The following is a 72,089-nucleotide window of genomic DNA, read 5'->3' as shown; positions in this document are numbered from 1 at the left end:
CTGACAAGACACATAGAGCTAGGCTGATGGAGCCAGAGACCTGAAACTGGAGGAGCCACATGGAGACCCATGCCAGCACTGAGAGGCTTCCACCACCACTGGATCCAGAAGACTTTTCACCCATTGGCTTGCGATCTTCCTGTATTCAACATCATTGCATGGCTTCGTGCGTCTAAAGAAGAATTTATGTACTAGTATTCACATGTGGGGTAATACCAGACTTATGGAATGATCTAGACTGGAATAGGATGTTTTCATAATGTAAAATTGCTCATTAGTATCAAGTTCTCTCATACACACATATGAGTATTTCAGGATTGTTTCTCTAGTCAACCCAGACTAACACACTACCCAAGAAGTGTGGCAATCACTCTACAGTACAGCCTGCAGTGATCACAAATAGTGATTAGAGTAACTCTCCACAGAAACTGGGGGAGGTGAGTTCCAGGTTAGAGATATGCAGGCAATTAGTTAGGGAATGGACCACATCAAAGCAGAAGGTGCCTCCCATAGGACTCTCATCTTCAGTAGGAAGTGTGCAGGCCAGATTCAGAACTGTCCAAAATCTCTTTGTGTCTTTATTTATCTATTTTCAGTCTCTCTTTTTCAGTTAGATGATATGATTCAGGAATGGTCATGCTTCCCAATGCAAATCTGTTCACATTCTCAATATGCCATATTCATGGATAAGGATACTGAATATAAAGGAAATGTCAATACTACCTAATGAGATATTTAAATAAAATTCAATTCCAATCCAAATACCAACTTAATCATTTAAAGAAATGAAAACGGCAACAACGACAACAAAAACCTATGACTGACTTCATACGGAGAGTCCCAGGATAAGCAAGAGACCCCAAAAGAATAAGAACAAGGTAGGGGCCTCACAGAAACCAACCTTACAATTATTACAGCCACAGCCATCAAAACAATCTGGCATTCATACAATGACAGGCATTTTGACCAAGGGAACAGAATAGAAAACAAATAAATAATCCATCCACAAGCAGGCAACTGATCTTCAATAAAGGTCCAAGGGGAATTTATAAGGGACAGCAACATTCTTTTCAACAATGGTGCCGGCACAATTGAATCACAACCCTCAGAAGATGAAAGAGACCTGAAACTACAGCTCATGTACAAAAACGAACACAAGATGATCAAGGACCTAACGTCAATCCCAGAGCTATAGGGTCCATCTATAAGGAAGCAGGGACACATGTAAGTGCCCCATTGCAGGGCACTCGTACACTGTCAAACAGAGCAAAAGAAGTACACACAAAGAAACAATATAGATGAGAGTGACCTTCTAAAAATCAGACATTTTTGCATCAAAAGAATAAAAGGGGAAACCAAGCAACAAATAAAACAACAACAACAACAAAATTCTTGTAATTTTAGGCTGCAGTGTTGTATGTCTATTTCGTGTACAACTATAGACAACTGGAGCAAATATGATTGAATTTTCCTTGGAGCCATATTTTTCATCATTTCCACCTTTCAGAATTTTGAGAGATTCAGTGCACCTTGATTAAGTGACCGACCAAGCCTAACTCCAGGAGATGGGGGACTGCAAAGGAAACCCATCTGCGTCTAGAGTTGGATGTGTTGCTCCTTCAGAGTAAAGGGAGCACTCAGGAGCTCATTGAGAACATGTGTACCAACCCTGTTAGGAAAATGATGTGCAGATGGGTAATGTCATGAGGGTGACATTTAAGGAGACCCCTATGAACCACTGCTATGAAATTATCTGAGATGATTGTGGCAGTCAAACTCAGACATGGAAGTGAGCTGAACTCATGTGCAGCTACATCACGGTCTCAAGCTTAAATCAGTCAGACAAGCACCAAGGGTAGACGGTGAGATGGGGGCTTGGTAAAATGAACAGGATCAGGTGATGCTCTGCGAGTGCACATATGACAAGGGAACTGACTCAATTATCTCCAAATGAAAAATGCTAGTGTCCTGTGCTTATACCCCTGGATTGTACTGATATCTATGTGTCTTCGTTTCAAAGCAATTGCTTATTCCCTTCAGCAAATTCTGGCCCAAGGAAGTCCAGGTAACCAAAACCTTGTGCTTGGATTTCCCCATTGTAATATGTATGTATATATATATATATATATATATATATATATATATATATATATATATATATATATATATATATATATTCAGTAAATGAATGGTGTCAAAGCTTAGTCTGGGGAAAATATTTTAAACTGTGTTATTGAGGCTAACAAAAGAAACTCCATTTTTGTGAGCTGCTAAGTGACTTACCTGTTCCTCCCTCCCATCTCAAAACGTAGACTGCTAGTTGACCTGTCCTTTCTCCCTCCTCTTATGGGAAAGTATCTGCTTGTGATTAATTTTAGCATGTACTCCCATGTTCCCAGGTTCTGGACACAATTAGTTTTGACTATTCTTCAATATATCATTTGTTCTGATTCAATATTGCTTCCTTTGATGTTGTAATCTGAACGGTGTAGTTAATCTTATGGTTATGGTAACCAGGTTGTTATAGTCAATTTTGGCATTGTTTCTTTTATGATAAGGAATGTACCTGGTAATGCATGCTTGGTTTTTTTAGTTGCAGAATGTTATAATCAATGCTGTGCCCTGTAATGCTCCCTAAGCCTAAAGAATAGTAGCATTAATTTTTCTTTCTTCTTCTGTCCATGCTTGAGTACATCTTAGACAAAGGATAAATAAGCTTTTTGCCTTTAAAAGATTGACTGAAATGTGGACTTGGGACTGCAAACAACAAAGCACTTTTAGATTCTAGCCATCCAGTTATAACCAAATAAAGACTCTTCTAAATTATCAAGACATTATACTGACTGTCATTTATTTGAAAATGATACATTATGAAGAAAGTATTTGAAGAAAGTAGCATGGCTAGAGATAGTGGCGCAGCTTCTAGAGTCAATAATATGAACAGTTTTACAAAAGTAGACTCTCCTTGAGTTTAGGGCATAAATGTAAGGTGAGACCCATGAGCAGTTGTAATGGGGCTGTGTCCAGAGCACAAATGGAGAGGTTGTCGCTGGTTGGAGATGCTCCCATTTCAATTGAACCAGAGCACCCTGGGTAAGGGACATTTAAGAGTGTCTGCGCACATTCTCTAAATGTTGAGGATCAACTGCATGGATGGACCTAATGTTAATGGAGAGTGCCTGTTGGGTCTCAAGAAAGTGTCTTTTGGTTCAAGATCTAAAACACTGTTCTTGGTTCTTCTTACTCTGATTATTTTCTCAAATGATGGTTTTCCACCTACTGCTCTTCTGAATTTTTATACTTGAAACCAGGATTCGACTGATTTGACATCATTTTCGATATTCCAGAAAACAAAGGTGCATGTGTGCGTGTCTATTGAGAATCTTGCATTTTTTAGCGGCTACAGAGTGAAAACATTATCTTGTCTTAAGCCCAACTTTTATAGGCCACGTGTTCTTCCCTGAGACCCTTTGGCACTCGAATCTCTTTACTTACACTGAGAGTGACCTCGATCATTAGGCTCTGGGATGTGGTGTGTCTATTGCTTGTAAGAGAAGTGGAGTTGGTGATGACCATGACCCAAGGTTGGGAAAATCCTGGCGGAATAAGCTTAGTAGCAGGACAATGCCAACTGGAAACATTCTGTCAGAGGCTTCAGGTCAGATGTGCATAAATAAAATGCAAAGCTAGGAGTGAGACATATCTTTCTACCCAGTGTCTGGTTTAACCTCTCCTGATCTTCAGAATTTGGACTGACCAGACCCCACCACCACGTGATTGATTCCTTCAAGCTTTCATGAATTTCTGGTGGATGTTGCAGTGATTCTCGGAAACCAGATACATGAGGGGATCTCCTCAAGGGAGGAGTGGGTGGGAATTGGAACTGAATGGCTTCATACAAGAGTTGGACCTTTGAGACATTATCAAGCCCAACTCCTTGGGACTGATTTGGTGTTGATGCTTCTAATAGATATTACTCTCACACATGTAAAACTTCTCAGTAATATGAGGATGTTAATTAGGAGGTGTCAGGGTGGACAGGAAAAAAATGGGTCTTGGAGAGTGTGATCTGAAGATGCCTTGGTGTCCAATGGATGTTTTCAACAAACCCTGTCCTGCCCACTCTCTGGGACACAGGACTTATAGAAGTCCAAGGTAGGGCAAGGGCAATGAGAGGCTGGAAGAAGAGAACACTGGACTCAGAAATTCTGGACATTCTTTGTCCTTTACCACACACCTCTTCAGAAAAACCTTCTTTCATTATAGACTAACATGCATATGAGCTAAAGCAAGCAGTTACCCTAGAATGGGCTCAGAAGGAAGAGGGGAGTCTGGTCTCTAACACTTTCTGCTTATAAGGACAGGGCTCCCTCACATACAAATTATTCTTCAGGCACCAAGGTAAAATTTACCATTGGGCTAAGAAGGCTATCAGTCCTCTTAAGACAGGGCTATAGGTCTCTTGGGAAAGCAAAGCTGTGGTCTAAAGATGCTATTGCTGTGTGTTCTCCTGTGCCTGGTGACAGTTCCCCAAGGTGGGGGTCTCAGATATCTGACTTGAGTCTATGGGGATGGTTGTGACTTCAAGTCACTGACTGGGACCATCTGTTTTTGTTTGCAGGGATCCTGTCCCCGGTGCAGCTTCGAGTCAGGCCCAGGATTGGTGAAGTCCTCCCAGGAGCTTTCCCTCACCTGCACCATCTCTGGTATCTCCATCACCAGTGTTTACACCTGGAGCTGGTTCCGCCAGCCCTTGGGGAAGGGACTGCAGTGGATGGGAGATATAAGGTATGATGGTAATACATATTATAATCCGTTCTTCCAAACTGGACTCTCCATCAGCAGAGACACACCGAAGAATCAGTTCTCCCTGCAGCTGAGCTGCGTGACTGCTGAGGACACGGCCGTGTTTACTGTGCAATGAACACAGCGAGGGGAAGTCAATGTGAGCCCAGACACAAACATCCCCTGCAGGGAAGACACTGGGCAGCAGGGGCCACGCAGGACCCACAGAGCACAGACACCCAGGCCTACACAGGCACAGATGGATGACAGGGAGAATTTCCTGTTGGAATCGGGGTTCCCTCACTTAGCTCTCAGCATCCCCAAGGATGGTGTTTTTTTCTCTCTACATTTTCTCCTCACTGAAAGCTTGAGAAGGAACTAGCCTTCTCAATTCACAGTACAAATAGTCAACAGATTAACATGGTCATTCTCATTATATCTCTTAATCAAAGTTTGTTGAAGGGTCAGGTCTCTGGAGATGTCTCTCTGCATTGCTCCCTGTGTGCTGTGGGTAGTGACTGACAAAAGATCTCTAGGTCTGAGAAAATAATTGTGGTGACTTCTGGGGCCAAACTTGTGTCATGTCTTCAGGGATGCTTGCTACCCATTGTCTCCCTTGATGCAGAAACAAAGCATATGGAGACCCTCAACACTGGGAACAGGTGCACTGGAGTGACCTATCTTCTTGGCGGAGTCCTATGTGAGATTCCTCTTTGGAGTCATAAAGAGTCCACATTCTTTGGAAGGACAGTTTTGATTTTAAAAATAGCAAATGTAGAATTGGGGTCATGATAATTGGGAGGGGAGGAAGCATTCAGGAAATACAGGAAGGTTTTGAGTTTCATGGTTGCTACACTGAACCCTGAGTGACCCATCTCCACCGCACAACCCCTCAGGAAGGGATGTCCAACTGTCTACAGATGGGCATTGGGTCCCCCATCACGCACTCCCCCTCATTCACGATGATGTGATTCCCACCACCACCACCCCCGGCCTTTGTTGTTTGAGACCTGGTCTCCTCTGTCCTTCAGGATCACCTATGTTGGTGTGTTGCTTCCGTGTGAGCTTTGTTGCTTGTGGGTTAGATGGCCGCTTGTTTGCTTTCAAGCCTTTAAGTCCCCAGACACTATATCTCTCAGTAGCCGGACACCATCAGCCTTCTTCACCACACTTGCTTATGCACACTTCGTCTTCAGCGATTATGTGAGGAAGGTGATCACACAATGATTGTTTTTGTTCCTTGGTGTCTACTACATGGTCCATTCAGCACCTTGTATTTACTTAGGCCATGTGTTTTGTTGCTTCTGAGCTAGATGGCTGCTTGTTTGCCTTCAAGCCTTTAAGACCCCAGACGCTATATCTTTCGATAGCCGGGCACCATCAGCTTGCTTTGCCACGTTTGCTTACACACAGGTCTGTCTTCAGTGATCATGTCGGGAAGGTGGGTGCGATAGTTTATTGTGCCAGCCTGGCCGATAAACACAAGTAGGATTAACAGAAGGGCAGAGGGATAAATGGCTCGGTGAGCTTCGCCTTGCTTGTTCTGTGCCTCAATTCAAAGTGGTACACTACCTGTGGGATGCCTAGCCTGTGGACTTTGTCGCTGTAAGTTAAGGTCCCTTTAAGCCCACATGATTGGAATGTTCATCTCTGGAGCTGGGGACCGACAGTTGATGACAGTTGAGGACCTGCCTTCCTGTTTGTTGCCTGGAGATATATATCCCAGCTCTCTCTACAGAAGGGGACTGGCAACTGGCAGCTCTCAAGCCTTAAAGGACTGCTAGTGTCTCACTGCTTTATAATTTAACTGTTAATTTCTTGTATTATCTATCTGTATATAATTTAACGGTTCATTCCTTGTATTATATATCTATCTTTATAAGTATATTTATATATAATTACTAGCAACCTGGTTTGTCTCTCTAGAGAACCCTGTCCAACACAGTGGGTATCATGCAATGACCGTTTAGCAGGGCGAGGTGCTATTGTATTGGGGGAGTATGCATGAGGAGGCCCAATGTCCATCTGCTACCCTACTATTGAACCTATAAATATATGCACATAGGCCTATTGGCCCCATAATCATAAATATATGTACATATGTACATGTCTGTATTTAGGCTTCTCTGTATGCACTTTGCCTCCTACTCCTTTCCTCTATTTCCTTTCTCCTTCCTCCCGTCCCACTACCATGTTCAGCCTTCATTCTGGTTTCAGTAATTCCTCTCAGTTACCTTGCCCTTGGCACTCCCTACCAGTCCTCCCCTCCCCTCCCTCCTCTGGTTTTGAACCACTCGCTGTTCCCTTGTCCCTGTGTTGTGCGACACCCCAATTCTACCTTGTGGACCTGGTTATACCAGAGGATGTACAGCGGTGCAGTAGGGATGTGGAAACACAGGGAATCTAGGACGGACGAACCCCTCAACACCCACGGAAGGAGTGGAGACACCAAGAGGGAAGGGGGTGTAGAAAGGGAGAAACGATCTTGCAGATCTATGTGTAACCTCTTCTCTGGGAGATGGGCAATGGGGAGGTGGGTGAGGGGAGATGCCGGGCAGTATAAGATAAGATATAATAATTATTTATAAACTGTTAAGGGACCAGGGGAAAGGGGGAGCGGGGAGGGAAGGGGAAGGGGAAAAAAAGGAAAACCGAGCTGATTCCAGGAACCCAAGTGGAAGGTGAATTTTGAGAATGACGAGTGCAACGAATGTATAAGGGTGCTTTGCTCAATTGATGTATGTATGCATTGTGATAAGAGTTGTATGAGCCCCAATAAAAAGATTTATTAATAAAAAATAGCAAATGTGTCACGAGAGGAGGAAATTTCAGACTAATATCTAAGAATGCTCTTTAAAATTGAGAATAGTGAGCCTTCTCACATATTTTGAACATGTTATTGGGGAACCAGTCCCGAGAGAAGAACATCCTGTTTAGTAAAGTGTCAGCAAAACAGGAAAATGCTCAGTTAGATGCGCAGACAGAGTGGCTGCAAACATGGTCTCAAAGTTAGGAGCATGTGAGGATAATTCAAGACTTGGCAGTTTATGTGTTTGTTCTCTTGTACACACAGTTATTGTGAGTAAAACTGACTCAAAAACACCGAACAACATCCCTGATGAAGTGCGGTACAGAACATTTAGATTAATTCTGGTTAGCCAAGTAATTACCTAAAATAACAATATATTACAGCTTTTTATATTCAGAAAGTGATAAATTATTTAATATTTAAAATTCAATACATATACCATTCCTTATTAAATTTAACTATATGGCTATCATAATCAGGAAAATAAAGTTTAATAAATAAGTAATAAACATGATATACAAATATACTCTCCCTGATACAACATTGGATTTCACATTGGAATGCCAAGTACAAGATCAGTAGTTCAAAATCACCAGCCAATCCAAGAGAGAGTGATAAGGCTCTGAAAAGATGTGCCAGGATTATAAATTGTATCATTAAAATCCAAAAGGGGGGATAGTATCAGGGCGTAAATTGTGAGATTATGGTGTGCAGAAAGCTGTGGGTGACACTGAAAACTCAATACACACTTACAGGAAAAACTCAAAACATACTTACAGGATTTACACCGGTTATAAGCCTCCGGAAATTTCCCTCGAACCTTAATTGAGGAATGGAAATAACCTGGTGCTCAGATTGAGAGCATTGGAGAAAGGACTAAAGTAAATTAAAATGGCAAATCTGACTTGAATGATTAAAACTTTATCATTTGATCTCCCTTTTGATACCCTTTGTGCTTGATTTGGTTTTTAATATTTTCTGTGGGTTTTTTTTTCCAGGTACAGGTTTATTGCTATGGTGTTTTGTCATTGTTGGTAATTTTTTTGACTCCTGGTTAGGTCTTTTTCTATATTTTGAAATTTTTAAACCCCAGGATGGGTGAATCTACAGAGACAAGAATTAGAATTAGGGTTCTGGGGGCTATGGCAGGGGATGTGGCAGGTAAAGGGAAGTTAACATAAAGGATTTCAAGAAGGAAGACAATGTTTTGAAACGGATTGTGGTAGTGACTGTACAACACTGCTTAATAGGACTGAATTATAGAATAGTATGATGTCTGAAATAGATCATCATAAAGTGTTTTTAAGTCTATATTAAAGAATCTTAGTTGATAAACAAATGTTTCAGAACACTTTTATTTTGAACATATTTAAAAATTACTTTTATATAGCACAGTTGCACATTCAAAAGGGAGTCTAAAATTGATTATCTAATACATATGTGTCAATTTCTCAATGAAGGAAAAAGATTTCTGGCGGCTGAAACAACACTAAGGAGCAATCTCTTCGGTCCTAGAGGGTCACTGTGAGTGTGGGTTCACTTGGTGCCAGTGGGTTATGGAAATTGTGTCTCCAATTTGTATCTTATTTTGATTGCATTTCTCCAGTAGTTTGTTTTCTGTGTGTTCTGTATTTTGTTTAACAGTATTTAATATTATTATCTGGAATTGTTCTATTTTTCCATTATCTTGGTCTCCACATAATTTTCTTCATGGTATTCTTATTTTAATTATGCCCTTTCATCTGTGACATCACTTATGATATCATTTATAATATTTTTATTAAGATGTTAATGGTTTATATTGTTTATTTTGTAGTTTATTTACTCAATCCTGTCATGGAGAATTTTACAATCGCCCCACATCAATTTTAGAGCATCGTCCCCTGCCCCGCCATAGGTAAATTGCCTCTAAGATGATTTATGCAATCACAATCTGTCCTAGTGCTCCCACCCCCTCCCATCTTCATTAGTTACTCCCCAAATCCTGTTTCCCTCCCGATCTCCCCCTACCTATTCCTATAGACCCTTATAGACATTATTATCAACATGCATCCGCTCTACCTGTACTTCACTGCTGGATGACCCAACAAAAACAAACAAAAATGCGCTAAGGTGGTAAGGGTAAAAACATAATAGTATAAAGACAAACATACAAACAATGTGCAAGAAGGAAAAGACCACCAAAAATATTCAAAAAGCCAGGGAAGAGGTTTCTGTCATAGAACCAGTAAGAAATGCTTGCGCCCAGAACAAATTGAAGTCTCGTCTGTTTGGTGGTCCCCTGGCCAAGTGTTGAATTCAACCTTGCATAATCAGGATGACCATGGTCTCTGACAGTAAGGTTGACGGAGACTCTTGCCTGTGACTAGAGCCATCTGCCAGTGGCTCAGTCTGACCAGATGCTCTGCAGATGGGTTTGGGGCTCTCACCATGCCCATAGGCCTCCACAAATTGGGTGTTCACAATGTGTGCTCTGATGCTTTTCTCCTCACTGTACTGCTGTTTTGTAATTGCCATCTTTGGGTCACACGAGCTGCTGTGCTTTCTCAGTGTGGAGTTAGCAGACTCCTTGCTTAGATGGCTGCTTGTTTGAATACAAGCTTTTAAGACCGCAGACACTGTTCTGATTGATAGTCAGGCACCTTCTGGTTTCTTCACCACTTTGCTGTAGTGCCCTTATATCAAGTGATCATTTCATTAAGCTGAGGATCAAGCAGGGCCATGATGTAAGAACTGATTGTTCTTAAATTGGGGATAGGATTTAGTGCAAGCTCCAAACCCATTCCTTGATCTATTCCTTTATTTCCTTTTATTGGATAAAATTAAAATGATTTAACTTGGGAACCACTGTATAGGTCTCATTGTTCCATAGTTCAATTCTGTCTAAACTAATTGTGGAATTGCTTGCATACTCATAACATGTTTTCCAAATGATAGGTTTCCTTCCCAGACTTCTGGAAATCATCTCCCTTTTGTCTCCTCCACCCTTCAAGCACCCTAAACCCTTGTTATACTTTCGTTCCCTGTGGGCTCAACATCCCTAGGTTTCATTTTCTGAAAAATAATAAAACAAATTAGACTGCTTCAAGACGGTGAGCCCCAATGGCGGCACACCTCTGAGAGACAGGCTAATATAGATGAGTATAAGCAGACTGCAATAGGACAGCCACACAGGGTTGCCAGGATAATACAGGTCTTAACACAGCACACTCGCTGTACCAAGACTTGTTTGTTTGACAACCAATAGTACACAGCTCTTGGTACAGGTCTTTTCTTCAACCCGACACCATGTGTTTTCCTGCTTAAATCCTCAGGTTACAGTGAGTCTGGGGTAGAATCCAATTCCCCCAGTGGAGTTCCCATTTGGGGATCTCACAGATGCAGCTCTGCAGCATGACTTGTACTCTGAGAGTCAGGATTCAGTTTCCCACTGTTCTGTGACATCTGGCCTAGCTTCCCAGGTAACCCCAGAGTCCTAGGTCAGCTCTGCTCTCCCAGTGCAAGACATGAAATACCCTCCCTACCTGTTGATCCCAAGAGCACCTGCAGTCCCTCCTTCCCCCAGTTGGCTGTCAGCTCTCCTTTCCCACACCCCAACAGACACGCACTTATGTTCACCCAAAATTGACTGTTCCATCCCCACTCTCCAGAGCTGCCCACCCCTACCATCACTAAGCCTCACCCCTTTGAGAGGGCCACCACCCTCTCCAGGGGACCTCACCCCAGATCCATATTGCTACCACTCAGCCTCCTGCCCCCTTTCCCGCCTCCAATGGATCCCAGCTATAAGGTCAGGAAGTGCCCTCTGGCCAAATGACCTCCACTGTACTTACCTTGAACAGGATTTGTGGTTCATGGCACCAGTCCAGCTCTTTCCCAGGTGATCTAGTTCCCAGCCAGAAGACCTGATGGCCAGTAAACTTGAGCTTGTGCCCATTCTGCTACCTTTTCCAAGTGCAGCGGACTTAGATAGCATTTGTCCTTTTGTGCTTGACTAACTTCACTCAGCATGTCTTCCAGATTCCACCACGACTTGAGGTGTTTCATTGCTGCTTTTTAGGGATTCTATTTATTTGTGTGTATGTATCAGAGTGTTTTAAAAAATGTATCTACTCTTCTGTTGATGGGAATTTATTTGTTTCCAGCTTCGTGCTATTGTGAACTGTGCTGCAATGATCATGGGGGAACACATGTCTGTTCGTCATCTCTTTCTTATTTCTTTGGGGTATATGCCCAGTGATGGTATTGGTGGGTCATATGGTAGTTCAATTTCCATCTGTTTTATGTATCGCCATATCTCCTTCCACAGTGGCTGTACATATTTACATGCCTACTAGCAGTGTACAAGAGTCCCTATCCCACCAGGCCCTCTCCACCCTTTATTGTTCTCAGTTATGTTTTGTTTTGAAATTGGGATACAGTACTGGGCTTTACTTGGTATCACATTGTTGTTTTGATTTCCAGTTCCTGATGACTAAAGACCTGGAACATTTCCACATGTGTTTATTAGCCATTTAACTGTCATCTTGTGTGAATTGTCTGTTCAGGTCTTTTGCCCATCTTATCAAAAGTTTGTTTTTTCCTTGCTATAAGTTTGTAACATTCTGTGGATCTTAGTAATTAGTCTTTTATCTGATGTGTCATTAGATGGAAAATATCATTTTCCAGTCTGTGGGCTCTCTTTTTACTCTTTTATTAAATAAACTTTTGATTTACACAAGTGTTTTCTTTTTCATAGGTCCCATTGATCTATTTTACCTTCTATGAAGTATGTTTCTTTTGTTAATTCTGCCAGCCCATGTATTCCCTGAACTAGGCCTCCTAGCAATGTCCTAATTTTCTCACTAATGATCCTGCTAGCTCAGGATTTTACATATAGGTCTTTAATCCACCTCGAGTTTATTTTCATGCATGGAATAAGATATCCAGGTGGATATCCAAATTCTTCTGCAGGTGGATATCCAGATTTTCCAGCACCATTTATTGAGGAGGCACCTGCTTCCTATTTAATGTCTTTTGGGTTATTGTAAAAATCAATTGTATGTGGATATTTTTATTGTTGATTTTCTGTCCTGATTCATTGGCCTGAGAATATTGGTCTTTAAAAAAAAGTTTATATGCTGTTGGATTCCATTGGCCAGGACTTTGTTGAGGATTTTAGCATCTATATTCATGAGAGATACCGGTCTGCATTTACAGAGGTTATTGTGGTTTGGGGCAAGGGAGGAGTATAATCAATCCACTAGAGTCCCTTATGGACTCTGTGAATTATTCTTAGAAGAGTGAACTTTTATTGTGCTTATAACAGTGGTTTCCTATACAGCTCAGAATTATCCGCTGTTTATGCGTGGTCCTGGGGTGTAAGTTTTCTAGTACAGTGGATGGCCCAAGGAAGAGGAGTGTACATTCAGAAGTGGATCAGGCTAGAGTCTGGGCACCAGTTCTGAAAGGTACCAGTCCTGTGCAGGAAAACTGCCGGGAAACCTGGAAATGCCAGGTCCCATTTCTACTAGCAGGGTGAGGAGCTTTGTGATTCCTTTCTCAAATCAAAATAGAAACACCTCCACCGACACCTAGCCCCGCTCCTGGAAGATTCCAAGCACTCCTGTTTCCCGAGTGCTGAGACTCTCCACGTGGCCTGGTCTAATCATCTGCAGGAGGGAGCTGGGCATAGCTAGGGATTATCACCAGTGGGAGCTCTCCTCCCTCTGCGGACCTTGTGGTTCAGCATCAAGCCTCCAGTTGTCTCTGCAGGCTTCTGTGGGATGCTCCTGAAGTATCAACTGTTCGGTCGGGAGTTGCCACAGAACCTGTAAGGGAAGCAAAGCACAGGAAGGTGCTGTGAACTGGGACGGCATGATTGAGAGCACAGCTGTGCTCTCTGTGGGTAAACCAATTTAAAGGACACCCGGTATTATATCCCGGTCTCCCAACCCAGCTACCACCCACAAATTTGGCGATCCCACAGCAGCAAGTTGTTCACAGGGGCGATCAAACACTTGGTTTTCCTTTTAAGCATATTTTTTCACTTGCTGTGCTTCAATTTAAAGGTAGATTTATAAAAATAGCCTTATTCTTCCTTCCAACAGTATTCCCCTCTATTGTAGTGTAAGGTCAACTTAACAGCATAATTCTGTTAAACCATTGTCTGTGGTCGCCAACAAAAGCAGTTTACCCACAGACATTGCATGCAACAGAACTTTGCACACACAGAGATGGAGCCGGCTCATCATCAGGAGTGGTTCCCACTCCCCACAGCCTGCGGTCTCACTCTGCGGCCAGTGCAGGGATGGTGGTTTGTAAGCATCCCTCGCTTGTGCTGCTAAAAGAACAGTGTTCCCTCCTCACCGGCAAAGATGACAAAATAGGGCTGTGCTATGAGGCAGAATCTACTGGAAGGCAGGGAGTTCGTTTTCTCGGTGTCTTGTGTTTTTCTTGTAATATGTTTAACAATCAGTTTGGGGATGTTAGCATGTGATAAGCCAAAGGTAGAAAGGGCAGGCTATAGGACCTAAAGAGTATTTTTGAACACAGAAGCCCTGAAAAGGCAGTTATCCAGCAAGGTCACCACACCCCAGTAGCCAGACTGACATAATTGATCCGAAACACATCTGGCTCAGTCCTGGACTCCAGGGAAGGACAGAAGACTAAATTCGGACTGCCTTCTTCCTCAACTCCCAATTCCTATTCGGGTTCATCTCAGATGTATTTTGCAACTGGGGGTAATACTCTTGAGTTTTGTTATGTGTTTTTCTGTTTAACAGTACAAACCCAGAATTGATAAATGTATAGAGGCAGCAAGACAAACAAGGGTTTCTTGGAGGTACAGTGGGGCAGTGGGTGGGGTAAAAGGGAGCCGATATTAAAGAGTTCAAGAAAGAAGAGGATGTTTTCATACTGATTGTGGTAGCAATAATAAAATACTGCTTGATGTGATTGAACTGTGTTATGATATGGTATCTGTGTTACTCTGGGTAGACTAGAGAAACAAATTCATAGACACTTGTGTCATTGAGAAATAGCTTTATATACAAGAGCAATCAAATATTGAGAAAACATCCCAGACAAGTCCAGATCAAGTCCTTAAGTCCAATCTTAGACCATATGCCCGATAGCTATTTTTAAAGTCTTCTTCAGACTCACAAAACACATGCAATGATGCCAAACGTAAGAAGAGCACAGGCCAGTGGGTGGGAAGTCTTCCGGATCCGGTTGCATTGTAAGCATCTCAGCGCTGGCATGGGTCCAGCATGGCGTGGTTTCTCCAGCTCAGGGCACTAGCATAGTTGCATGTGTCTTGTCAGCTGCAATGTCTCCCAGGGAGTGAGCAGAGAGAGACAGAGACAGAGAGACTCCTACATCCAAGGAGGAATAAAGGAGTTCCCAGAATCCTCAGGAGAAGGCCATGTCAACACAGAGGCCACACTGGCTATGATCTGAGTGACTGGCTAGACTCTACCCCTTCACTCTTAATCCTGTCAAATTGACAAATGATTATATGACTACCACAGCTAACTATAAACTGGTTTGGGCAAAAATGAACAATAAAATAAAATGATAAACATAGACTATTTCATTATGAATTTTTTTGGTAAATTCAGTTACTGGCTTATATCATAATCCCTTTTCCTGTTCAATATTTTAAACAGTATTTGATATGTTGTACTGGCAAGGATTTCCATCAGTTTACAGCTATGTGTGCAAAATTTTCTGTCATACATTGGAACATATTTTTCTCATGAAACATGCAACAAAATACTATTTGCAACATTCTTCTCAGGTGTAGTTCAGTGGCATTAGATTATTGTTTTCAACAATTACCAACATCTGCAAAATTTCCCATCAAACATAACAGAAAACCACCCCCAAAATAATTCTGGCTAGAAACTTTCCTCTTAATATCGAATAATTAACTAAAAGTTCCGGTTTCAATTATTTTGAATAGAAGCCTGATTTAAATACTTACCCATTCCTCTGTAAGGAATGCAGCCTAAACCCTGTCGAATAACTTTGTCTTTGAGCCAGATTTTTTATACCAGTACTTTATTGTGGCACATATCTCAATATCAAAATCTTTATAGCTATGTCTGTATATCATACTTCCTTTCACTATATCCAACTCAGTGTTTGCAACTTGTAGCACTCTCTACCTCTAAAGCTTTTCACACTGAGGGACCAGAGATAAAAAATAACCTCAGGGAGAAAGTTGACTTGCAGGGGTGCTAAGAGCCTGGATAAAGACTGCAGTTAGAACTGCTGTGCTGACCTCTATGGTAGCTCCACTGCCATGTTTGGAAATCTGCAGAGACAACTCCAGGTCACACTCCTGACCAACAGTCTGAATGCTTATGACCAGAGAAAATGTTACTGTGTGGCCCGCAGAAGTTGGAAGGCAGTGTAAGCCCAGGAAACACCTCTCCTGTATGTGATGGGTTGCTGTCAGCAGGGGGCTCAGAATACCCATCACCCACATAGGGTACTAAGCCATGGGAAGAAAAATGACCTTCTTATGATTTCTGTGGGTTCCTGTAACCCCACAAATAACCTTGTTGTTAGGAAACCTTTTTATTCCAATATTAAAAACATAATATGACAAAGTATCTTTTACCCCTTCCCAAATATTCTGAAATGTTATGGGGACAAAGAGTTTTAGGGATGACATATACTTGATTCCCTACATGGTCAGAGGTATGAAACGATTCAGGTAGGCCTAGTCTTGATTCCATTGCATGGTAAGGATAGAGATCGTATTTAATTTCACCAGATCATCTGTGTACTTCTGATGGTAATGGATGTAAAGCTACATTAAACTTAAAATCTGCACAGCTGTCCGCATGATTGGTAGAGTGAAGACCTCAGAGAGAGGGCTGTGTTCTCCCAAGGACTCCACCAGCATTGCTTTTCTAGTGTGAGTCCCAGAGGCAGGGGCCCCATTCAGCCCTTTCCACCTTTACATACCATGCACCTCCCACACGCAAATGCCTGACACGAACCCAAAGGAAACCACAGCACGCATGGACTTAAAATTTATATTCCTTCTCACCCAGAGAGCATTTTCTGGGTGTCACGAATCTTATCCACATGAACATGAAGCATGTGTGGGTTTTCCTCTTCCTGGCAACTCCGGGAGGTGAGTGGTTCAGGGAGTCAGACATGAAGTCTGGGAGTGCAGCATTCGAGCACATGACTCACTGTGTTTCTCTCTATCCCCAGCTGTACAGGCCCAGGTGCAGCTACAAGAGTCAGGCCCTGGACTAGCAAGGCCCTCACAGACCCTATCTCTCACTTGTGCTGTCTCTAGATTCTCTTTAACCAGCTATCATGTGACCTAGGTCCACCAGGTTCCAGGAAAGGGTCTGGAGTGGATTGGGATAATATGGGAGAATGGGGGCACAAAGTATAATCCAGATCTCCAGTACTGAGTCACCATCACCAGGGACACCACCCAGAACCATGTTTATTTAAAACTGAGCTCTGTGAATCCTGAGGGCACAGCCATGTATTACTGTGCAAGATACCCAGTGATGGGAAGTCAGTGTGAGCACAAACACAAACTCAGTTTCAGCAGAGACAAGGGAATGAAGGCAGTGAGGCTTTCCTCTCAGAAGCTGTGGTTTCCCCACCTTGTCAGCACTTCTTCAGGGACCACCGTGCATGGACTCTAGGGAACCTTCATGCATCTGACCATGCCTTCTTTTCATTGGAATGGGGTTTGTCTATCGTTCACCAGGCAGATTTCAGAGCACTATGTATTGCTCAGACCTCAGTTTACAATTTAGATACAACCTACTGCCATTTGTTGTCAAACTTAGAAATATTTAATACAGTTAAAAAATGATCATGTTGTCTCAAATTTTGTCTACATCCTCAGATATATCTTGAATTTTTTCATTCTAATGAATACTCACTAGTGCACATTGTGCGATAATTTCCTCTTAGAACACCCTAGAAAATATTGTCTATGCCAATACTGTTGTTAGGAAACAAATAATTATTAACAAATTCTCAAAAAAATGAATTCAAAAGAAAAAGAAGTACAAAGTGAGGTAAGGGTCTTGCTTCATTTTTCTGCAGGTAGATATCCATTTTTTCTGGTACCATTTATTAAAGATGGCATCTGCTTCCCATTTAATATTTTTTGGGACCTTATCAAAGATCAGTTGCTTGTATGCTGATGTTTTTACTTCTGGGTTTTTGGCTCTTTTCCATTGTTCTGAATATCTGTCATTATGCCAGTACCTCTCTGTTTTGACTACAGTGGCTGTAAAGTATGTGTAAAGTTAAGGTAGAGCAAGCCCTCCGAATAGCCTGATTTAAATACTTCCCCTTTCCTCTGTAAAGAATGCAGCCTAAACCCTGTGGAACATCTTTACTGTCTTTGAGCCAGATTTTTTTTACCAGTATTTTACTGTGGCATATATCTCAATATCAAAATCTATATAAATGCCTATATCTGTAGATTATACTTCCTTGAGCTTGTGCCCTTTCTGAAACTTTTTCCAAGTGCAGTGGACTTAGTGGTTAAAATACTAGTGTAGTTGACTGACACACTGAGGGAAACCAAGGAGGGTATTTGCAAAGTCACTATATAGCCAGAGCTTTCCTTCTGCGTGAGATCACTGGTATGTGATGTCACATAACTACCTGTGGAGAGTTTCCCATCTTGACTGAATTGAAGGCTTTTAAATTTTGTAGATTTATGTCAAGAAAACTTAGAAACACAGGTAAAAGTTTGTTACCCACACTCATTACAGCTACATGATAACTATCCTACAAGAAAGCATTAATGAGACACGGGCTCTTCATTTTTAAAAAAAACTTTTTTATGATTTCAAACTTTACAGAGTAAATTGTATTCCATTGAATTCATACATTGATTGCAATTCTCAAGACATACCAGCATTCTTCCCACTTCAGCCCTCCTTGTGTTTTTATATTAGTCCTCCTTCTTTCCTATTCCTTCTTGCTTTCAAAAGTTCTGATCCATAAGCAAAAGCTCTCTTGATTTAGTATGGTTGATTTTTCTAAGGAGTGCATACCTCTCAGATGTAATTTTTCCCCTCTGAGCCTGTATATTGTTGGGCTGAAACCTGAGTCAGAGGAGTGAGTACAGTTCCAAGAGTGAAGAGTCACTAGAGGCCATAATCTGGGGATTCCAAGTCTACATCAGACCAGTAAGCCTGATCTATTTTATGATTTTGGTTTGTTCCACTTTCTTCTCCCACTCGAATCAGGACCCTCTTTTGTGATCCCTTTAGAGTAATTAGCAGTAGAAGCTGGGCACCATCTAGTTCTTGTCTCAGGGTTGTGGTGGTTGATGGTCCATTCATCCTCAGGATGAATTGTCCCACACACCTTCTATTTTCTTTATTTTTAATTTATTGTACTTCTGTGCTGTCACCTGGGGGAGGGGGAGGTAACAAAGAGAATGCAAGTGTGGCAGGCACAACTGGCAAGTAGGTGGGCACTCTACTGGTTGGAACATCTGTGATCCAGAAACAGGTTCAGCTCTCTTTCAGGCACTGAAAGCTGGAAGAGCATACACTCTGCGGAAGTCTGGAAGGTCATTTGCCCCCAAAATGGTGGGCCATGTCAGTAGAGGGACAGCAACACAGAACATGGGTACCCATATGGTAAGTCCCAACTGTCCTTTCCCACACTTGGCCCAGGCCAAACTCCAGCACCTCTTCATTTGTTTTGAAAGCGTTGTTAAACTAACTCCAATGAAAGGTTTCTTGTTGAAAATTTCTCATGTTTAACAAGATCTGACATCCAATATAAGATGTTCCACATTTAATTCATGCAAAGGGCTTCTTTCCTGTGTGAAATCTCTGATGTGCTGTAAAGCATTGCGTCTGGCTGAAAGCTTTACCACACTCACCACAGACATAGGGTTTTTCTCCTGTGAATTTGTAGATGAATTTGAGATTTCCTTTAAGAATGAAGCTTTTGCCACATTCACTACATATATGGGGTTTCCCTCCAGTATGAGTTCGCTGATGAACAGTGAGAGAAGTCTTCTGGATAAAGCCTTTGCCACACTCACCACATACATAGGGGTTTTCTCCTGTGAATTTGTAGATGAGTTTTGAGATTTCCCTTACAGATGAAGCTTTTGCCACATTCACTACATTTATGTGGCTTCTCTCCAGTATGAGTTCGCTGATGAACAGTGAGAGAAGTCTTCTGGATAAAGGCTTTTCCACAGTCACCACATACATGGGGTTTCTCTCCAGTATGAGTTCGCTGATGAACAGTGAGAGCAGTCTTCGTGATAAAGGCTTTTCCACATTCATCACACACATGGGGTTTCTCTCCAGTATGAGTTCGCTGATGAACAGTGAGATCGTTCTTCATTAAAAAGGCTTTGCCACATTCACCACATACATGGGGTTTCTCTCCAGAATGAGTTCGCTGATGAACAGTGAGAGCATGCTTCCAGATAAAGGCTTTTCCACATTCACCACATACATGGGGTTTCTCTCCAGTATGAGTTCGCTGATGAACAGTGAGAGCACGCTTCCGAATAAAGGCTTTTCCACATTCACCACATACATGGGGTTTCTCTCCAGTATGAGTTCGCTGATGAACAGTGAGAGAAGCCTTCTGGATAAAGCCTTTGCCACATTCACCACATACATGGGGTTTCTCTCCAGTATGAGTTCGCTGATGAACAGTGAGACCATCCTTCCTGAGAAAGGTTTTTCCACATTGACCACATACAAAGGATTTCTCTCCAGTATGAGTTCGCTGATGAACAGTAAGTTTACTCTTCCTGATAAAAGCTTTTCCACATTCAACACATACATGGGGTTTCTCTCCAGTATGAGTTTGCTGATGAACAATGAGAGCAGTCTTCGTGATAAAGGCTTTCCCACATTCACCACATACATAGGGTTTCTCTCCAGTATGAGTTCGCTGATGAACAGTGAGAACATCCTTCCTGAGAAAGGCTTTTCCACATTCACCACATACATGGGATTTCTCACCAGTGTGAGTTCGCTGATGAACGGAAAGCTTATTCTTCCTGATAAAAGCTTTTCCACATTCACCACATATGTGGGGTTTTTCTCCAGTATGAGTTCGCTGGTGATCAGTGAGAGCAGTCTTCCTGATAGAGACTTTTCCACATTCACCACATATGTGGGGTTTCTCTCCAGTATGAGTTTGCTGATGAGCATTGAGATCACTCTTCCTGGTGAAGCCTTTCCCACATTCACTGCATATATAGGACATTCCTGCCACATGAGAATCCTGATGTCCCTTGAGGTATGACCCACTTTTGAAAGTTTTCCCACATTGCAAACATTTATATAGCTTTTGTCTTTCATGACTTTTTTGATAATGTTCATTGAGTTTGAACACTTTCTTGAATTTTTGCCCACACTGACTGCATTCATAGGTCTTCCCTAGTATATCAATAATCTGGTGCTCATAGAGCACAGAGTCCTCGATGAAGGTTGTTCCACATTTATTACCTGTGTGTGGTTTATCAATTTCATCAGACTCCTGATGTTGAATGCATTGTGACTTCATGAGCCTGGGTGGTTCACACTCAGGGAATTTCATTTCAGTACAAAATCGCTCTTGTTCAATGTGGAGAAAAGTTTTCTCATCTTCACTGAGCACAACTGACTTCTGTATTTTGTTGCTTCTGTTCTGATTTAATTCTAGAATGATTAAATCTGATTTTACAATTTTCTCATGTAATCCAAACATCTCATCATTTTCCTTTGGAGGAAAATTATTTTTATGCTGAGGGTATGTATTAAATTTAGAGCATTGTTCTATTCTGTCCATGCGTCTTTCAAATTGCAAGTGCTCAAGCAAATGATCATCATCTTTCTGGATTTCTATAAAAGAACAGAACATTAACTTTTTTCAACATCTTGGTTTACAATGGACCCCTTAAAATACGCATTGATACAAAGTAGATCTTTAGTGACAATCCTCTTTTATGAATATAAACAAAACACTATCCTTAATGTTTATTGCCCATTGAATGAAATACAATCATGTAAACAATTCAAATGATAAAAAATAGTTTTTATAGAAATCAAGTTGGATATGAAAGTGATGAATAGACACAGATTTGATATTTGCTTAAAGAAGTACATGAAAACATAAAACAAACATAACAGAAGGAAGACATTGAGACCAATAGACCACAGGAGTGATAAGACTTGCTAATTCCAGTGATTAGAGGTTAGATGTATTCATTTCATCCATCTTTACTGAAAGACAACTAAGTACTAGACAAAGTTGGAAATGTAAAACATGCCAAATGTTCTACTTGGGAGAAAACCATTTTTTACAGGTATATATGAAAGGGACTAGGGTACAGAAACACATTCTTTATGTTAATGGAGCCTGTATTCTAGCTCACAGCTCTCATCTTACAGTGTTGTCCTTGGTGGCGTGTAGGTGGCTGTGATGCCAGAAGCACTGCCACCCAGTGTTTAAAATACAAACAGGATCACCCATGGTGTACAGGTCTTAGTGGAATCTCCAGAAATAAGGACTGGGAGGAAGACCTGGTGATCAACTTCTGGAACATGAACTCCTCAGGTTTAATGGCAATGAAGTAACACTGAGGAAGTACTAAATCCTTAAAGTACAGTCAACAGTAATGATGTGGATGGAGGAAGAGCTTTGGGGACCTTCAATGCTTGACATGGCATGACTGAAAATGAGAAAAAAATAGCTGCTAACATCCTCTAATCATTGGAAAATGGCACACATGCAATATTATCATGAAAATTTTGCAAGTTGTCAAAACAAAACGGAACGGTAAAAAATTGATAGTGTATGCATTATTCAACTGTAATAGACTGGTACTGGCTATTTTTAATTAGGTAATCAAGTGGTTTATAAGGCTGAGATTGACAAATTCAAGAAGATTGGCATCATATTCATTATCCAAAAGCACACTTCAGTGTCTTCCCTGATGTATAATCTTGTCAGTGGTAGGCTAATATTCATATGCCTGCAAGCAAGACCAGTTAGTACAAGTGTTATTTAGTTTTGTGCGCCAATTAAAGCAAATATAGAAGCATTTACTAAGTTGGAGAAGAGTCCCAGTCACATTCTCTTAATTAAAAATCAGGGCCACAATATCCTCTCATTATAGTGCTACCTTAATGATACCTCATACAAGCACAGGGCTAATTACTATCTGCCAGCAGCTTTAACTACAAAAGCAGACATGTTGTTATTGTTCTCCCCGCTCAGGAGACAGTTACTCCACTCCACCTACCCTCAGCACTGGTCTTAAGTTGGTCATCCAATTATTTCAGGGATCCCCAAGGTAAAGATCCTGCCTACCTTGTTAGGTAGGTAGGTGTCTGCCTGTGCATGTGGGGGGGTGGTGGTGTAGCAGGGGGAGCTGCATGCCATGAGATTATATAAATTGGTGAAAGAATGCAAAGCCTTTTTATTTCTGCTCTTCAATTACACAACTCTCCTTTAGGAACCATCCAGAAGGCATTTAAGAGACAAAGTGATAGTTGATTCCTTTAGTGACAGCAACAAAGAGAACCTAATTGCTTTTAAAGCTAGGCATCTTTCAGCTGAGTAGCAAGAAGTCAGGCGCCTGAAGCAGCTGTACACTAACATCTTCCTGGAGGGCAGTTGTGGGGAAAACTCTATCTGGAGATTGCGCATTAGCAATCCTACCTTTGGAGCTTGTGGAGGTTTTCTTCCAACACTAGTACTGGTCTCCCAAGCCCTGTGGTCAGAAGTATAGAGATAAGGCTGCTCACACTTTCATCTAGGTTCTGTTTTCCACAATAAAGAAATTGATGGGAGAGGGGATAAAGGAGAGCTGATATCAAGGAATTCAAGAAGAAAATGTTTCAAACTGTGGTAGCAATTGTACAGTACTGCTCCATGTAATTGAACTATGGGATGTAATGATATCTCTAAGAGCACCCCCAAAAATATATTTTTAAAATATGTATTGAAAATTTCACATGAATTTTTCAGCCTGACATTGATCAATCATACAATGATGTACACTGATGAATGTAAAATTTGGGGAAAGTATCAGTAGTTGGAAAATGTGACCTTAGTAATAGAAATGACACGCAAGTTTACTGATAAAATTTTGGTACTAATGATGAATTCATAGCAAATTCCTTATTAAACACCAGAAATGGAAACTACACATATGGATCTTTCGGAATGGAACAAATGGAAATCATATCAACCACATCTATAGAAAGAAATGGTGGAGAAGCTCATTAGTCAAAACACGCCTAGGGGTTAACTGTGGAACAGATCATAAATCGCTAAAATCCAAGTAGAAGCTAGCCAAAGTAGCTAGAGCACAAGCTTAGAGACTATGTAAAGAATAAACTTGAGGAATAAAAGATTGACTGAGGACTAATGACAGAGACCAGATGGGATGTGGGATGACATGAAAGCCAACTTACACATGGAAATCAAAAGGCTACTCAAAATACAGAAAAGAGAGCAATATTGAATATACTATGCATTGTTTGAGTAACAGCAATAAAATCTATTGGAATATACTGCAAAAATATTCTTTAGAAGCAGCAACGGTCATCGTTCGTGTATTGGAACCTGTTAAGAAATAGTGGGTCTAAGGAAGGCACACTGTAAACTAAGGAATACACAGCAGACATGTGCGTAATGAAGAAAGCAAGAATATAAGATGCTGATTGGAGGAACAGACAACTTCAAATAAAAATCTTCCAGGTAAAAAAATATTGAAGGTACAGTGCTAAAGTATGTTCTAAGCTGATAACAATTTTCTTGCTAGGAAGATGATTTTAGATACCTAAAAATAACAGAAGTCATAAATGTGTTTCACCAAAAGGAGTAAAATATGGAGAAACATGTCTGTTAAAGAATTCCAACAGAGAAAGCAATTTGGCCATCTCTCTAAGAAAACAGAATAACTTATGTCACCTGCATGAAGAAAACTTTAAAGGAACAGGACAACAAACAAGAAAATGGACACCAAAACCTTTAGAGAAACTCCGAGGGGGGAAGCTAAGGAAGCCCAAAGGAGACCTGCTTATGGTGGGGGCTCAAGATCCAAGATGGTGCTGCACAATACAAATGGCAATCCACTCTTACTCAGTAGGGGATGAATGTGCTGAATTCAGAGGACAGTTATAAATTAAGAGTTCTCTGGAGAGAGGCTTGCAAGATAGATTTTCATAGTAAAGTGGAAACATAAAAGAAGGGAATATTTCAGAATGTTAAAGAAAATTATGGCAGCAAACATATAATAGTGTAAAACAAGAAAATAGAAATCTAATCTCATAAGAGCTACAGGTGCACTTCCCTCAACATCTAGACAAAGTGAACTCTCACATTCAAAGTAGCACACACTTTTATGCAATTTCGGACACGTATCATAGATATGAGGCCTTCTCCTTGTTGAATCAACTACCCCAGCCAACTCCCCTTAAGGTATTTTGACCATGCATCTGAAAAAATTCCACTATAGCTTGCTTCTACTACCAAACACAGTTCTCTTGTTCCAACTGAGAGAAAGCTTCTGGGGTGACAACTAGATAACCTGTTTATGAGAAATTACAGACTCTTAGACACCAACATTAATGTAACGTTTGTAAAGCCTGTAGAATTTTGTATTTCTAGGAAAATAATGTTCAAAGGAACAAAGTAAATAGTGTTCTCTCAAGGGTAAAAGACCTAACCCACTAACCTAGGATGAGACAATGCAATGAGAATCGACCTCTTTGAGAATACCACAAACACCGCAAAGTTTTTAACACATAAGACAGGAAAAGCCAGTGACGAGGTCAATGACTTGAGAATTCTCCTCACCAATGGAAACCAGGTTGCGATAGTTCTCCAACATCACATCCTGATATAGGGTCTTCTGAGCAGGGTTCAAGAGCTGCCATTCCTCCCGGGTGAACTTTACAGCCATATCGTTGAATGTCAGTGGTTCCTGTAGTAAGAGGAGTCTACTAAATGAAGTATTTTCCATTTGAAAATTAAAAAAAACTCTTACAGTAAAGAAAACAAAACAGTAATAAAAACTACAGTGGTAGTTCATTCCATAATGTGCCATTAACCAAGGACAGGGTAGAAAATATCTGACCTTATTTCTTCATTCGCGACCATCGGCCCAGAAAACTAGCCCTATTTTCAGAAAGAACCTCAGTGTTCTGAGAAATAAATGTTTTCAAATACGCATTCTCCAGGTCAAATAATGTGACCCCCACAATAGCTAGCTCTCCATTAAGGAGCAGACTTAAAGGAGATCCCATAGTAGAGGAATCATTTCTGTGCCTGGCTACTTCACTGTGCCTGAAAGTTATCTGGAGGTCAGAGCAATCAGGTTCTAGAGCCAGCCCAACATAAATGTAGCAAATGCCTGGGGAGGGCACAGGGCCGGTTTGAAGTCAACTAACACTAGGTCAAGATGGTAACTCAGCATCTTGCTTGTTTATAATTTTACCCGCTTATGATATGACCCATTAACTATGTACATGCTACCTGCATGACATGAACGCCTTATGGAAAGATGTGTAAGCTCCATTATATATCCCCATTGGAAAATATATTCACTCTCTCAGTCCTGACATGGGAAGAGAGCCCCTGTGTCCGGCTGTCTGCTCTCTGTCTTTTAATATTTGCCACAATTGCAATGTCACTCCTGAGGATCACTTTTGGAGTGTTGGGGACCCTAGTGACCGAAAATAATGCACCCACTCATAAAATTAGAATTTTGAGGTCCAGTAACATTATCTGAATGTTCTAGAAATAGCTCAGCTTTACACTCACACAAAGTAGATAAACACCTATTTGTTATAAAATGGAATTAGGGTTTCTACCGGCATCACCATTATAAGAGGCTCGGTACCTTCAGTGACAAGAAGTATCAGGAACAGTGCAGATCGGGGAGGTCAAACATACCTCAACTCTCCAACATTTTTTGTCAACTCTAAAACAAGTCAGTCCTTCCACACCACTCTGTCTCACTTCTGGGTTTGATAATCTGTTGCTGTGGTCACCCAACACTCAATAGATCAAAGCGGTCTATTAATGAACAAGGTACAACTCAGGATCAGGAACAAGAAGCTATAACTCAGAACCAAGATCAGAATGTTCACAGATATTATCTCCCTTCCTGAGTGCAGAACAACTTTCTAAGCTCTTAATGGCCACTTTAGGACAAGCTCCTCTGGACAACCTTAGGACAAATTCTCCTCAGCCACCTTTAGACAGAATTACCTTTACTTTAATTGCAAGGTCCTCTTGAACCTGCCATCTTTCACCACATGCTCTCCAAGGGGCCCTCGTAGTTCTGTTGGGTGGACCTCTGGAGCCCTCCCAACCTTGCCTAGGCAGGGAAGGTGCTAGGTTGACCCAAGAAGCCATCATATCAAGAGGGAGAGAGAGAACTGCCTGCAGGCATGGTTTGAGAAGAGACAGTGAGAAATTAGCCTGTCATCTGAACTGTTGATTTGGTTTTGTTAGCCCCTGCAGCCACACAGTCCAGAATGAACCCACGGATTAGGGATTTGCAGCTTCCAGAAATTCATGAGCCATTTCTTTGAATGACAACTCTGAGCTACCTGTGTGAACTTACTTGAGAGCTTGCTCCACTCCATGAGCCAACAGCGTGCTGTCTGACCTTCCCAATTGGGTTCCTCAGCCCCTGCAACCTATTATGTGACCAGATTCAACAACTTCACCTTGTGGACTACTGTCCTGGTGATCTGATTCATCAGCCTTTGCAAACACATCAATGAGGAGAACCCTTCAGACCAGCGGTTCTCAATCTATGGGTCTCAACCCCTTTGGGGGTCGAATGACACTTTCACAGGGCTTGCCTAAGATCATCAGAAAAGACATATTTCCAATGGTCTTAGGAACCAAGATACCGCTCCTCTATCTGTATCCAGGAAGTCCACCCACATGCAGATACGTCCACATTCAAGTACCGGGCGTGAAGACTATTACCCATGCTATACATGCTTCAAAACAAAATTTCATTTTTTTGTCATTAGAAAGAAATATTTCACAATATATAATTACATATTGTTTTCTGATTACTCACTATGTTTTAATTATGGTCAATTTGTAACAATGAAAACACATCCTGCTTACATTGTGATTCCTAACAGTAGCAAAATTACTACAAATTAGGAACGAAAATAATTTTATGATTGGGGGTCACATCGTTAGGAACTGTATTAAAAGGTGCGGCATTAGAAAGGTTGAGAACCACTGCTCCAGAGTGATACCTGACCTATGGACTTGGGACTCACCAGCTTCCACATCTTGAAGAGTTATTGACTTGATGGCTGTTTACTTTTGTGAGATACCGCAGGGCAGATCATGGACATCCTGAAGCTCTACCTCATAGTGAAGGTCTACTGCTGGTCCTGCAAAATGAACTGTAAGATTCTTGCATCAAGAGCTGTCCAATGAAGATGACGACCAGGGCAAAGGAGACACAGTGACAGGTCCACACAGAGCTTTCCAGCCAAGATCGTGGAACAGGCCGGCAAGATCAAGAGGACAGTATCACTAAGGAGCTGATATAGATGAATTGAAAAAGATGGAACCAAGAAATGAGCTTATATTCAGAAGGCACAATGTCTGAGAGGGACAGAGAGAACAAGCCTGCTCTGAAGAAGAGCAAATCTGCCTACATGTTTCCTTAATATGAATCCCAATGTGTAGCCTATTGATTCTGTTAGCAAGTTATATTTTGTTACTTAATAAAACTTGTACCTGTGATTCTGGACTATAATTTCTATGTGGCCACTGAAAAAAAATGAATGATCTGAGAAGGAGAGAACTGTGTAAAAATAACTGCTGTCAGAACTGGAAAACCATTGGAGGGTAGATTTATGTTTAAGTTCACCTCATATGAATCAGGGCTAATGCTGATGGTTGGTTCTCTCTCCTACAACTATAATTAGAGGAAGTGAGAAGCCGTCAACCATTTTTAAATTAGTATTGCTACAAGGCCCATTTCAGATGCATTAATGAGAATGCTGCAGTTTGGGAGATTATTCAACACCACCTTCAGAAAGAAACATTACGGAAACTTACTCAGACAAAAAACCCATGGAATAATGGACTCTCCTAAAGAAGTGATCTTATTTCTCCTTAAAAACTGAGCATAGTGTTAAATTTGAATGATTCTCATGGGTTGGCCATAGAATAATGAATTATTAGTTGAAAGCTAATATCATCCAAAGAATCCTTAGTGATGTATTATGTTCAATGTCAGTAGTTTAGTGTTATTCCTGTGATCAACATATTCTTAATCTTCTCCATCTCAATGTTGAAGTCAGAGTCAAAGTTTATCTCTAACTTCTGCTATTTCAAATTTCCACTTTCCAAGGAACCAAATCAGTATTAACAGGCTTCTGCACTTCCAGTAGGAAATACAAAAAAGAAGAAAATGCAGCAGAATTACCTGAGCCTTGGTCATTTTCTTTGGTCCTTATAACACGGCCAGCAACTGGGATGCTCTATGTTTGTCTTAACTCTATCAGCTCCAATGATGCTCACAAATTTCAGTCTCTCATGAGGACATCCCAGAAATAATAATACCCAAACCAGGCACTTCTTCCTTCTTCCTCTAAGCTGCTGGTTGGTGAAAATCTGCAAGCTGCTACAATGCGAGAAATTTAGTTCCAGATGCTGTAAGGGTTCCTGTCCATCTTCTTAACACAGTCCCCAATACTGTTAACGGTCTCCTTATTGAGTGACAGAAAACATGTTAATACCATGAGCAATAAAAGTGAAAACTCATAATTTTCAGATCTGAGTAAAAGATGACTTTACAATAAATAGGGATTGGATAATCAAATATACATGTCAAAAAGAAGAAACAATAAATCTGGACCACTACCTCAAAGCACACAGAGAATTAATTCCTTACTGTGTGACTCTCAAGGAGAATGACAAATCAATGAACCTTGATGATGATTATGTTAATTAAAGCATCTGGAAAATTTGAAATGAGCTATATAACGAACTATTATAAACTGAAGATTATTTTGCTGGAGGAACTGTAAATTGTACAATCACTTTAGAAACACTTTAAAAATCACCATCAAGTAGAGTTACACATATAAGCACCCGATAGGACAAAGGAGAACGGTTCTACAGTGTTTCCAAGACTACAGAGCCACGACAGGCAGCTAATGGGTTAGCAGTCCAACACTTACCACTTGTCAAAACCACAGCTCCATATTAAACACATATATCACCTATTAGTTTGAAATTTAAAATGTATATATGAAGTAAGAAGTATACATCCCCCATAGTGAGTGCACTTTTGAACTCCAAGACAAATAACATTTTTAATGTAGCATTATTTACAATAACCCAATGCACTTAGTTTGCCTGTGCGCCTTTCTAGCGATGGCCGCATAACTCCTTCCAAATGTTTAGGTGGGTGTGTCGTTCGACAATGTGAATGAGGAAAAGGAGATCTGGTGGCATAGTGGTTACTGTTGGGCTTCTAACAGCAAGGTCAGCAGTTGGAAACCACCAATTTCTCCTAGAAAGAAAGATGGGGCTTTCTCCTTTCACGAGTGACATGGCTTTCTAGTCCACTAAAGAGTGACACTCTTGGAAACCCACATGGGGCAGTTGTACCCTGTCATGTAGGTTTGCTATGAGTCAGTGTTAACTTGATGGCAGTGAGTTTGGTTTTTTGGTTTAAGAGAATTGTGAAAATTGCCAAACAATAGATTGGTACCCTTGAGACTTGGAGTTATGCAAATAAGCTGCCTGACAACCTAACCTGGAGCTGAGTCACACTGGACATCCTGTTAGGTTTAACTGAGACATTTCTGAGACACAAATTGGGATCTCACTACCATCCAAAAAAAAAAAAAAGAGAGAGAGAGCCAGGAGTAGGGGCCTTTGGATCCCAGATTCTTGCACTGAAACTCTTCAATGTAGAAGACAGAGAGCTGTGCCACAAGAGAAGAAGTGATGGGGAGAAGCAGCAACACAGACATGGTGGCAGCAGAACCAAGAGACTGAGACAGAGCAGTGCAATTCCCAGGCCACAGAACAAGAGAGCTGAGTGCCTCTGGGCAGGAGGTTAATACATGAAGTTGTATACATCTGAGTATTTATCTGGGGAACCAGATCTGCCAACCTACACAGAGTTCCATGAGGCTAAGGGACAGAGTGGGCACTTATCTGCAGAACTAAAAGACCTTTGAAACACTTGCCCATTCAGGACAGAAGCCAAAGGGCTGCAGGGCCTGACTTTAGCTGCAGGTATGGCTGTCAAGATGCTGTCCCAAAGTAGAACTGTATCTTGAGTCATTTAGGATCCAAATTGTGTGTTAGGGTACAAAAGTTACCCCTATGCCAAATATAACTTAAGGAGAACATTTATTGAACTTTAAGAGAAAACAAAAGACAAACACACACCTTATGGATAAGTGAGACCATTAGCACGAGGTCAAAATAACAACTGAGTATTCACAGCCTGGGCCCTGGGTAACAGGGCAGAGAACAAAAGGCATGTCCCAGATCATGACTGGTGGCAGATCAATACATCACAGGTACAGGTGGGACTTCAGCAGCAGGAAAGGGACCATAATTAGGACGTGCACCTTATTCAATAGAAGAGCTTACAAGACTGGTCCAGGACCTTCATACACAAGCAATCAAGGCAAGACTCATGACAATGCCCCTTGTTCTGTCCTCAGTAAGGTGACCTCCATCAAGCATACACCTAGGCAGGCCCATGGAGAGGGCTGGCTGCAAAAGAGTGCAGGCAATCTACTTACTCATGCATTCTCCCGGAGGGGGAGATGCTCTGTATCATTGGTTAATGATCAGAGAGAATTTAATGGCGGCTTAATCAAAGTGGGGACGCAGCAAATGGACACTGAGGTATCACTGTCGTCAGTAACCCAAACCTAAAACCCCACTCACTGCTATCGAGTGGATTCCGATTACAGCGCCCCTTTAGGAGAAGTTGGAACTGCCCCAGGTGGGTTCCCGAAAGTGTAACTCTTTACAAGGGTAGAAACCCTGCTTTTCTGTCCAGGTGTGACTTGTAATTCCGAACTGCTGACCTTGCAGTTAGCAGCCCAATCTGTAACCACTTAGGCCACCACTTTTTGCAAATTGGAGGGCTCAGAACTGAAGAAGCTCTAATACAATTATAAACGGTTGTCCATCCAGTGAATTCTGTCATTCAGGGAGAGGCGCAAAGCCCTCTGGCCCTGACGGGCAGGGCACCCCGGGTGATTGTGTGTGGGCGCTCTCCCCGTCGGACCCCAGAAAGCATGGCTCCCGCCTGCTGCCCCCCCCAGCTCCTCTGCCCCGCCTCGCCCTCAGGAGCCCGGGTCCTGACGCCGCACGTCCGCGCGTCGCTCGCCCTGTTTCAGAGGCAGACACGCACTTGTTCTCCTCACTCACCGTCGTCCCGACAACTTACACTACTTCCCAAAGGCTCCACCGCGCCGCCGGTGCGCAGGATCCTCCTCAAACTCCCGCCACAGCTCCCGGCGCGACGGGGACGCTGTGCGTGACTATGGCGGCCGCCAAAGGCCAAAATACACGCCAGATGCTGGCGACACGCACTTCCGGCCCCGCCCTTCACAGACTTGGTGGAGGGCTTCATGCTTAGATACTTGCTGTACAAGAGGAAAGAGTGAGTGAGTGAGTGAGTGAGTGAGTGAGTGAGTGAGTGAGTGAGTGAGTGTGTGTGTCCCACTTGTTCTAATTTCATACACCTTATTTGCAGGGCCTTACCCATTCTTTGGTTGGGAAGGACAAAGCAGTGGACAGAAAGGCCATATAAAAGCAATCCATCACTCCACTCTGGTTCATGAGGTTAGTCACTCACTTTCAAATACATATATATTTTTTCTGCTGTGAAATATCAACTAGTTTTGGAATTTTATTGTTTGGGATCATTTAAATGATGTTTTCACTGACTTTCATATATTTTTTCAACATATATATGTACATATATGTACACACTATACTTTACATTTCTGATTATACAGTCATAGCTATAAAACAGGAAGTCTTGGTCATTATCTCTGATGTTCAATTTGGTAGGGTGGTAACACATGTCTAGCTAACACATGAAATGTGATCAATATAAATAAAAAACTGGATTGTAAATTTTAAGGTTTGTTTTTTGAATCGTCACAAAGTAGTGCCATCATGTTATTGCTAATTTATTTATGAATTAAAAACTCATAAAAATTTAAGGAATGTTTAATAACCTGTGGGGAGATACGCGTTTATGGTGTAGTTTAATTATTTGAATAATTCACAGTGGAATAGATTTGCAATCAGCATAAAGGTGAGTACTATAAGCTGGAGGTCAGATATACACTACCGTTCTCCAACTCCTTCACCATTTCTAAACCCATCAATTCTCTGTGCTTCACTCCCTGCTCAGCTGGGTTTGACAAATCCATCCACTAGCTGCACAGACTCACACCACACTCACAGGTATGTAGTTAATTGGAGGTTGAAAACAGGTTATACATTGGGATGAAACTTAATTTGAAATCAGGGGCTCGAGTGGGAAAAGAATACTTTGAAAATGATGATGGTGGCATATGTGCAAATGTGCTTGACACATGTGAGGAACATATGGATTGTGATAAGAGATGTAAGAGCCCCCCAAAAAGGTATTTTTTTAAAGAAAAATAAAAATTTGAAAGTAACAAGATACAAATTGTATGTAGTTGGCTAACCAGGGGAGCTTTCGAAGCAGATAAACCTTGGAACAAAAATATTCCCTGTTGATACAATTCTTGATCAGAGCATCGGACAGTTCTCTACCAGTGGGGTCTCTCTGCTGCTCACTGGTCTAACTCCAGGTCAGTACAGAAGTTCTGCATTCGGTCTCTGCACTAGCAACCTCTCTACTGCTATGTGACCTAGCTCACAGGCAGTGGATAGCAGGTTTCTCAGCCCTTTCCTGATATCTACATTGGGTAGCTCAGGTGCCAGAATCCCTGCCATCAGATTCTCTGTTACTAACTGACCTGGAAGATCTTCTAGTTAGACCTCTCCACTGTACTGCCACTTGACTCACTACCTTCCTGCAATCACGGGATCACATCCTAAACAATAAAGTTTACAGACACGGTATCACATTTGTGACCATTCTGCTTACACATTGCTCTGCATTATGGTCAACCTACTTCCCAGCCAGTATGCTTTCTGTCATCCAAATGACTCAACCACAACCATCACCCATTTGTTGTTGTTACCTGCCATCCAGTTGGTTACAACCCCATAGGGAACTGTACACAACAGAACAAAGCACAGCACGGTCCTGTGCTTTCTTTAACATTGCTCCCATGCTTCAGCCCATTGTTGTAGACACTGTCAGTCCAGTTCCTTGAAGGCCTTCTTCTTTCCATACCCCTTCACTTCACTCCAAGTTAGTTTGTCCTTTGAGCAATCCCAGGTACTTTCAACTGTCTTCTTCAGGACCACAGTTCAAATGGATAGATTTTTTTGGTCTTACTTTTTCAACGCCAAACTTTTAAAACTCACATGCAAATCATTTTTCAGGCACTAAGTTAAAATTTCGCTTTTGGGCACTGAAAGTTGTCAGTTCTCAGCAGAACTCTAGGTCTCTTGGCAAAGCAGAGCTGTGGTCTAAAGATGCTTTTGCTCTGTGTTCTCCTGTGCCAAGTGACAGTTCCCTAAGGTGGGAGATTCAGATATCTGACCTGGGTCTACAGGGATGGTTGTAACTGCAAGTGATTGACAGAGACCAATTATCTTTATTTACAGGAGTGCAGCCTCAGCAGTCGAGAACAAGACTGGTGAAGCCCTCCCAGAAGCAGTCCCTCACCTGCACTGTCTCAGTTTTCTCCATCACCAGAATTTCCTGCTGGAACTGGATCTGCCAGACCTCAAAAAAGGGACTGCAGTGGATGTGAGCGATATGCTATGGAGTAGTACAAGTTATAACCCATCCTTCCAAAGCCAGAGACACACTAGGAATCAGTTCTTCCTGCAGTTGAACTCCATAAACACTCAGGACACGGCCATGGATTACTGTGCAAGGAGCACAGTGAGGGGATGTCAGTGTGAGCTCAGACACAAACCTCCCCTGCAGGGGAGACATGGGCAGCAGGGGGCACACAGGACCCACTGAGCACAGACGTGTTAGAATGAGCACTTCCTCTCTTAGCTCTCAGCATCCCCCGGATAGTTTTTCTCTAAATTTCTCCTCACTGCAGGCTTAATAGGAGAAACTAGCATTCTCTGTTTGTAGTCCAAATATTAAAAGTGACCCCGACCCTTCATTGGCATCCCATATGATCAATTTTCCTTCTTGGCATACAGATTATCATGGTTATTATCATTTATCTGTTCGTCAAAACTTGTTGAAGGGTCAGGTGTCTGACTGCTTTTCTCCCTCTGCAATGTGAGTAGTGACTGGCTGATTTTCTATGTCTGAGATAATTACTGTGGGGACACCTGGGGCTGAACTTGTGACATGTCATTAGTGATGCTTGCTACTCATTGTCTCAGTTTATGCAGACACAAGTGTTCCAGGCAGAGAGAGATCTCTAACATAGGAAACAGGGGAACTGGAATGACCCGTCTGGTTGGAGGTGTCATTTTTGAGATTACTCTTTGGAGCATAATGAAGCAAACATTCAATGGAAGGAAACTTTAATTTTAAAAATAGCAAATTTGCCACAAGAGGAAGAAATTGCAGACTAACATCTCAGAATGCTCTTTAGAATTGAGAATAGTGGGACTTCTCACATATTTTGAACCTGCGATCAGAGAATCCAGTTCCTAGAGAAGGACATCCTGCTTGACAGAGTGTCAGCAAAATAGGGGAAAATGCTTAATTAGTTATACAGAGAGTGGCTACAAAATTGTTCTCTAGGAATAAGTGGGGACAGTCCAAGATGTGGCAGTTTATGTTTTTTTTCTGATGTACATAGAACCATGATGATCAAAGCTGACACCAAAGCACCCAACAACATCTCTGATGAAGTGTGGTGCAGAATGTTTAGATTAATGCTGTTTAGTCAAGTAATTACCTAAATTAAGAATATATTATAGTTTTTTACATTCACAAAGTGTTAAATTGTTTAATGTTTAACATTCAGTATACATACCACTCCTTATTCAGTTTACCTGTATGGCTATTAATCAGGAAAACTATGTCCAATAAATACATAATAAATGTGATATACAAATGAATACAATTGGGGACTCAACTATCATCCACAGTTTCCTGCAAAACAGAATCTCACCATTTAGACAAATGCAGTCCCTCCTCCTCTTACTTTCCAGGTATCTTTGGGAAATGATTCACTAGACCTTACTCTCAGGTATCTCTGGGTGAGTGTGAATCACCTGTTATATGGTGAGCAGAATAGAGTGTAATCCTTCACAGAGGGACTCCACATAGACTAATGGAGTAAATTTTAAAGTAAAAATTATATGCTTATACAACTGAGGTAAACTTATTTTATATAAGAGTATTAATCCCTAATAAAATGTAAAAAAAGAAAAGAGGAGAAAAAAATGATTAGGGCAAAGACTCTACAGATGTGCTTTATACAATTGATGTATGTATATGTATGAACTGTGATAAGAATTGTATGAGCCCCTAATAAATTGTTAAAATTAATTTAAAAAAGAGTATTAAATCCTCTTAAGTGAAGTAACCATTAAATAAATGATTCTGTAAGAATTAGATTTCCGAGGCGGCGGAAGTACGCGGGCCGGAGGGAAGCTGAGCCGCAGCGCACCGGCCTAGCTATGTCGGAAACGGGTGACGAGCAGCCAATGGAGACGACCGGCGCCACGGAAAACGGGCACGAGGCCGCCCCAGAGGGCGAGTCGCCGGCCGGGTCCGGCACCGCGACCACGACCACGATGGCGACTGCAACTGTAGCCACCACGGCGACCGCCGCTACCCCGGCCGGCAATCAGAATGGCGCCGAGGGAGACCAGATCAACGCCAGCAAGAACGAGGAGGACGCGGGAAAAATGTTTGTTGGTGGCTTGAACTGGGATACCAGCAAAAAGGATCTGAAAGACTATTTTACCAAATTTGGAGAGGTCGTTGACTGTTCAATAAAAATGGATCCTAACACTGGACGGTCAAGAGGGTTTGGGTTCATCCTCTTCAAAGATGCAACCAGCGTGGAGAAGGTACTAGACCAGAAGGAGCACCGGCTGGATGGTCGGGTTATTGACCCTAAAAAGGCCATGGCCATGAAAAAGGATCCGGTGAAGAAAATCTTCGTTGGGGGTCTGAATCCTGAGGCCACTGAGGAGAAGATTAGGGAGTACTTTGGCAAATTTGGAGAGATTGAGGCCATTGAGCTTCCCATGGATCCAAAGTCTAACAAAAGACGAGGCTTTGTTTTTATCACCTATAAAGAAGAGGAACCTGTGAAGAAGGTTCTGGAGAAAAAGTTTCACACTGTCAGTGGAAGCAAGTGTGAAATCCAGGTGGCCCAGCCCAAAGAGGTCTACCAGCAGCAGCAGTACGGCTCTGGGGGCCGTGGAAACCGCAACCGAGGGAACCGAGGCAGTGGTGGTGGTGGTGGAAGTGGAGGTCAGAGTCAGAGTTGGAATCAGGGCTACGGCAACTACTGGAACCAGGGCTACGGCTACCAGCAGGGCTACGGGCCGGCTATGGCGGCTACGACTACTCGCCCTATGGCTATTACGGCTACGGCTACGACTACAGTCAGGGTAGTACAAATTACGGGAAGAGCCAGCGACGCGGTGGCCACCAGAATAACTACAAGCCATACTGAGGCCGTGGCAGGCACCGACAGGTGACCGCGCCGCTCCGTTTGGATATCAGTGAACACAATTATGTACCAAATTTAACTTGGCAAACTTTCTATGGCCTGTCCCATGTGCATCTTATTTAAAAATTTCCCCCTGGAAATCACTCTCCTGTTTACTATTTCCAGAGCTAGTTGTGTTAGCAGCGTGTGGTGTATCAGAGGCCGAGCAGCATCGTGGGCCTAATTTAACACCAGGTTCCCCCAAACCCGAGGGGTGGGTGTGCGCCCTGCTGCTGCTCTGTATCCGGGGCCTGCAGGCCCTGGTGGGTAAAGAGTAAACTTGCATCTTAGGAAACCAGTGTCACCTTTTTTCACCTTTTAATTTTATATTATTTGTGTCACACATTTCCTGTTAACGGAAGTGTTAATTTTACTGTACTTTTTGGTACCTTTTTGGGAATCTAATGTATTGTAAGGTATTTTACACATGTCCTGATTTTGCCACGACCTGGATATTGAAGCTATCCAAGCTTTTGAAATAAAAATTTAAACCCCCCCCTAAAAAAAGAATTAGATTTCCACGTGCAGAAGAATGAATCCGTGTATCAGATCATGTCCCCCACCCGCCACACACAGGCATACAACTAAAAATATCCAAAGATCTAAGCATGAACAATAAAGTCATTTTTAAGTAAGTATAAGAGTGTGATTTAAAATTCTTATTTAATGAGAAATAACCATATGACAGCAGAAGCAAGAAGCATAAACGACAAAGTAGGTTAAAGTCTGTCTTATCACAAAACTGGCTTGTGACCCAAGACCAGAGGCACAAGTGTGGGTAAAAATACTAATAATTATGGCTAACGGGGACTGTATAATCTATCTGTGGGGTCAGTTAAATTAAAGACATAAAAGTTAACTCAGAAGCTTATGATGAGTAAATTTTGTTATCAAATTGTTAATCTTCAAAGACTTTTTTTAAACTAAGGAAATAGAACATGGAACACATTATGAACTCTGAACACAATGGAAACCTGCAATGATGGGCACATGTGTGGATAGAAGAACTGAGGAACTGTTCCCCATTGGGACATTGTGCTCACCTATTCTTTTAGGTATGAAGAGTTGTCCTCTGATAGTTTCATAGGAAAATCTTACAAATTTCACCCTATAGCATTGAAGTAGCCTACCTCAAATTCTTTGTTTTTTCCCCCTAAGAGCTCAAAGAACATGGACAAAGAGCATGAGGTGAGTCTCTGGGGGATACACAGCTGAAATTTTAAGAATTCCATTTGTAGTTTTACACCTATAAAGTTAAGATGGTAATGGTGCCTCTACCCACATTTGTGTATTTATTCAAAAATGCAATAAAGTGATGTGTTCTCTCCATTTAGTATAGTAAAATTATACATACCTTACTTTACCCAGAATGCAGTGTCCTTCCAAAAGCACATCCAAAAAGCATCACTGCCATTGAGTCATTTCCTCTCAAAGACACAAGGGGCCAGAGTAGCACTTCCCCTGTAGGAGTGTTAAGTTGCAAATCTCAGTGGGAGTGGAAAGCCTCATCTTCCTCCCAATGAACCACTGGTGGTTCAAACTGCTGACTTTGTAATTAGCAGCCCCACTCATCATAAACAACACGCCTGAGACTCCCTATGATACTTAGGACATTCTTATCTGCTCTTGTGATGACCTTCTCAGCAGTCATGCACTTCACTTACTGGTGTCAACCCTTCCTTCTGCTGATAAAACAACCCAGCCCTGGGAGAAGTGCCTCAACTCTGGAATTCCCAGGTGTCCAAATTCAATTATCAGGACTGAACACAAGTCACCTTTGAGTGCTGATCCGGGTTTTCCTTGTTACTATGTTAAAAAGTGATTTTACAGAGAAAAAGCAAGCGTGAATGTGCATGGTGGAGAGACACAGTGGATGTGTGTGAGGGTTTTGCTGACTGGAATGTCCCTATGTTTGCAGGTGTCCAGTGTGAGATGCAACTGGTGAAGGCTGCGAGAAGCTGGAGGCAAACTCTTGGGGGGAAAAACTGTCTACTTCTTGGACTAGTGGGGCAGGATCATCACTTCCTTCAGCTGAGGCAGGGCCCCATGGAAGGGTGCTGACAGCTCAAGGAGCGGATGCAACAAGTGTCGTGTCCTTCACCTAAGGGACAGTTGACAGTTCCCCCCTTGTTCCCTGTAACATCGCTGAAGCAGGATGACCTGCAGATCAGCTATGCTCCTTCTTCCCAGCTTCCGACTCCCCTCGACTAGCCATGAAATTCCTTATGCCTTGCCCGTATAAATTAATGCGCTGCAGTTGCTGGGAAGCCTCCTTCCTCATCAGGGAAAAGGCTCCACCTGCCTCAGCTTCTTGTATCAGGTCTCCTGTCTTTATTCCATCCCCCACCATCCTCCTTCCTGTGCTCCTGGTCGCTGCAACCCTTGTGGATTTCCAAATGTAAACTTTGAGCAACAGGTTGGCCCCAATTTGACCCAACATGTTGTTGGCAGTAGCCTGGTTTCTATCTAATAAAGTCACTATTACTTACAGATCCTAAGCCAAACATCACAGAGGTGAATTCATTTCAAATACAGATACCATCCCAAATGGACACTTTCTTATGTCTTTTTGAAAAATTGGTTGTTGGGACAGGGGCTCAAACTCACACTCAGATGCGTGACAATTTCCCCCTGAAAGCATTTTATTGGAGCTCTTACAGAAATCATACCAATTCACGCCGGTCTTTTCTTTCTTTCCAACTATTTGTATTTTTATCTCTGTAATATTATATTATCCTTGCAATTGAACTTTTTCTCTTTATACTGCTTCTGTTTGTTTTCCAGGTTGCTAAGCACAGAAGGAATAGGAGCACAAACATAAGAACTACTGCAAGGGTTTATAGGGGATGGAGAGGTTAGGGCGGGAGTTAGGGAGAGTAGGTTTGAGGGAGCAAATGATGCATGTGGGATGGGGAGGGAGCACTCTTTAGAACTGATGATGATTACACAACTCATTTTAAAAGTGCTTTAACCATGGAGGCAGGAGTGAACGTTCAAAAATAATTTGATTGGGCAATGAGTGTACAACTCTTATTATGATTGAACTACTGAACTGTGTGATAGGTGGATTACATGCCTATAACACTATTAAATTGTTTCGAATGAATAAAACCATAAAAATAAATCCACAGATGATCATGTACTGTAGTTAGGAGGCTAGAACATAATATGTCAATAGTATTTTTTTCTTTTTCTTTATTGTCTTTTATAATAACCCCTTACTGTATTGCTTGCCTCTCAATACATGATATTCTAGATATTATCCCAGTCATCAGATTTCCTGTAATTAGTGTTCAATGCATCAAGTCTGGTCTTCAGATGTTTTTGAGGTTCAAGTGGGATAGACTCAAAGGTTGTACTTTGGCTCTCCTGGACTTGTTTTCATTTGATTCCGTTTCAACCTGAATTTACTTATAAGGCCTGTCCCACAGTCAACATGGGCCTGGTTTTAGCTGCTGATAGTGAGCATGTCCATTGTCTCTTCTCACAGATGGAGTCAGTCTGTGCATTCCATCTGGAGAAGGTCATGTTATAGTCGCCTTTTGTGTTGTTGGCAAAAGGTATTTGCAATGAAGAAGTTGTTGATCTTGCAAAGTTCTGTCGTGTGATTTCCAGCTACATTTCTATCACCAAGATCATATTTTCCAATTACTCTTCCTTCCTTTTTCTTTCCAATTGTCAACAATTATCAAAGTATCTTGATTGCATGTGTGATTTCAGACTGCACACATTGGCAGAATTCTTCAATTTCTGCATCAGTAAATTTAGTAATTGATGCATAAATTTTAATGGAAGTTGTATTGATTGGAGTTTCTTATATCTGGATAGACATTATCCTATCACAGACAGCATTGTTCTTCAAGATAAAATTTGAAATACCATTTTTAATAATTAATGCAATGCCATTCCTCTTGACTTTGTAATTCCTGGCACAATTAAACTGTATGATTTTCTGATTCAAAATGGCCAATACAGACTATTGTAGTTCATTAATGCCTAGGTATCTGCCTTTATGTACACCATTTCGTTTTTGATGACTTCTAATTGTCTTAGGTCGATACTCTGTACACTCCAAGTTTCAATGACTAAATGATATTTTCAGTGGTTTCTTCTCATTTTGAATCCTGCCCCATCAGCAAATGAGGATTCTGAAGGCTTTCCTCCCTCAGGCTTTATCGATCGACAGCATTATGGTCCACAGTGCTTTGAGAAGGCACTTCTTCCTCAGTCGTGTTTTGAGTGTCTTCCAGCCTGAGGGGCTCATCTCTCGGCACTATCTTTGACAATGCTCTTGTTCTATGCATGCAGATTTCAGTATCGCACACGGTTTCATAGCTATCCATATGTTTCCCTTGGCTAATTTATATGAAAGGGAAAACTTACTCCTTGTTTGCAGTCTGGAAGCTCTGTTGAAACCTGTTCCCTTGGTTACTTTGCTGGTACTTGAAATACCAGTGGCATAGCTTCCAGCATCACAACAACACACAAGGCGCCACAGGATGACAAACCGACAGGAAAGTGGTGCCCCAGTGAGTGTCGCAGCAGTACATCAGTGCAATACCATGTGGAGTGTTTCCACAAGCTGCTGAAGCACGCATCTATGCCAAGAAGTTTGGAAGACAGTGACTCATCCAACTGACTGGAAAAGAGTCATGTTTGCACTCATTCCAAAGAAAGGTTATCCAACAGAAGGTGAAAATTATTTTAAAAATCACTGACATCATATGCAAATACATTAACAGGAAACTCTCAGAGATTCAGGCTGGATTTAGAAGAGGTTGTGGAGCAAGGGACACCATTGCAGATCTCAGATGGGTCTTGGCTGGCAGGGGAGAGATCATGATCACGAAGGTGATTTTCCCAGGGCGAGGCTTATCCATTGCACTCCGGATGTGCTGACCCCTGCGATTTCCCAAATGTGGGAAACGCGACTGCATAATTTGTGGTAGTGGGGGACTGCGGTCACGCTCTTCCTTTGGTCATGCTTCAGAGCAGACCTGTCCTTGGAGAGGGATCTTACGCTTGGTTAAGGAGAGGGCCATAAACAAAGACCCTGGAAAAGATGGATTGACGCAGTGAATGCCGTCAATAGTATGTTTTATTGAATAAAATAGAGGGAAGGTTTGCGGGGGTGGGGAGAGGATAGGTGATTTGTTCTTCAGGAGAAAGGACTAAAATATTTCACAGGTTTAATATGGGGAGATTCCAGTAGATGAAATGTCACACTTCTCATTTACAGAGCTAAGGCACAGATTCAAGAGATAAGTGGATAACAATTTTGGGCCAAGTTGAGACCCAACAAAATAAAACCAGGGTCTTTAAGGTCAAGACTTCTGAGTACGCACTGTTGTATCTGAAAAGTTTGACCCTAATTATCCACTATTGATAAGTGCCAATTGGACAAGGCCACATAGACTTTCCCTGGTGCCTAGAGAGTAAAGCTACTTCAAACATATTAGGAAACTGAGAGCTACAGGCCTAAATACTATGAGACCCACTGGATCAGATACAACTGTCCTCAGGAATTGTGGTTTCAAGGAGTCATAGCCATATCCTTTACATGGAAAACTTTATGTGTCCTTGTTTCAGACCAGGCTGCCAATGGTGCCATTGATGAGTCACAATACATTGATCATAGTTCTAGTTAAGATTTCTAGAAATAATTTCATCACCTCAATATGTATGCGGTTCCTTGTGCAGTTATCAGCTACCAAATGCTCTGTCTCACTATCACTTACCAAAAATGTATTTAGTGTTCCTCCTGAAAGGAGTCTCTGCTCTTCCTTCAGAATGCACATTGAAATATTACTCATGGGGTCACAAAATGCCTCAAGCCCACAAAATGCCACAGGCCCTTAAAAACAAGTTGACACATTCTTTTTTTTCAAATCGTCTTATTAGGTACTCATACAACTCTTATCACAATCAATACACACATCAATTGTGTAAAGCACATATGTAAATTTATTATCCTCATCATTCTCATAACATTTGCTCTCCACTTAAGGCCCTGGCATCAGGTCCTCATTCTTTCTCCTCCCTCCACACTTGCTCATGAACCCTTGATAATTTATAAATTATTATTTTGTCATGTATTTCCCTATCCGATGTCTCCTTTCACCACTTTTCTGTTGCCCGTCACCCAGGGAGGAGGTCACATGTAGATCCTTGTAATCAGTTCCAACTTTCCAACCCACTCTCTCCCTCTACACTCCCAGTATCACCACTCACACCACTGGTCCTGAATGGATCATCCACCCTGGATCCCCTGTGTTTCTGGTTCCTATCTGTACCACAGTACATCCTCTGGTCTAGCCAGACTTGCAAGGTAGAATTGGGATCATGATAGTGGGGTGAGGAGGAAGCATTTAGGAACTAGAGGAAAGTTGTATTTTTCATCATTGCTACATCACACCCTGAGCCTCCTCCCCGAAACCCTTCTGTAAGGGGATCTCCAGTAGCCTACAAATGGGCTTTGGGCCTCCACTCCACACTCCCCCCCCCCCGCCCTTAGTCACTATGGTAAGATTTTTTGTTCTGATGATGCCTGATACCTGATCCCTTCGACACCTCGTGATCGAACACTCTGGTGTACTTCTTCCATGTGGGCTTTGTTGATTCTGAGCTAGAAGGCCGCTTGTTTACCTTTAAGCCTTTAAGAACCCAGACGCTATTTCTTTTGATAGCCGGGCACCATCAGCTTTCTTCGCCACATTTGCTTATGCACCTACTTGTTTTCAGTGATCATATCATGGAGGTGAGCACACAATGGTATGATTTTTTTGTTCTTTGATGCCTGATAACTGACCCCTTCGCACCTTGTGATCACACAGGCTGGTGTGCTTCTTCCATGTGGACTTTGTTGCTTCTGCACTAGATGGCTGCTTATTTACCTTCAAGCCTTTACGACCCCAGACGCTATATCTTTTGATAGTCAGGCACCATTAGCTTTCTTCACCACATTTGCTTATTCACCCGCTTTTTCTTCAGCGGTTGTGTTGGTAAGGTGAGCATCATAGAATGCCAATGTAATAGAAGAAAGTATTCCTGCATTGAGGGAGTACTTGAGTTGGGGACCAAGGTCCTTCCTCCACCTTAATACTAAACCTATAAATATATGCACATAGATCTATTTCTGCATCCTCATATATAAATATATATGCATATGTACATGTTTTTATCTAGGCCTCTATAAATGCCCTTTGCCTCCCAGCTCATTCCTCTATTTCCTTTGATTTTCCTCCTGTCCCACCATCATGCTCAGTCCCCATCAGGGCTTCAGCAATTCCTCTTGGTTACATTACCCTTGATCATACCCTACCAGGCCTCCCACACAATGATTTGGCTCACTTGTTGTTCCCTTGTCCCTGGCTTTGTTAACACTACTACCTTCCCCCCCACCTTCCCCTCTCCCATGTCCCCCCGGAACTGTCGGTCCCATTTTTTTCTCCTCGAGATTGTTCGACCAGCCTATCTTATTTAGACAGACCTGAGAAGATGATAACATGCACAAAAACAAGACAGAGCAAAACCAAGCAACAATATACAACAAAATAACAACAAAACAATGACAAAAAACAACAACAAAGTATAATAAGAAAGAAAAGCTTGTAGTTAGTCCAAGGATCGTCTGTTAGCCTTTAGGACTGTTTTCCAGTCCAGTCTGCTGGGACACCATGTCCTGGCCCCAAAGTCCACCTTCAGCATTCCCTGGGGACCTCATTGTTCCATTCCCTTGCTGCTCTGTTGCACCACCTTAGTATTTTGCCTAATTGTGGTGGGATCAGGTCAGGTGCAATTCCCACACTGTGTCTCCGGTGATGTCCCCTGTAGGGCTATGGGTCACTGAGGGGGCATCATGTGTCATAGTGGGACTGGCCATGTGGTCCTTTCTGTGGACTGGCTGTTCTAATTGGGAACATCATCTTCACGCCAAATGTGAGGCCAGATGTGCTCCACTCTCTCCTCCTCCCACTACATCTGCTCCCCTGTGCTCTGATTAAATATGTCCGACTCCGAAAGCTGCAGATTCAATGCCGACCTTTGAAATAAATTGTTCTGGTGAGAGGGTTAGGTGTTCACTTAGTAGTTGAGATTGGGGCTGGATCCCCAGACTTCTCCACTGGTTCCCTACTCCAACGCCGACATGTGGCATCCAAATCTTGGAGCACTGGGTTGAAGTGTGGTTCCTCTTTCCCTGTGGAGATTTAAACAATACCCTCCCATTGGGTGGGTTAGTGCCCTGTGCCCCCGCTACCCATTTCTTTTTATTACTCTTTTTTCCTTTTGCCCAGTTATTTTTTAGGTGTCTGTCATGCGTATCCCTGTATTTGGTCTGGTCTCTGCCATATTACCTGGTCCTCACCCCAGGAATGTTTGTATACAGTAGCTTTTTCCCTATGTCCCTTAAAAAAATTTTTTTTAAAGCTTACCTCAGCGGACTCATGTGGTACTTGTCCTTTTGTGCTTGACTTAGTTGGCTTAGCATTATTTCCTCCAGTACTTCCCATGCAGCGTTGTGCTTCATACGCCCATCACTGCTTTTTAGCAATGCATAGTATTCCTTTGTATTCACAGTTTTTTAATCCAGTCATCAGTTGATGGAAATTTGGGTTGTTTCCAACTCTTTGCAATTGTGAACGGTGCCACAATGAACATTGTGTCTGGCCTTGGTTTGTTTCTTGCCTCTTCTGGGTATATGCCCAGTAGGGGGATTGCTGGGTCATATGGTAGCTTGATTTCCATCTATTTAGATATGGCCAAATCGATTTCCATAGGGGCTGTACATCCTTACAGGTCCACCAGCAGTGGATGAGAGTTTCTGTCGCCCCACAGTCCCTCCAACACTTGTTGCTTTCTGATTTTTTTTAATTGGGCTAACTTTGAGGGTGTTAGATGGTACTTCATTGTTGTTTTAATTTGCATTTCCCTTATGGCTAAAGATCGGGAACATTTTCTCACATGTTTGTTGGCCATTCAGATTTCTGTCCCTGTGAAAATTCTGTTCAAGTCCTTTGCCCACCTCTGAAGTGGGTAATTAGTGTTTGGGGTTTTTTTTTGGGGGGGGGAAGCTAGCAGAGTATTATAGATTTTAGTAATAAGGCCTTTGTCTGATGTGTCATTGTTTAAGATGTTTTCCCAGTCCGTGGACTCTCTTATTACGCTCTTGGTGAATTCTTTCGATGTACATAGGTGTTTTATCTTCAGTATATCCCATTTGTCAATTTGTGCATCCTCTGTGTTTGTGTCCTTCCCCATTTCTAATAGCCTATGTATTCCCTGTGCCAAATTCTCAAGTTCGTCCCAAATCCCTCATTGATGGCCCTAATAGTTTGGGGTTTAACATCAAGGTCTGAAATCCACCTTGAGCTTATTCTTGTGCATGGAGTGAGATAAGGGTCTTGCTTCATCTTTCTGCAAGTAAATATCCATTTTTTCTGGCACCACTTGTTAAAGAGCACATCTGCTTCCGATTTGATATTTTGGGGGCCCTTATCCAAGATAAGTTGTCTGTATGCTGTTGATTTTATTTCTGGGTTTTCAGTTCTTTTCCATTGATCTGAGTATGTGTCATTGTACCAATACCATGTGGTTTTGACAACTGTGGCTGTATAGAATGTGCTAAAGTCAGGTAAAGCAAGCCCTCCCACTGTGTCCTTCTTCTTGATGAGTTTTCTGCTAATTCTCGGCTTCTTCCCTCTTCATATGAAGTTAGTAATCAGTTTTTCCATTTCTTTGAAGAAAGATGAGGGTAATTGTATCGGGATGGCATTAAACTTTATAGTGCCTTTGGCAGAACTGACATTTTTGACTATATTGAGTCTTCCAATCCACAAACAAGGGATATTCTTCCATTTGTTGAGGTCACTCTTGGTTTCTTGTAATAGTGTTCTGTAGTTTTCCCCATATAGATCTTTTGTTCTTTTAGTCAGGTATATCACTAGATATTTCCATTTGTATCTGGCTATTGTGAAGGGTACCACCTTTTGGATCTCTTCTTCTGTGGCCTTATCCAATGTGTATAACAATCCGGTGAACTTGTGTTTGTTGATCTTGTATCCTGTCACTCTGCCAAACTCCTCTATTGCTTCCAGTACTCCCCTTGTGGACCTCTTGGGAATTTCTGCATATAAAATCATATCATCTGAAAATAATGAGCTTCACCTCTTCCTTCCCCAGAAGAATACCTTTGATGTCTCTTCTTTGCCTTATGCTATTAACTAAAACCTGCAGAACGATATTAAATAAGAATGGGGACAAGGGGCATCCTTGTCTGGTCCCCTTTTTCAGTGGGATTGTGTTAGTCTTTTCTCAATTGACTACCACGTTGAGTGTTGGTTTTTCATATAAAGCTTGTATTGTCTTGAGGAATTCCTATCTTCCATTCCTATCTTCTCAAGTGTCACAAACAGGAATTGGTGTTAGATGTTGTCGAGTGTTTTTTTCTGCATCTAACGATATTATCATGAGGTTCTTATACTTTTTCATGTCAGTGTGATGAATAATAATAGTGGTCTTTCAAATGTTGAACCATCCCTGCATCCCTGGTATGAATCCCACTTGGTCATAGTGAATTATTTGTTTTATATACTTTTGTATTCTGTTGGCTAGTACTTTGTTAAGGATGTTTGCATCGATGCTCATTAGGGATACCAGTCTGTAGTTCTCAATTCTTGTGGGATCCTTGCCTGGTTTTGGTATACTAGCTTCATAGAGGGAGTTCGGTACTTTGCTGTCTTTTTCTATAATCTGGAAGAGTTTGTGTAGTATTGGTGTTAGTTCTTCCCCAAATGCTTTGTAGAATTCTCCAGTGAAGTCATCTGGTCCAGGAGATTTTTTTGTTGGTAATCCCTTGATAACCTTGTTTATTTCTTCTATTGCTATGGGTCTGTTGAGACTTTTTATGTCCATTGAGGATAGTTTAGGGAATGATTGATTTTCCAAGAATTTGTCCATGTCTTCCAAATTGTTCAATTCATTGCAGTACAACCCTTCATAGTACTGTGCAGTTATCCTTTTTTGTTTCATTAGGGTCTGTTGTATTGTCCCCTCTGTGATCCCTTATTCTTGCTATTAAATTTGTTCCCTCCTTTCTTTGGTTAAGTTTGCCAGTGGACTGTCAATTCTGTTTATCCTTTCAAAGAACCAACTTTTAGCAGCAATATTTTCCCCATAGTTTTCTTATTTTCCCTCTCCTGAGTCTCAGCCCTGATTTTTATAATTTCCTTTCTTTTTCTATTAGTAGGATTGTCCTGCTGACTGCTCTAGTTGTTTTAAATTTTGTGCAAGCTTATCAATCATGAGTCTCTACTCCTTTCTCATGTGTGCATGTATCACTATGAAACTTCCTTGTGGCCCATAAGTTTTGGTACATCGTGTGCTCATTCTCATTGGTTTTTAGAAATTTCCTAATTTCATCTCTGATCCGTGCCATTACACATTCCTTTTGCAATAGAGTTATTCATACTCCAATTGTTTGCTCTTGTTTTCTTTGTCTTCGTTTTGTCGATTTCTAGCCTTATGGCACAGTGGCCAGAGAGATATCTGTACATCAATGTGCTTAAATTAATGTAGATTCACCTTATACCCCAACATATGGTCTGTCTTTGAATATGTGCTAATGTGAGCTTGAGAAGAATGTGAATTTGGATTAATAGCTCTGTAAATATCTATCGGGTCAAATTGTCTAATTGTAGTGTTTAGATCTCTAGCCTCATTGTTGAGTTTCTTTCCCTATGATTTTTCTCAGTGAGTGGTGTGTTGAATATAATTTTTGAGGCTGTGATTTCTTTTTTCATCTTTAAGCGTGTTTGGTTGACATATTCAGCGGGTCTCTCATTCAGGGAATATATGTTCACAATGGTTTGTCGTTCTTTGTCTACCATTCTCTTGAGCATTTTATAGTGTCCCTCCTTATCAGATACTTTGGAAATCATCAAACTGATATAAGCATTTATTTAAGACCATAGTGCATTAAAACACAAAACCAAAACTAAAACAAGTGGTGCATATTCCTGACCAGATTTTAGAGAACAACTCTCTGTGTTTATGTCCTTTAAACAACTATTAAAACACTTAACAACATAAGGCATTATTAGGTTGCCCTTTAATGTTGCTTGATTCATTCATTTCAAAAATATGGTATCTCACTGTTAAACTTTACAATTCCCTAATGACAAAGACATTTAACATGTTATCATATCCTCACCAACATACCTTAATCATTGGTGTCTGGTTTGAGTTTTTGGTTTTCTGAGGCTTGTGTGTGAGGAAGTGATAGGTTGTTTTACTTTTTATTTTTTCTTATTTAATTTATACTTTCAGATATATGTGCAGCAATATTATCATCTGGTTGTTCTTCTGTTCCCCTTGTTGTCATTTGTCCCCAAGGGCACTTTTTTGTTTGTGTTTTCTTTGTGGCTTTCATTGATTACTATTGCAGTCCAATAAGGAGGAAGTGATATTTTCTCTATACAGATGAGAATTTTCCAGTGACTAAAAAATTCTTAGTATCCATGGTGATGCAATGGCTTAAGTGTTCAGCCGCTAATGGCAAGGTTGTTAGTTTAAACCCCCCAGCCACTTTGCAGGAAAGCGATTAGGCTGTCTGCTTCCATAAATATCTGAAGTCTCTAAAGCACTGTGGAGTAGTTCTACCCCATTTTATTGGGTCACTATGAGTTGGAATTGACTCGGTGGCATCAGCGTGTTTCAGGGTGACTGTTCTTATACCTTTTACCTACATGACATGTGACCCTTTCCTCTCAATAAACGAAGATTCTCATCAGCTCTGTGGTTGAGAGAATTTCTTTCTTTTTTTTTTCTTTGACATTTTATTAGGGATTCATACAACTCTTATCACAATCCATACATACATCAATTGTGTAAAGCACATCTGTACATTCTTTGCCCTAATCATTTTCAAAGCATTTGCTCTCCGCTTACGCCCTTTGCATCAAGTCCTCTTTTTTCCCCTCCCTTCCCACTCCCCCCTCCCTCAAGAGAATTTCTTAAGAGGAAAAAAAAAATCTTATACTGTGTGCCAAATTTACTCTCTCCCCTCACACCAGATTGAACTTTACCCAGGTGGGCCCCTATCCTACAACAGCCATACATTGTTCTCACGTGGGAATGATAGGTATTTGCCTCAAAGGAAATGTCTCCAACTCAAATCAGTACTCAGACTTAAATTTATACCACATTGAACATTTTGTATTAAAACTGAACACATTACTAGTAGGTACATTTTTACTAGTAGTTTTCTATTTATTGGATTGTTTTTGCTCTACTTCTTGCTTTGAATTAGTATTTTATAAATATTATTTACATTAATTGAATTAGTAAATTATTCTTGCATGAACTTTTACAAATCTATCCTGTTTTATAACATGAATTTTTAATAATCTTATTTTATGTTTAGACAATAATACATTCCTTCCATTGAGCATAAGGATAATTTAATAACATATTTCCAATTCTTCCTTCCCTATCTTCTGTCCCTTTTTAAACAAAATCACTTGAATATAATAGATAAGTATACAAATTTGTTATTGTTTTAAATATTAGTTATCTTTAAAGACAATTAAAATAATAAACAATGTTAAATTTTCCTTAATTTAATTTATTATCCCTGAAGAAATTCTTTCAGTGTTAGTATCAGACATATACTATTGTAAACTTGATTATAGTGGATTTAATCATGGAAAAATATGGTACAAGGTCACTTGATTTCCCTCTTGACTCAACCTGAATTTTCTCTAGGGTTAAATATCTTTTTATTTTTCTATGAGAGTAATTCCTTTTCTGTTTTAAACATATTATGAGTAGACTTTTATTTCTTACATTTTATTTTTATCTTTATATAATTATTATTGTCTAGAAGTGCTGGGCACACAGAGACAATAATTGATTAAATCGTTTATCAAGGACAGGGGTGGGGACAAGACTGAGCAGCACTACACACTGTTGTACAGAGGGTCACGTTAAGACAGAACTCAACTCAATGGCACCTAACAACAAGAAACCAAAGGAGATCTAAACAAATGGAAGACTGTCCCTCGCTCATGATAGGAAGGCTCGTTATGTAAATATCAATATTACCCAACACAAATTTTAAATACCATTCAATACTGATCCAAATAATAACTTCATCCCATAATCAAATGTTAACACTAATTACTAACTTCATATGAAGGGAGAAGAGAGCCAGGATAAGCAAGAAAGATCAAAAGAGCAACAAAGTAGGAGAACTCACACTACCCAATCTCAAAACCTATTATACAGCCACATTAGGCAAAACAGCATAAGACTGGTCAAATCATAGGTACACTGACCAGTGTGTGTGTGTGGTGGTGGCTGGGGCGGGGGGCAGAGACAACTCACAAATAAAGTCAACCACCTGTAGGCAACTGATATTCAAGAAGGTGCCAAAAATTAAATGGGAAGAAACCATTCTCTACAACAAATGGTGATGGCAAAATTGGATCTAAATCTACAGAAGAATTACACAGGACTCATTTTACTTCTCATATACAAAACTGAATTCAAGATAGATCAAAGACCTACCTCCATGTACAGACCCAAAAAGATCACCAATGGGAAAATAGTTACATACTTAAGGGCCCAAATACAGGGCATACACGTTTCAAACACAGCAGGGGAAGTCCACACAAGAGAAGCAAAATAACTGACTAATTCTTTGTATAATAAAACCCATATGTACATCAAAATAATTCAATAAGAGAATTAACAATTATTTCCTGGACTGGAAAACAATCATGACCAATGACACAGGGGCAATTATATACCTCTAAAATATATAGAATGATGCAAGACTTTAATAAGAAAAAAATCCAAATAACTCAACAATAAAAGCAGTAAAAATTATACCTAGACTGTTAATCAAAATAGGCATCTAAATGTGAAATAGGTACATTAAAAATGTTCCTGGTCGAGTGAGCACTTGGCTTGCAGCAACCATAGAAAATGTTCCTGATCATGAGCCATACAGAAGATGCAGATATAAAAAAATTGTAGATATATAATTTTACACTGAAAATGGTAGCCCATGAAAAGAAGGAAAGAAAAACAGAAATAAATGTACCAGAGAAGAAGCAGAGAGATTGGAATTCCCAGACACTGCTGCTGGTAGTTCTGTCCAACTACTCTGTAAAGTGATATGGTGATACCACAAACAAATGGGATAATAAACTGCATGTATTCCAGCAAAGCTTTTAGTGGGTATATTAAGATCACAAATTAAAGATAGACATATGAATGCCCATGTTCATCAAAGTACTCTTCAAAATATCAAGAAATTGGCCATAACCAAAAACCAACTAATAGAAGATTGGATAAAGCAACTTTGGTACATACACACAATCGGATACTATATATGTGTAGGAAATAGTGTAACACCAACAAAGCTCATCACTACACAGGTAGACCTAAAGAACATTATGCTGAGTCAAAGCAGTCCATCTCAAAAGGGCAAAAAATGCATAAGCCAATATCAGCATAAACACCAACACAGAGTCTGAGACCTATTCTCAGATTAGGTAATCATTTCATATGATGCCCCAGGCAATGTTACATGACTCTAGCTCAGCTCAATTTAATAGTATCACTTACTTTGCTGTTATTAAAGGAACGGAAATATTCCATTGGACTTAAAGCTGGAATATCCTGGAATGGAGGCGCAGATGACTGCTAACCCAGAGTCATGAACTTCAGAGTATGATGCAAGGATTTCAAATGGTAAAGCCAAATTCAGAGGAGGGAATGTTATTAGAGGTTCAATCCATGGGTATCAGAGTTGAAGTTTTTTCTTTGCTTCTTTTGCTTGGCTTTGCACTCTCCAGAAACAAATATAAAAAATACCCCCAACCCCACTTGCCTTTCCAGCACTCTCAGGTGCATTCAGGGTTATTATATTTGATGACTGTTAGTTCTGTGATGTGGCTTTGTTAAAGGGAGTGGTGATTAATCTAATCTTCTGACTTTGCATCATTTTTAAGGGAGCACTCTGAACCAAAGACTGGCTTGGGACCTTAAAAGTATCCATGTCTCTCCCTCGGGGGAATTATGGGCCCAGGAGAGAAATTTCTGACCCTGTCCAGGATAGAACTTCTTTTTCTCTTTCCCCCCCCCTCCCCCCCCCACACATCTTTTCCCCAAGCTACAGTAGTTTACCACCTGTGACCATAACATCCTGTTTTGGTGTCATTCACTTTTACACTTAGGCAATTATATCTTACGGATGACAGGAGCTGTATTACGGGGGAAAATATTGTTCCCTCTGTTCATCTTGGTGTCTATGTGGATTAATCAGTGCAGTAAACTCGTATAATCAGATATCATATTTTTCCAAACACTATAATTACCAGCTATTTGCCCCAGGACACTCATATCTTCCCCTCAGATATCTTTCTAATGAAAGCATCTCCCAAAGAGCATGTTCGTCTGCTGATGAAAAGCAGCCTAGCCTAACCCTTAAACTCTAGAAATGAGAGTGCACAGCCATGGGCTGCCCAGGTCTCCCCATTCACTGAGCAGATATGATATGCACAAGTCCCAATGGAGTCTGCTGACCTAAGGTTCCCTGGTGGCAATTATAAAAAGGAAGAAAAGATGATGAACAAGAGAAACAGTGGATATCTGTGATAGTTTCCTGAACAGGATGTCTTTGTGTTTGCAGATGTCTAGGGTAAAGAGTAGCTGGTAGAGTCTGGGGGGAGACCCAAGGCTAACTAGACAATGTCTCTGCATTTACCAGCAGTTATGAATGGATTGCATCAGCCAGCTCCAGGGGAGGGCCTGCAGTGGGTCTCAATTACTAGTACTAATGTTGGTACTACACCCTACATAAGCTCAGCGGGTGGCTGATTGGCAGTCCCCAGAGACAATGACAAGAACATTCCCTACATTCAAATAGTCAGGCTCAAAGTTAAAGACATAACCTTGTATCACCATAAAAGAGACACCGTGAAGGGAATCATTAAATGTTTATACACAAATCTCCCTACAGTGGGACACTGGACTTCAATGATTGCTGAGGACCCTCGGACCCAGGGCTCAGTTCCAGCAGACCAAACAGAGAGGAGTTAAAAGTTGACTTCCTGTCAGTGTCTGGGGCTTCCTCTCTATCTTACCGTTTCCCTTGAGGATCTCTCTAGATGTGTGGGTCTGTATCAAACACTGAATTAGAAACATTTCATTGTAATATGAGGAAATGCCCTTCTGTTCCCAAAGAGCAGAAGACCACCCATGGAGGCACATCATGCAGAGGGAACAAGGCAAAGCTGAAGGACCTGTCAGCTCTGATGCAACCCTGTCCCCAGGAACTGCTATGAGGAGGAGAAGATATAGGATGGGTAGGGGTTCCCTGAAATGTGCTCAGTCCAGGGTAGACCAGCGAGAGCACAGTGGTATCCTCAAGCCACAATTGCTCATCAGAGCTGGCAAGTGGGTCTGAAAAACTGGTGGCCTAAATCCTGCTACCATCCTAAGCCACTGACTGGGAATCAGGACAGAAGAAGTGACTGGTTTCAGAGGACACATTTGGGGCCCTTGGAATAGTGTGCTCCTGTGCTTGAAGCAAGGGGAGGTACTTATTCCTGAGGAAACTCTACACTTTCCCTTGTGGGGTTGATTGTCTATAAATACCCAAAGTATTTCTAATTTGTCAGCTCTTAGAGACCATATTAATTTAAACAATTTCATATTTTAATTTAAACATAAGTGAAAATCAATAAATTTTAATGTAGCTTTCATTTTATTTAACTCATGATTTTCAGGACACACGCAGGCACCATGTTGGGAGGAAGCGCAGTCAAAAGGAGAGATCCAGGTGCTAGAACAAGGTCCTGATCCTCAGCCCTGTATGCATTCCTAGCTTACAACCAGGCCAGCTGGCCAGACTTAAGACAAAGCCATCTTGGAAGAAAAGGCTCCATTCATCTGTTGAGCTTTTCAATCAGGCACTAGATAAGATCTGGAATGGAACCATCTCCTCCATGCCATCTCTTAGTCATAGAGTCAGAAAAACAAAACAACAAAGTAGTTAGAATTTTAATCTGCAAAGTTTTATTCTTGTTTATCAATTAACAGCACAACTGCATGAAATTAGATTATGTTTTCCTTGGAATCATATTTTCTACCATGATTTCCACATTTCAGAATATTGGGGTTTTTAGTGCACCTTGAGTATGACTGACCAAATCTAACTCCAAGCAGTGTTTATGACTATTGTTTGCAGATTCACAGTGAATCAGAACTGACTACAGGACACCTAACAAGTACACAGCATCTGCAAAACAGTATCTGCTATGTTTAAGACTAGTACTGCAGTCACTGTATCAATGCATCTCCCTGAGGACTTTACAGAAGGAAGTGTCTTCTCCATAGTCATTGCAGTCAGCACAGAATATCTTCAGATTATCACACTGCAGTCTGAGGACACTGCCACCTATGACTATGTAGAAAACACTGTGAAAATTCACATCCTGAAAATGTCCCAGAAACCCAGGACAGAGGGAATGACTTTGACAATTTGTGTGCTGTCTCTATTTTTCTCCACGTAGTGGTTAAAGCTTTGAGGGAAAAAAAACTTTCATTTCCTGTGCAATATTTTCTGATTGGGGGCTGTTAAACCAGGTCCACAAAATGAGAAGAAACTTTGACTCAAATCATACAATTAGGCCCTACACACAGTCACCAAGTCAATTCTAAGTCATAGGAGCCTTGTAGGGTCTGGAATGTAAATTATTTGGAGGCACAACCTTTAATCATCCTTGCTAGAAGCTGGATTTCAGGTGGTCAACGCCCTACCCACTGTGCATCCAGGGTTTCTTTATGCTCATAGCACTTAAACAAAACCAAACCAATGTAGTACTGTTTTAGATTCCATGGGGGTTGATTCTGATGCACTGTGTCACATTCTGCACAGAGCAGAACTGCATTTCTATTTTAAAGGCTGAGACCTTTGAAAACTAATTCAATAAGCCTGACTTCCAAGGCCTTCTGGGTGAATCACCATTTGGTTCAGAGTGCAGTGTTGTAAGGACTTAAGCTTGACTCGTGTGCCCCCATTTTCGAATTTAGAAAAAATGATGTCCAGGTCTCTTTAATCACTAAAATGTGTGACCTCTTTCTCTTCCACACTCAGGTTTGCTCCTTCACAGTGTATTATTACCCAAAAGTCAATATCCTCCTTTTCTCAGAATGTGCCCTTTGTCTCATACCCCATTCCACCCTACTTCACAAACTTAAGAACATTAATGCTTATCTTAGTTTCTATAAACTGCTTGCTGAAAGGAATGTGGAAGCCTCAACCTTTCTTTGTTTATACTTTGTAATATCCTCAACCCCTACTGATTGCCAAACCAACTATGGTTTTTGCTCTTATAAACCTACCAGAATATCATTTTGTGCCTTGGGGAATTTCAGAGAGTTTGAATCCTCCCAAAGTCCACTAGCTAGAATAAAGATTCCCAATCTGGACATAAATGAAATTACACCACTATGCACATCAGAAGACTACATTAGAAGAGTGAAATGGAGGAGGGGTCAAGATGGCAACCAGGTGAGCCACACATACCGAAGGCTCTTTTGGACATGGTGGGTTAAGTGTCCTGGTAGTCGAGTGGAAAGATTCTGGTGAGAGATGCCCCTGGTTCAGCTCCCCCACCCCCACTCCACACATCTGTCCTGAGCCATAGACTCAGTGATCTGGGATCGATTCTTGGGAAATCTCGGCTCATCAGGCTGAGTGACCCCAGTGCACCCCCACCACTGGTGTGAGCAGTGATTGACTCACTCCACACCCAGGCCGGGCCTCCACACCAGGAGCTGCTTGGTTGCCCCGCGCAGACACGCAAAGCTATGGTGGGACTCCCTACAACAGCTGCCCACACATGGGACCCCACTAAGAGAGAAATTTCCCTTTCTCCCAGTTCCCCTCTCCCCATGTGGCAGCAATCCGCCTGGGCCCGGTAACTGACCTGAAATCTACCAGTAGCTGGCTTGGTAACTTGCACTAGGGAAAATCCGCCCCCATTGTTGCCTGGGACCGCGCCACCAGCACCATGGTCTGCCTGCCTGCTCCTGTCAGCTTCGCTACTGCTCCCTGCCTGGGAGGCTGCATGACGGTGGGCACTCTCCACCAACATGCACCCGCTGCCAAGTCCATCCAGCTTCTACCCACAGAGCCACTTCAGGCTGGCCCATGCCACTGTGGTGCCCTGAGGGGTTCCCAGTGTTGGCAGCCCCACGAGCTAAGCCTGCCTGCCCCAGCCCATTCCCACAGTGCAGCGGGCTGGCCCCACTGCCCCGTGTTTCCCACCAGAATCACTTCTGCCCTTTCCTGGCCTGGCCCATGCAACTGCAGAGCCCTGTGCAGCCCTGCGGGGTTCACAGCACGGCCCGAACGATAAGCATTCTTGCCTGCTAAGGAGGCTAATGACAATCTTTGGGTTTCCTGCCAGAGCTGTTTCTATCCACTCCAGATGGCCCAAGCAACTGCAGTACCCCAAGGCATCCCCAGCACCAGCGGCCCCAAATGCCTTCTGGCCCCAGCCCAGTTCCTGCTGGCAGAGGAGGTGGGCATCTTGGTCTGGCATTTTCCACAGCACCTCTTGCTTCCCCAGTCCTTTCAGGCTGGTGTGGTTGGCTCGCTGCTGTTGTGCGTTTCCTGGATGCCTAACCTCTGCCTACTGGCTAAACACAACAGGCCTGCAGGGACCTTGGGAAGAGCATGCTTGATCTGAAGAGCATTCATTCCCACATAGCCTGGCTTTGGAGCCCTTGATCAGCACCCTTCGGGTGACAGTGAGCTCTCCCCAACATACGCCTTCAATTCGGCATCTTTAAAAATTGGAGGCAAAAGGGGGAAAATAATCTGTTTTTCTTTTCTTTTTCTTTGACCTTTTACATTATTATTTCTTTTTTCTCTTCTTTTTTGCTTTTATGATTTTCCCTATTAAAAATTTTTTTTAACCAAGAAAAAGACTAAGTGTGCCCTGACAGACCAGGTCAAAGGATCCTAGGAGCATACATTTAGGCTCCAGCCTCCACTCCAGTCACTGAAACTTCTCACCACTGTTGGCCACTGAACCATCAAGGGACTCTGTCTACAAAGGAGTCTGACCCACCTCTATAGAAGGTCATATGTAGCCCCCAGAAGCACCTTTAATAGTAACACATGGAAGGAGTTAAGGGGCCCTTGGTGTCCTAGAAACATGGGGTCTATGAAAAAATTGAGGAAAAATCAACAGACCACATCAGTCCCTACAAAAATCCAGAGACAAAACACAGTAGCAGAGTTAATGACTCTCGTAGAAGAATCAGACACAGATCTGTCACAGAAGAAAATCTTCAGAAGTCTGCTCAGAGTAATACTGGAGCTGAAGGAAGCAATGCAGAATAAGGATACAATGATAAAGGAGGTGAAGTCCACAATAGAGGGGATGAAGTCCACACACCAAAGGGAAACACAGGTGCTAACGGATGAAGTAGCAGAAGCCAAACACAAGCTTACAGAATTTACGATTACGCTACAGAAGGCAGGGAATGGTATCGGTGATCTCGAAGACCCACAAACAGACATATGCAAGTGGGAAAGACCGTCAAATAGGAAAATCAAAGAAGCAGAAAATAACCAGATATCAATGACAGATGCTAGGAAGAGGAATAATATTCATATAATTGGTCTACTGGAGCAGAACACATCACAGAAGTCGACAGCCAAGATAGGGGAAGAATTTCTGGAAGAAAACTTTCCCACCTTAATGTGTGAGAACCAGACACTCATACAGGATGCTGAACAAAACCAACTAGACTAGACCACAAGAAGAACTCACTAAGACATATAATAGTAAAAATATCCACCTTTGAGGAAAAAGAGAAAATTTTAAGAACAGCAAGAGAAAGGAAGGCAGTCACCTACAAAGGATATCCGGTAAGAATATGCTGAGACATATCAGCAAACACTATGAAGAGGAGAGAGTGGAGAAACATCTTCTAAAAGCTGAAAGAAAAAATGCCTCCTCCAGAATCCTTTACCCTGCCAAATTATCCATTAAGATAGATGGGAAAATAAGGGTCTTCCAGGACAAGGAAAGAATAAAAGAATATGCTGCAAGACACCTGACCCTGCAGAAGATACTGGCTGACTCATTGTGGCCAGAGGTTCAACCTCCACCAGAAACAAGCAGACACCATATATCCAGAAGCCAAAATGCCAGCAACAATTACCAAGACAATAGGGCCTAAGAGAGAAAAGAAGACAAAATAGAAAATCTCTACACTGATATGAAAGGATAGGAAAACACCCAAAACACAAGACAGGGTGTAAGAACATTGAATGCACAGATTGTAATAATAACTCTGAATTCCAATGGACTCAATTCATACACGGAAAGAAAGGAGGCTGGAGGACTGGCTCAGAAAACATAATTCATCAAGATGTGCCTTCAAGAGACACACCTTAAGCACACAGACAAAAATAAACTAAGAATAAAGGCTGGCAGAAGTACACCAGGCAAATGACAACTTTAAAAAAGCATGGGTGGCAATCTTAATCTTTGACAAAATGGATCTCAAGGTTCAAACCATAAAAAGAGACAAGGAGGGACACTACATAATGCCTCAAGGCCCAGTAAACCAAGAACCAGTTAGCATATTGAATATTTATGCGCACGTTGGAGTGACAAATTTCATCAAACTATTAAAAAGATGAAAAAATAAATCACAGATTGAACCATCATAGAAGGTGACTAGAACACTGCTATCAGGGAAAGACAAATTACTGGGGAAAAAACTCAGTAAAGAGGCTATATGGCTAAAAAATGTAATTAGGAAACTGGGCCTGACATTTATACCGCTTTCCATACAAATACAAATAATTCACATTCTTCTCAAGGTCACATGGGTCATTTTCAAGAAGAGACTACATGCTGGGACACAAGTCAAGTCCGTGTAAATTCAAACACATAGATATTATTCAGACGTCTTTCTTAGATCATCATGTCATAAAGCTGGACATTAATAAAAGTACATCCAGAAGAGCAAGGGCAATCAATTGGAAGAGCAAGAGCAATAAAAAAGATAAACAATTATCTCCTGCGACATGAATGGGTAGGCCCAGATTAGAGAGGATATTAGGAAGTGTCTAGAAAGTAATGAGAATGAGAATACAACATATCAAAACTTATGGGATACTGCGAAGGCAGTTATCAGAGGTAGCTTGATATCATTAAATGCATATAAAAAAAGAAGAGAGACTTATGACAGATAATATTATCACAAAACTCCAACAAGTAGAATAGGGTCAGCAGAAGGACCCCTCCAATAGCAAAAGAAAAGAAATAATAAAATTAAGGGCATAGTTAACCAGTGGAAAGACAAAAGAACAATGCAAAAGATAAATGCAACTAAAAGCTGTTTCTATGCAAGGATCAACAGAATTGACAGACCACTGGCGAATCTGTCCAAGGATAGGAAAGGGCAAGCATCCATAGACAGGATGAGGGATGACACAGGGGTAATTACAACAGACCCAAATGAGATTAAGAGGATAATCAAAAAACACTATGAAAGTCTGTATTCTAATGAATTCAGAAAAGAGGAAGACAAGGATAGACACTTGAAATAACAGTCCATCCCTACATTATCTCACACAGAGGTCAAGAATGTCAAAAAACCTATTGCAAAAGAAATAGAGGGTCATCAAGATGCTACCAAAAAAAATAGCCTCTGAGCCAGATGGCTTCACAGCAGAATTCTACCAAGAATTCAAGGAAGAATTGACTCAGATTCCCCACAAAGTCTTCCAAAGCATAGAAAAGGATGGCAAACTCCCAAACTCATTCTACGAAGCCAGCATAACTTTGATACTCAAACAGGGCAAAGACCCCAGAGGTATAGAGAATTACAGACCAATACCTCTAATGAACATAGATGTAAAAATCATTAACAAAGTAATGACCAATAGAATATAAAAGTATATAAAACATATTATCTACATTGACTAGGTAGGATTCATGCCAGGGATGCAGGGATGGTTTAACATCCAAAAATCCATCAAAATTATACACCACATCAAGAAGAAAAATGATTTAAAAATATATGATAATATGCATCGATACAGAAAAAGCATTTGACAACACCCAACATCCATTCCTAATTAAAATACTCACGAAGATAGGAATGGAAGGTAAATTCCTCAAGCAGGTACAAGCTGTCTACGAAATGCCAACAGGCAACATCATAGTTAATACAGAAAAGACAAAATCAATTCCACTGAAAAAGGGTACAAGACAAGGATACCCCTTGTCCCCACTTCTATTCAATATTCTACTGGAGGCTATAGCTAACAACATAAGACAGCAGAAGGATATCACAGGGATCCAAATGGCAGTGAAGGAGGTGAAACCATCACTATTTGAAGATGATACTGTATATTGAAAACCCCAAAAGCTCCACATGGGAGTACTTACAGCAATAGAGGAATATGGAAGAGTGGCTGGATATGATATCTACAAAGAGAAGTTGGTAGGTTTGCTATACACATCGGACGGAACCATGGAAGAAAGCATGAAGAAAGCAGCACCCTTCACAGTAGCCAAGAACAAACTGAAATATCTAGGAATATATTTAACAAAAATCCTAAAGACTTATACAAGGAAATTTATAGGATCCTACTACAGGAAACCAAAAGCAACCTCCACAAATGGAAGAATATCCCATGCTATTGGATTGGAAGGCTCAACATAGCAAAGATGGGGCCGGTCATACAAGCTCAATGCTATTCTGATTCAGATACCAACAACCTTCTTCAAAGAATTGGAAAAACTGATCACCAAGTTCATATGGAGAGGGAAGAAGCCCAGAATTAGAAGAGAACTCTAGAAGGACAAAGTTGGAGGATTCGCCTTAACTGATTTTAATACATATTACACAGCTACAGTGATCAAAGCAGTGTGGTACTGGCACAATGACAGAGACTCACACCAGTGGAAAAGAATACAAAGCCCAGGAATAAAACTATCAGCATATAGACAACTGAACTTCAATACGGGTCCCAAAACCTGCAAGTGGGAAGGGGAGGCCCTTTATAACAAGTAGTGCTGGAAACAATGGATATCCACATGTAGAAAAATGAAAAAAGACGTTTACCTCACCCCATGCAAAATAAACTCAAGGCGGATCACAGACCTAGAAGTAAAACCCCAAACCATCAGGATCATCAAGGAGGGAATCGGGATACACCTAAGATCATTGACCCAGGGAATTCATAGGTTCACTGCAATAGGGAAGGGTACACACACAGGTGAACTGGAAATCAACAAATGAGACTTAATAATAATAAAACCCCTGTGTGCCTCGAAACTTGGCCAAGAGGGTGACAAGACTACCCACAGACTGGAAGAGGATTTTTAGTAATGACACATTGGACAAAGAGCTCATTACTAAAAATTTTAACACCCTCATGGCCTGCAAAAAGAGGAAAACAGTTAACCCCCAAGTGTCAGGGGAAGCCAGTCCTAACACATCATTACGGGTACAGTACGCACAATTGTACAGTGATAAGTAAAGATCATAGTAAAGTTATAGAGAGCATGAGAGATAGAAGTATAGTAATAAATGGAGTCAGACATGATTCATAGTAGCATGCTCACCTCAGCCCCACTTGATGGTCCATGTGGAGGGAGAGAGAGATCTTTAATGCTAGCCCAGGCTTTTTATATTCTCCAGGGACATGCAAGCCCCCAAATTACAGGTGAGTACAAATGTCACAGAAAGGGGGTGTGCTATAGTTAATACAGTAATGAGAGGGGGTAGTCTAGAAACATACATGCAATAGTAAGAGGAGGGATTGGGGGTATACATGTGATAAGAAGGGCGGATAACTAAACTTTGATGTCACAGTCAGTTTGGCCTGTTCCCTGACTCAACTGATAGAGATCCTTATAGGTAGGGTGAGAACACTTGGTTGCAGGCCTCAGGGAGGAATAGTTTATTGTCCCCAGTAGCAGGGAGTGAGGCCTGCCATATACTCTGGTGACTAACTGCCATCGGGAGGATGTCTGTAAGCGTCTGACCTCTCCCAACACCTAAGGAAGTGGGTAAAAACTGAAAAGAACTTTCACTAGGGAGGAGACCCATGTGGCCAACAAGCATATGAAAAACTGGTCCCTGTCATTAGGCATAAGAGAAATGAAAATTAAAACAACCATGAGATACCACCTACTGCCTGAGGCTAGCTCAAATCAGAAAATCAGAGAGCAACAAGTGTTGGAGGGGTTGTGGTGAAATAGGAATCCTCCTCTACTGCTGGGGGTCACGTAGATATGCACAGCCACTGTGGAAAGCAATCTGCAGATACTTAAAGACAATGGAAATTGATCTACTTTATGACCCAGTCATCCTTCTACTGGGCATATACCCAGAGGAGGTAACAAATAAAACATGATCAGTCATCTGCAATGCAATGTTTATTGCGGCACAATTCACAATCATGAAGACTTGGAAACAGCCTAAGTTTCCAGGGGATTAGTAAACTCTAGCACAAACACACTATGGAGCACAAAGCATGATCACATGGAACACGTCGTTTCATAGGAAGAGTTGGAAGGAATCACGTTAAGCGAGGTAAGCTAATGTCAAAAGGACAGGTATAACATGAGTCCCCTGAGGTAAGGAATACAAGAACAGACACTTATCTCGCAAATCACAGGAGGCATCACAGCTAGTCAGGGGGAGGTCAGACAAAACCCAGGGAGGTAATATATGAGTCCAACATAAAGAAGGGGAAAAGGGGAAGGAGGAAGGAGAATGGCGGTGGGGAGAAACCGAGATGATGATATGGGGGGAACAGGGCATTAAGCCACCCAGGAGGAGAGGATTGGTTGTGTCCCCACAGAATTGGAATGTGCAAAGAGAACCCACCATGACGCACCAAACCAGGAGGGCAATGTAACAGGTGGAGGAATCCATAAAAAGACTGGTCTATGAGGCCGGCCCCAATCAGAACCAGCCTGACCACCATGGAAGGGTGTGCATAGAGAATAACATTAGACCTTCTGGTGAGAGAAAGGAACTGACCTACCATACCTAGAAGAAAGCAGAAGCAAATAAACGGGGAGTGGTGCAAACCGTGGCCCACCAAACCCTGAGGACAACAGCCCCACTCAGGGCAGCCAATGCCCAGAGAGGACCATATGCCTGGCCCCACTACATCCCACACTGACCCATAGCCATACAGGGGGCAACACTGGAGGCACAGTGTGGGATTTGTGCCCGAGCTGACCCCACCACACCAACTAAGGGTGTGCAACAGAACAGCAAGGGGAGCAGAGCAAGTAAGACCCAAGGGAAAATAAAAAATAGACTCACCCAGGGTGTGGTATCCCATCAGACTAGACAGGAAAACATGCCTAAAGGTCAACAAACAGAACTTGAACTATTTACAGGCTTTTCTTTCTTTCTTTTTTTTTTTTGCAAGTCACTGTTTTTTTTGTATTGCTGCTGTCATTGTTTTTATGTGTCACTTTTTTTAGTGCAGTATTGTTTTTATGTGCATATTATCTCTACAGGTCAATCTAGATAAGTTAGGCTGGATAAACAATCTGGAGAAGAAAACAATGCAACAGATAGTTCCAAGGAACCTGGGAGAGGGGAAGGTGGGGGAAAGGAAGTGGTGTTAACCAACCCAGGGACAAGAGAACAAGAGATCCAAATCAGTGGTTCATAATTGGTGATTCAAAACTAGTGGCAAGGAGGGCTTGGGAGGCCTGGTAGGGAGTGATCAAGAGCAATGTTATTGAGAATTACTGAAATGAAAATGAAGGCTGAGCATGATAGTGGGACAAGTGGGACAAGACAAAAGTAAAAAGAGAGAGCGCAAAGAACTAGGAGTCATTTACATATGTAAACATATTTATATATGATGGGGAAATAGATCTATGTGCATATATTTACAGGTTTAGTATTAAAGTAGGAGATGGACATTGGGCTTCCACTCAAGTACCCCCTCGATACAAGAACACTTTGTTCTATTATGATGATGCTCACTTAGTGCCTGACATGAGCAGTAAAGACAAACGTGTGCACAAGCACGTGTGGTGAAGAAAGCTGATGGTGCCTGGCTATCAAAAGATATAGCGTCTGGGGTCTTAAAGGCTTGAAAGTAAGCAAGCAGCCACCTAACTCAGAAGCAACAAATTCACATGGAAGAAGCACACCAGCCTGTGTGATCACGAGATGTTAAAGTGATCAGGTATCAGACATTGAAGAACAAAAAAGCATCATTTTGTGCTCACCTTCCCCATATGAAGGCTGAAGACAAACGTGTGCATAAGAAAGTGTGGTGAAGGGTGATGGGGACCAGCTATCGAGAGCTATAGTATCTGGGATATTAAAGGCTTGAAGGTAAACAAGTGGCCGTCTAGCCCAGAAGCAACAAAGCCCACATGGAAGTAGCACACCTGCCTGTGTGATCACAGGTGTTGCAGGGATCAGGTATCAAACACCAAAGAACAAAAAAATCCTATCACTGTGAATAAGGGAAAGTGTGGAGTGGGGAACCCAAGACCCAGTGTAGGCAACTGGACATCCCTATGTAGAAGGGTCAAAGGAGATGAGCCAGTTATGGTACAGTGTAACATTCATTTAACACACATCTTTCCTCTAGTTCTTAAATGCTTCCGCTCCCCCATCCGCAGCCCCCACCCACAGCAATATCATGATCCCAATTCTAACTTACAAACCTGGCTAGAGCAGAGGATGCACACTGGTGCAGACAGGAACTGGAAACACAAGGAATCCAAGACACATGATCCCTTCAGGACCAGTACTGAGTGGCAATACCAGAGGGTGGAGGGAAGGTGGCGTAGAAAGGGGGAACCGAATACAAGGATCTGCATATAACCTCCTCCCTTGGGGATGGACAACAAAAAAGTGGGTGATGGGAGACTTTGGGCATTGTAAGCTATGATAAAATAATAATTTATATATTACCAGGGTTCATAAGGGAGGGGGAAATGAGGAGGATGGGGAAAAATGAGGAGCTGATACCAAGGGCTCAAGTAGAAAGCAAATTTTTGGAGAATGATGAGGGCAACAAATGTACAAATGTGCTTGACACAGTGGATTTGTATATGTATTGTGATAAGAGTTGTACAAGCCCCCAATAAAATTATTTAAATAACAAAAAAGACTGAGAGCCCACGAATTGGTATTTTTTTTTTTTACCAATGGCACACTGGAAAAAGAGCGAGTTACAAAAATATACAGAACTCTGTATGCCCTGTGTTCCCAGTTACCACCTGTATCAGTGTACAACCACCGGTTCAACCAGACTTTCAAGGTAGAACAGGGATCATGATAATTGGATGTATGTATGGATTGTGAGAAGCATTGTATGAGCCCCCAATAAATGATTTTTAAAATATATCCTTAAATATATATATACAGAACTCTACAACATATCAATAAGAAAATAACAAGACCCAACGAAAAAAATGGGACAAATATATGAACAGACAGTTCACCAAAAATGAGGTACCTATGATTAACAAACATATAAAAAATGCGCACAATCACTAGCCTTCAGGAAAACCACAATGAGATAGCACTTAAGTCCTACAATGCCAGCCCAAACCAAAGAAGCAAAACAACAAATGCTGGAGAGGATCTGGAGGAACTGGGATTCATATATACTGCTGGAAGACATAAATACATACAGCCATTGTGCAAAACAATGTGGCGCTACTTAAAACAACCAGAACTTGAAATCCCATATATCCAGCAATACGATTAGGCATCATGGAATTCATAGAAACATATTTTTAAAAGCAACAACAAAGTAAAAGAGATAAAGCTCAATAGAAGAGAAATATTAAAAACTACAATAGATTTAAAATGGGTCAAAAAGTATCTCAAAGGATAAAGGGTTATATTTTACCTTAACTGCATCTGCAATAACCTACTTTCCAAAGAATGCTGCATGAGAGCAAGGCTATTCGCATTTCTCTTCTATGGCCACAGTATTTCTCCAGTTAATGTAGTTAACATGGGTCAAAAGAGAGAACAAATGTAAAATCAGATATTGGTCTTGATATCAATGCACATATGCACACAGCATCAGTCATTAGGCTTTCCAAGTCTCTGTATTTGTAGGATTTCCTACAGGATTTACACTGCAGTCATACAATGTGGCAGACTTCATTCAGTCTTTCTGTGCAGTTAGTGCATCAGCTTAGCCTGAGCTTTGTGGAACATCAAAGAAAATGTAATTGGATACTGGAGGCACTGTCAGTCACTAAATGCATACGCACTGCCACATTCCCTGTATTCGTGTGGTTTCTCTGCTGTACAAATCCTCTATTGTCACATGACACCATTTGGGCTAAAGGCCAGCCAACCAGGACTACATTGGTTAAAATCCTAATGTAGTTTACTGACACACTGAGAGAAACCAAGGAGGGTATTTGCAAAGTCACTATATTGCCAGAGCTTTCCTTGTCATTGAGATCACTGGTATGTGATGTCACATGACTTCCTGTGCAGAGCTTTCCCATCTTGACTGAACTTAAGGTTTTTAAATTTTGTGTATTTATGTCAAGTAAACTTAGAAACACAGGTAAGTTTGTTACCCACACTCATTACAGCTACATGGTAACCATATTACATGAAATCATTGATGAGACATGAGCTCTTCATTTTTTAACTCTTTTTATGATTTAAAACTTTACAGAGTAAACTGGTTTCCATTCAACAATTCATACATTGATTGCAATCCCCAAGATATACCAGCATTCTTTCCACTTCAGCCCTCCTCGTGTTTTTATATTATTTATCCTTCTTTCCTATACCTTCTTGCTTTCAAGAGTTCTTATCCATAAGCAAATGCTGTTCTTTTTATTTAGTATGGTTGATTGTTCTAAGGAGTATACCTCAGATGTTATTCTTCCCCTCCTAGCTTATAGATTGTTGGGCTGAAAGCTGAGTCAGAGGCGTGAGTACAGGTCCAAGACTGAAGAGTCGCTGAAGTCCATAATTTGGGGATTCCATCAGAACAGTGATCTATTTTATGATTTTGGTTTGTTCTTTCTTCTCCCACTCGACTCAGGACCCTCTTATGTGATCCCTTTCAGAGTAATTAGTAGTGGAAGATGGGCACCGTCTAGTTCTTCTTGTCTCAGGGTTGTGGAGGCTGAGGTTTGCTGTGGTCAATTCAGCCTCAGGATGAATTGTTCCCACACATCTTCTATTTCCTTTATTCTTATTTTATGGTACTACTCTGCTGTCTGGGGAGGAAGGGTAAACAAAGAGCATGCAAGTGTGGCAGGCACAACTGGCATCTGGGTGGTCACTCTACTGGTTGGTACATCTGTGATCCAGAAACACCAGGTTCAGCTCTCTTTCGGGCACTCAAAGCTGGAAGAGCAATGAGGTACCCATGCACTGTGGAAGTCTGGAAGGTCATCTGCCCCCAAAATGGTGGGCCATGTCAGTAGAGGGACAGCAACACAGAATATGGGTACCCATATGGTAAATCACAACTGTTTCCACACATGGCCCAGGGCAAACTCTAGCACTTCTTCCTTTGTTTTGAAGGTTTTGTTATACTAACTCCAATGAAAGATTTTCTTGTTGAGAATTTTCTCGTGTTTAATGAGACCTGACTTCCACAAAGATGTTCCACTTTTAATTCATGCAAAGGGCTTCTTTCATTTGTGAAATCTCTGATGTGCTGTAAGGCATCACGTCTAGGTGAAAGCTTTACCACACTCAACACATAAAATATTTTTCTCCAGTATGATTCCACAGATGAGTTTTGAATGAAGGCTTTGCCACCTTCACTACATACATGGGTTTTCTCTCTCCAGGATAAGTTCGCTGATGAACGATGAGCTTATTCTTACTGAGAAAGGATGTGCCACATTCACCACATACATGGAGTTTAGATCCTGTATGAAATCTCCGATGTGCTAGTAAGGTATGGTTGATGGCTGACAGCTTTACCACACTCAATACATACATAAGGTTTATCTCCTGTATAAATTCATAGATGTGGGAAACAGAAAGATTTCTCCCAAGTCATCTCCCCAAAACATGTTAGACTTAGGTCAAACTGGAACAGTGAAATCCAAACTTAGGCTGCCATTCTGAACCCAGGATCCACCCATCTTGTCACATGGATACACCCAATCCCTCCTCTTCCTATTGCGTATATATCCCTTTATCATCCCCCCCCACACACACACACACACCCATTACGGTATTACCTATAGCACAACCCTTTCTTTTTTTTTTAATTTTGTTTTTAATTTTAACAATTTATTAGGGGCTCATACAATTCTTATCACAGTTCATACATATACATGCATCAATTGTATAAAGCACATCTGTACAGTCCCTGCCCTAATCATTTTTTTCTCCTCTTTTCTTTTTTTTACATTTTATTAGGGACCCATACAACTCTTATCACCATCCATACATATACATACATCAATTTTTATAAAGCACATCCATACATTCCCTGCCCCAATCATTCTCAAAGCATTTGCTCTCCACTTAAGCCCCTTGCATCAGGTTCTCTTTTTTTTTCCCTCCCTCCCCTTTCCCACCTCCCTCATGTACCCTTGGTAATTTATACCTCATTATTTTGTCATATCTTGCCCTATCCGGAGTCTCCCTTCCCCCCTTCTCTGCTGTCCCTCTCCCAGGGAAGAGGTCACATGTGGATCCTTGCAATCAGTTCCCCCCTTCCAACCCACTCACCTTCCACTCTCCCAGCATCGTCCCTCACACCCTTGGTCCTGAAGGTATCATCCACCATGGATTCCCTGTACCTCCAGCCCTCATATGCACCAGTGTATAGCCTCTGTCCTATCCAGGCCTGCAAGGTAGAATTCGGATCATGGTAGTTGGGGGGAGGAAGCATCCAGGATCTGGGGGAAAGCTGTGTTCCCCATCGGTACTACCTCGCACCCTAATTAACCCATCTCCTCTCCTAAACGCCTCTATGAGGGGATCTCCATTGGCCGACACTTGGGCCTTGGGTCTCCACTCTGCACATCCCCCTTCATTTAATGTGGTATATATATACATATACACATATATACACACACTTATATCGGTGTTTTTTGTGCATGATGCCTTATACCTGGTCCCTTGGCACCTCGTGATTGCACTGGCCGGTGTGCTTCTTCCATGTGGGCTTTTTTGCTTCTGAGCTAGATGGCCGCTTGTTCACCCTCAAGCCTTTAAGACCCCAGACACTATCTCTTTTGATAGCCGGGCACCATCAGCTTTCTTCACCACATTTACTTGTTCACCCACTTTAGCTCCGGCTGTTGTGTCGGGAGAGTGAGCATCATAGAGTTCCAATTTAATAAAAGGTATTCATGGATTGAGGGAGTGTTTGAGTAGAGGCCCAAGGTCCTTCCGCCACCTTAATACTTGACCTATAAATATAGACACATAGATCTATTTCCCCATCCTCCTATATATATTTGCATGTACATGTCTTTGTCTAGACCTCCATGAATGCCCTTTGACTCCTAGCTCTTTCCTCCATCTCCCTTGACTTTCCTCCTGCCCTACTACCATGCTTCATCACCACCTGGGCTAGAGTATACCTCTTCTCTAAGCAACCTTACCCTTGATCATTTCCCACCATGCCTGCCACTCCCCCTTCTCTACCATTTGGGGTCCCATGTTTTTCCCTTGTCCCTGGGTTTGTTAACACCACTTCTGTACCCCCCCTACCCCCCCACCCCAAGTCCCCCCGGAACTATCGGTCCCGTTGTTTTTCCTCCAGATAGTTCATCCAGCCTGTCCTATTCAGACAGACCTGTGGAGTCACTAACATGCACGAAAACAAGACAGAGGAAAACAAAGCAACAGTATACAACCAGACAACAAAACAACAAAAACAAACCACTGACAAAGAACAGAACAAAACAGTTCACAAGAGAAAAGCTTGTAGTTAGTTCAGGGATCGTTTGCTGGCCCTTAGGAGCGTTTTCCAGTCCAGTCTGTTGGGGCACCACGCCCTGGCCCCAAAGTCCACTTTCAGCATTCCCTGGGGACCTTGCCACTCCATTCCCTTGCTGTTCCGCTGCACTCCCCCAGTGATTTGCCTCGTTGTGGTGGGATCAGATCATGTGCAATTCCCACACTGTGTCTCCGGTGCTGTCCCCTGTATCGCCCTTAGTCACTGAGGGGCATCATGTCTCATAGAAGGGCAAGCCATGAGCACAACCCTTTCTTGTGACATGTCTTCCCCTGTAACTGGGGAGTTGCACGTCCCCAGAGAATACAGAACCTTGGTTAGCAATAAATCTCTCTATCACCACGTGGACTACCAAGTGGGGCTGAGGTGCGCATGCTACCATGAAATGCGTCCGACTCCATTATTTCAATTTGTCTTCTATCTCTCATGCTGTCTATGACTTTACTATAATCTTTACTTATTATCATTGTACAATTGCGGCTACGGGACCTATGATGATGTGTTAGGGGCTGGTTTCCCTCACACATAAATTTTGAGATTTCCTTTCTGAATGAAACTTTTGCCATATTCACTACATTCTCGGGATTTCTCTCCTGTATGAGTTCCCTGATAAACACTGAGGTCCTTCTTCCTGATAAAGCCTTTTCCACCTTCATCG

General features: G+C 41.7%; 1 non-coding gene and 1 pseudogene across 1 annotated transcript; both read left to right on the top strand.

The window, feature by feature from the left end:
* The first annotated feature begins 36,364 nt into the window (after positions 1-36,364).
* On the top strand, positions 36,365-37,383 carry LOC142427863 (heterogeneous nuclear ribonucleoprotein A/B pseudogene; annotated as a pseudogene).
* Positions 37,384-42,224: 4,841 nt separating this feature from the next.
* LOC142428191 (U1 spliceosomal RNA) lies at positions 42,225-42,387 on the top strand. The gene has a single exon (XR_012780162.1). It is a non-coding gene; the product is annotated as a U1 spliceosomal RNA (small nuclear RNA).
* Positions 42,388-72,089: the final 29,702 nt, after the last annotated feature.

The sequence above is a fragment of the Tenrec ecaudatus genome, chromosome 15, assembly GCF_050624435.1.
Source record: "Tenrec ecaudatus isolate mTenEca1 chromosome 15, mTenEca1.hap1, whole genome shotgun sequence".
Classification (NCBI taxonomy): Eukaryota; Metazoa; Chordata; class Mammalia; order Afrosoricida; family Tenrecidae; genus Tenrec; species Tenrec ecaudatus.
Note: the sequence above shows the minus strand (reverse complement) of the source record. Positions and strands in the feature narration are given on the sequence as shown.